This window comes from Eretmochelys imbricata, chromosome 19 (genome assembly GCF_965152235.1).
Source record: "Eretmochelys imbricata isolate rEreImb1 chromosome 19, rEreImb1.hap1, whole genome shotgun sequence".
In the NCBI taxonomy this organism is placed as follows: Eukaryota; Metazoa; Chordata; order Testudines; family Cheloniidae; genus Eretmochelys; species Eretmochelys imbricata.
The window spans coordinates 3,159,660-3,227,353 of NC_135590.1; the positions used below are offsets into that span (position 1 = coordinate 3,159,660).

Sequence of the window (67,694 nt, forward strand, 5' to 3'; positions counted from 1 at the left end):
GCTTAGCTCTTTCTGCTGCCTGGGAACAATACTGTCTGCATCGCTAGGCTCTTTCATAGGAAGGTCCCCAGGCGTGTTAGTTAATTAAACCTCATAGCCCCCCAGTGAAGTAGGTCAGCCTCACTGGCCCAGGGGAAACAGAGGCACAGAGAAGGGAAGTGACTTACCCCAAGTCACACAGTGAGTTAGCAGCAGGATCAGAAATAAAACCCAGGTCTCCTGCCTGCAAAGTTTGTCCATTAAGCACTAGACCCTGCTAGCTGCTAACAAAGCAGCCCATCCGACTTTGGCATTAGCCCCATGCAGAATGAGCCAGGACTCGAATTTTCACCTTGCTCATTGTCTGTGGAGTAAGGAAGAGCAAATCCTCTCCCTCGTGGTCCCCAGTAAGTTGAACCACCTGCTGCACTTGTGAGCTTCACAGCCCCAAAAAGTCTCACTCGGGTCTCGCCCTCGTTTTGCGGGGAGCCATTTCCTCCCCTCGGGACAGGAGAAGGCTGTGTGGAAACATGGAAGCCTGAAGATGGCAGCCAGAGCAAACCCTTTACCTCAGCCCATCGGCACGCCGGGCTCAGCTCACCACCTAGCCGCCAATCATGTGGAATCGCAGGAGCACTGTTCTCCAGGTCGAGCTAATAAAACGAGACTTCACAAACATTCCTTGGGGCAAGGCTCGGGGTCTTCATTAAAGACCTTTGATGGCTTTGCCTAGAGTTTGCAGCATCAGAAACTGCCCCGTCCTGGAGTTTTGTCCGTTTCTTTTCTCTGTTTTCTTTCTTTCTTTCTTTCAATTTTGTTTTATTTGGTTTTGTTTTTTCATGCCGCAGCTTTCTGCTGCCATTTCAGTGGAAATGATTCAGGAAATGCCGATCAAATCCAGCTGAGGAGCTGTTCTGCTCGTTTTTTCTTAGGAACAGAAAGGCCAAGCACTTAATTCTTATTAATAGCAACCACGGTTCAGTTATTACGAGGATCAAAAATACCCAGCTCTTTGGCGTTGTGTGTTATTTAAGCTTCTGAAAATAAATGTTCGTTCGTGCAAATCAGTCTGTTTGCAGCTCTCTGCTTGGAGCTGGCATGGAAAGTGTTGCTAAAGGAAAGATATATTCATGGAGGGTATTTATTTTATATAAACAGGCACTCAAGTTGGAGTCTGGTGTTCCAGAGCATCGTAACCCTCGGTGCTTTTACAATCCAACGTTCTCATAAGTACTTGACCAAACAAACTCCTGTTGTTTAAAAAGCACCACAGCGGAAAGCTACTAGTGCTGGCAGACCTTGGAATGGGAATTTGTTTCTGACATTTAATTTTTCAGGCCGCTGGCCGCCAAAAGCTACAGGCGTTTGTGAACCCACTGCCCAGTCTGAGAGCAACCAGAGCTCTGTGCCTCTAAGGTTTCAATCACAGAGTGAAACCCGGACTTGGAACCTGAAATCTTTTCGAGAGCCAAATCCTGAGCACACACGTTTTTTGTTAGAGGAAATCCTGTTCTCAGCTCAGAGGGATTTTTTTTTAATTTTAAAAAAACCCTCCTTCATGGAAGTTCATAGCATGGGTATAATTTAACCTGGGATGAACATTCACTTGGGTAACTTTTGAAACTAAATATTAGGTACCTTATTAGTATTTATTAGTTACATTACCATAGCAGCCAGATGGCCCAGCCGAGCTCAAGGCCCCATTGTCCAAGGCGGTGAGCATTTCAGGGTTTATCTACAATGAGGAGTTATTCTGCAACCACAGTAACTATTACCGATTAACTCCATGTGTGGATGCTCTTGTTCCGTTATGGAAGTGGGGTACACTAATTAAGAATAAGGCACTTTTATTCTGGAAGAAGACCATTCACCCATGGAGGTAACTAGGAATAGTTAGTCCATTTTAAATCCACCCTTTACTTTAATCCAGATTAATGTTCATGTGGTCACATTCCCTGAGCAAAAGTCACAAAGGGCTTAAAATTAGTATACCCATTTGACAGGCTGCAGAACGGAGGCCCAGAATAATTGAAGGATTTATTCAAGGTCACACAGGGGCTCTGTGGCCGACCTGGGAATTTAATCTAGATCATCTGAGACCGAGTCCAGTGTGCTCCCCACAAGAACAGCCTTCCTCTCTGTACTCGTTAGCTTTTCCAGTTAAATCTGTATTACTGCATTTTTAACAGGCATTTTCCAGGACATCCCAATCTAGTGCTAGATGAAGTCAACTGTTTTGTAACTTAACCCACAGATGGTAATGGCTCCTTCACCATCAAATGTGTAGTTAGCTGTTGGTACTGTAGGATCTGACACAGTGCGTCTCTGCTCTGGTACCCTGGCTGCAAACTGGCCCAGGTCCCTTCAGCTGTGACGCTCTAAGAGCAGTTTGAGGACCCGTGTGTGAAACGACTTTGGCTCTCAGTCCGGTTCTGATTGGCAGGAGGGAGATGCAGTGGAGGGGAGAGGGTGCTGTAATGTGCTGTCACGTGACAACCGTCATTTTAAGGACATGCTCAGCCTTAAGCTCTTCCCACGGATACGTAGATAAAGTTGCCTTAACTTGTGTCGGGAAGCTGAAGTGACGCCACGCAGGCGATCCGGGACACCTGGGACGCTGCCAATACCAAGGTCACGGCCTCTGAGCCTTCACTGCCCTGCCCTGCCCTTGTGCCCTTGTACCCTTATCTGCACCAGTGCAAAGTGGGTGTACGTTGCTAGCAGAGCAGAACCCCCCCGTCCTGCACTGATGTAAGTCACTGCTCACAGCATAGGTCCAGCGCCGCGTTTGTACAGGTGAGCAGTGTCTTCGGGTCAGGCTCTTAGCGCACGCCCATCCCCATGGACCCTGAGTGCGGGAAGGGTTTTTATCCTGGCAAACTGGGAACCTTCAGACCTACCTACTCCAAACGGAGTACTTGCCACAACAGCTTGAGACCCTTTTGTTTGTGGTCTGTAAGGGACTTGGTGGCAAACCCATGGCTTCCTTGTCTCCCTAACCGGGGCTCCCTTTTCTCCACAGAAAGACTCACGGTGAAGCCAGGATGCTCGCCAAAGCTGTCTCATTGCTCCTGCTTGTGGCTGGCATCCGCTCGGTGTCCGGAGGAGGTGCTGGAGGTGGAGGATACGCTCAAGTGAAATACATGCAGCCCATGGTGAAAGGGCCCCTGGGACCCCCATTCCGGGAAGGCAAAGGGCAGTATCTCGGTAAGGGGCACTTTTATGCACAAGGTGCTCAGCCTTTTTTAAAGGGAGCCTGGGGTGGAGGGCTTGATTTGGGGATGTGACGAATGGCAGAAATGGTACCACTGTCCTGGCAGCCTGTAGGATCTGGAGACCTTTGCAGCTGCTCGAATGGGGTGAAAATTCACTCCTTGTGTAATGCTCCCAGTTATTGCTCGTTTAAGGTTTGTTGTTGGTCCGTGAAGACCTGCAGATGGAAGTGCAACGTGTCAGTAATTCAGAATTTTAAAGCATCTGCTACACCATGGATGTGCCAGTGGGTCTCCAACCATGCCCCTCTCTGCATAAACACATGCAGGCCAAAGGATGGGGCCCAATTCAGCAAAGCATTTAAGCATGCACTTAAGTCCCAATTGACGTCAATGAGACTTAAGCATGTGCTTAAAGTTAAGCATGTGCTTAGATGCTTTGCTGACTTGGGTCATAAACGGCCACAGTTCCGACGGCTGGACTAAGGCAGCCCATGTCTAGTTTCTCATGTGATTCACGCCTACCAGGAGCTGACAGAACATACCTGGAAACGGGTCTGACCCAGTCTGGGTGTCTCCCCGCGAAGAGGCATTTTTGTTGGCAGGCTCACAGCTAGTTTGACTCCCCAGCTGCCTTCTGACCTAAGTGGCCAGCCCAATACAGCATTAATGTCGCGCCCAAGAGCGTAGCCCTGTTCCCAGGAGGCGACGTGACAGCATCAGCCAGTGCTGATGACGTCACTGCCACCATGACATCACTCAAAGTAGGACCGGCTTTATAGGGGGCAATCTTCACAGAATGAATCAAAACCAGGGGAGGCCCTCCGGAAGGCAGAGTGGGCAGTACCTGCTGGGGGGCTGGGTGGTGGGGGCCAGGAAGGACTCACTAGCTTTGTGCATTTCAGTTCAGTCCATCTTGTGAGCAGGGATGGAGTCGGGCAGGAACAGGGACCAGACCAGGCTCCTCAGGGGCGATGGTTTCTAACTTTGTTTTGTTACCAAAATAAGGCAAATGCCCCCCCCCTAGACCACCAGCCTCCTCCCTGCTCTTTGGCATCTGTTCTGTCTGGTCCTTGGGCTCAGGAGCCATGGGAGAGCTTTGCCCTCTGCTAATCTCTGGACCTGGGCTCAAAATCTAGCCAAGCCACTGCGCTGTCAGAGCAGTTGCATTTGGAGATCACGGTTACGTGATTCTGCATGATGCAGAATTGTACTGACATGGCAGAATGGGGCCCAGCGGTAAGAACAGGCTGAGTGGCCTTTTGGGGGGGACGGGGCATGCCATAACCAGGGAGACTTCATAGGAACATGGGGGACATGGACATACCCACCGGCCTGGGGAGACCAAGGTGCCTGGCAAATAACATGGACTAAAGGGGTGCCGGGGGTGGATTAAGGTAACGTGGACCAAATCCATCTGCGGGGTCCCCTTTAATGTGGAGAACCCCTGCATAGGTTTCAGCCTCTTCATTCAGTATAAACCAGACCCCCACGCTGCCAGTCCAGTCCACCCTGCACAAACTGGCTCTTCGGCCACAGTCTAACCCACCCCCCACCCTGCCCATCCACAATGTTAAGCCCGGATCCCTAGGATCTTCTGTTAATCATCTTTTGAGTGGATGCTTTGTTCCCTACGTCATTACCCCTTACACAGCCATCACTTCCCCCTTAGGAGTATTATTTATTTATATGACGGTAGTGCCTGGGACCGACCGAAATCGGGGCCCCGCTGTGCAAGGTGTTGTACAAACACAGAGCAATAGACAGTCCCCACCCCAAAGACCCTTCAGTCTTGCTCTACTCCCCGTCCCCACCGAGCTGGCAGAGCCACCGGAAATGCCAGCTCCATGACAGACCCTGATTCGCTCTTTGCCTGGAGGGGGCTGCTGCATGCATGGGCAGTGGCAGCGTTGCATGTGCGGCAGGGGCAAGCACTGGGGTGGCGGGGGGTGCGAAGCTCAGCTAGGAGAGAAGACTTTCATAGATGTTGTGGCCAGGAGGGACTTTGCTGCTCATCCAGTCTGAGCTCCTGTGTAACAGATCAGACCCCCTCCGCTGGGATTCCTGCCTCCGGCCCATCTCTTATGGTGGAGCCTGGGAGCTCCGTTAGAGAGACAGCCCGTCTTGACTTTTAGCCCTGGTCTACACTACGAGTTAAGTTGAATTTAGCAGCATTAGATTGGTTTAGCTCTGCACCCATCCACACTACGAAGCCAAGTGACGCCTCTGTGGAGAGCTGCAGGTTCTTTGTGTGATGGGATCTACAGCACTTGGCCTCCGCTTTGTATTAAGTGCCGTGAAGCACTTTCCTGGGGCTCAGTCCATCAAAGACCACCCCAGCTCGTTCTGGGCTCCCTTGCCCTTTCCCTTTCTGTCTCTGTTTCCACATCTGCCCTTCTGCTCCCATACCCAGCGTGCATCCACCAGCAGCGAGTTCTGTGGCTCGTGGCCAGGTGTTCCACTGGCTGCTGGAGCCTGGGGAATCTCCCCCAGGAGCAGGGCTGCATGGGACCCATTTTTCACCATGATTTTCACCCGTGAGTATTTACTCTTGCCAGCAGCTTCCCAGCTTCCTGCAAATCCCCCTTTTGGCTTGTCCCCCATTCAGTGATGGTGTCAGAACAGAGCATTTCCACAGGCACATAGAAGCTGCCAGAATGGACCAGGCTCCTTGGTCTATCTAGCCCACTATCCCATCTCCAAGCGTGGTCAGCACCTGCTACTTCAGAGGAAAGTGCAAGAAACTGAAACCCCGCAGCTATGGGTTAACTTGCCCCCAAGAGACGTTTCCTCCTGGCCTCCATTGATTAGAATTTGGCTCATGCCCAAAGAAGGCGAGTTTAGCTCCTTTTCCCAGCTTTTTCCTGGCTTTTGGGCCATTTACACAGAGCTCGTAGTCCCTGCAGTGCTAACCGCATCCCCCAGTATGGAGTAGGTCCCCCAGACTTGTCTTCCCCCCCACCCCATGTCCTATTCCACCTTTCCGTCCTCCCCCTCTTTTCGCATGTGGTTGTTTACGTGAAGATGTTCCTGTTCTCGAAGCCTCTCAGTGCCCACAAACCAAGTCCAAATCTCTAGCAGATGCTGCAGCCTGGAGTGGGATTTGTGATGGATACAGAACATCTTCACACGCAGGTCACACTCGCCTCTCGCTTCTCTCACCTGCTCTGCCCATGTGCGGTGCCCCTGCGGCTGGGGAGTTGCATATAGCTGAACTGGGGAAGGGTTCCCCACTTACCTGTTTCTTTGTGTGTGTCCCCCACCCGACCGTTACAGAGGCCTTTCTGAATTCCCTCTCTCCGCAGCCTGTGGGTGCCAGTAGCTGTCTGCAGCCCCTTTCCCAGCTGCGCTGTCTCTTTCCAGTGTGGGTCTTGAGAAGGAAGAAGCCAGGAGACACGCCAAGATCAACACAGACGCCCAGATGGCCTTTGGCGGGGCCGGGGCAGCTGGTGTCCCAGCATGAGTTATGCAGTACCACTGCCCAGCGCATTAACCCTCTCCTTCCCGTATTCCTGTGGGAATCAATTCATATACGTGGAGGCGACATGGGTAAACAGTAAATGGCTTGACTGGGCGGGGGGGGGGGGCAGCGGCTTTCTCAGTGACAAGGGCTGCTGGAATTGTGGGAATGTTCTTGAGAAAACTACCCCTGTCAGTAGGAATGGGGAGAGGGAACCATACCACAGCGGCAGGGCGGGCCAGGGGGTAGGACTGAGACTCAGGAGACATGAGTTCCAGTCCCAGCTCTGCCACTGTCCTGCTGGGTGGCCTGGAACAAGTTACTTTGCCTCATGTTTCCTCCTCTCTGGTGTATTTGCTGCAAGCTGTTCAGGCCAGGGACTCTCACGTGCTGAATGTACGTCCAGCGCCTAGCACGGTGGGGCCCCGGCCTCAGGTGAGGCATTATTGGGCTACAAAGAATATTAATACGTATTGTCTGCTAGTCTCCCACTAGTCCCCAAGCCGGCAGCTTGTTGCTGAATGGAAGTGCCATGTGGATGGTGCTGAGCTCGACAGCTCCCAGCTGCTGCTCTTTCCTTCTCCTTTGGATCCTTCCCGACACTGTACTCATCAGGGGCTTTGGAGATGGAATCTGACACCTGCCTGGGCCAGTGTGGCCAGGAAGCAGCCCAGCCGCACCCTGGCCAGGCTCTGATCTCGGGAGCTGGTTCAGACCCAGAGTAAGCCTGAGACAATCTGGATTCATACCAGAGAAACATATCAGAATCCTTTCCCCAACCCCACCCCAAGCTCTCCGTCCCCGGGACGCGCTTTCATGCTCAGCTGTTCAAGCTAAACATCCCCGGCCAGGTTTCTGATCCTTCGCCTATTTCGGTTTCCCCAGCTGCATTTCCCACCAGCCGGGAGGGAAGAAGCCGGCGGGTGCTAGCCCCCCGAGGTCCAGCTAACCGAAACACAGCAAGCGGGAAAAAGCGTTCTCCTCCCCCCAAGAGCAGGAGGCGAGAAGCCCCACACATTAAATCCGTCTCTGCGAAGTGACATGTGCCGATCAGTGGGGCGGGGATGCGGGCGGAGCTGAGCTCATTGCAGTGTGATCGGCGGTTTGGAAAACCACCCGCCAACCCGCCGCTTTTTCATACCTGTCTGCCTTGCTCCAAGCATTCCCCTTCCTCTGGCTCACCTCCATTTCTAGCCACCCTCCCGTCTGCTCGATCCCAAACACAGGTGCATGGGATTCTTAAACCAGAAGCACTAGGGGACAGAAACCTGACTGTCAGTGTGTTTGGGGTGTGCTAATTAAATGTCCTTAGAGGAATGGCTTTGCCCAGATTTTTGTCTCTATAAACAGTGATTGTTTTTAGTAAAAGGCAGTTTTTCTACACTCCGTGTTGGATACCAAACGAGGACCAACGCGCTTCTTGGCTCGCTGCGCCACTGATGTAATAAACTTTGCTACAAAGCTGTCCTCTACCACTTGAGCCAAAGAGTAATTCCATTAGCTGGCAGCAGTATTAGGGCTGTTGTCCTCTTGTGGACCAGCCATCAGGAGAGACATGCCACGCTTTGCCAGTGTGTTTCCCTTACACTGCGCATCAAGTCTCAAGGGAGAAATCCCTAGTTTTCACTATCCCTGCCATTGCTCAGAGGGGCCTAAGCTGTAATGTGTCAGCAGGGGGGAACATGGTGCGTGAACATTCACAAGCTTAATTACATCCAGCTGCCTGTCATCGTAAAATGGTAATAATGATACTGTCTCCATTGTAAAGTGCTGTGAGATTTACTGATGAAAAGTGCTAAGTACGTAGCATTATTATTCCTGATTAGGACCTCCAGATTTGGCCCATTGTGAGATCATTCAATGAAAGGTACTAACAAAGTGGAAATTAATTATTATTGATTATTATTTTACCAGCCCAGTTGCTGCAGTAGGTTAAAATTACAGCCCTTGACAAATGCAGCTGCTTGTTACAAACACCAAACCAGTGAGAGAAAGTTCAGATGATTTAGTGGCCGTGAGATGGGTGACCAAGAATTGCTTCTACCACCCTGAGCTCACCGCTGATGAAATGCCGCAGCAGCACCAATCCCAGGGGAGAGCGGGGATTTCCAGGCTGCACTGTCAGTTAACAGCGGACATTCTCCAGCAGCTGGAGAGGAAGGGGCAAGGAAGCCTCGCTGAGCTCACACAGTGACCTCCCTGAGCCAAGAGAGACAGCACCATTGATGCTGTGTAACCCGACTGGCAGAGAGCACAGCGATCCGGAGAATGCCCAACAGGCTGGTGCTCTCTGGGCCGGGTCTCCTTGGAATTAGGTTGCGGGAACGCGGCCTATGAACATTCTCCAGCTTAGTTTCCTCAGTCTGTCTGTCATGTTAGGTACTTCTCTGGGCGCCCTCTCCACAGCATCTGAGCACCTCGGCAGCTTTCCTGGGTTTATCCTTGCTGCCCACAGCCCCTGGGAGGCAGGGCAGGGCTGTGACCACCATGGTACAGATGGGGAGCTGAGGCACAAAGAGACTAAGTGTCTTGCCCAAGGCCGGAGAGTCAGTCTGTGGCAGAGCTGGGCATTGGCCTCACCACTCCCCAGTCCCAGGGTAACCATCCTCTCTCTAAAGGGTGGAAGTTCCTGGTAAATCCCTCACCTGGGCACACCAGCCGCTAGAGGAGATCACAGGTGACTAACCAGAGCACTTGGGTGGCAGGAATCCTTGGACCAGATCCTCAAGTGGTGTAAATTGTCTCCATTTACTTCAGTGCTGATTTACACCACCTGAGGATCTACCCCGGTTTATATTACCGCATTGTGGCAACCCCACGCCCTTCCTCCTGGGGACGGGAGAGGCAGAGCAGTGACAGCTTCCCGCCTGCTCTGCTTGGTTTGATTCCTGCTCGTTAATTAGTATTGTGGTAGCCACTGTTCCCTCTAGGCTGTGCGTGTGTGCGTGCGCACACAGATCTGAAACCCCGTGCGCACAACAATTTGCACAGAAGAATTTTTTTGCGCAACCAGCCTGTCAAAAATTAGAGGGAACATTGGTGGTAGCAGCTGCAGGCTGCTGGGAACTGTATAGACACGTAACAGAGACGGTCCCCGCCCCAAGAGCCTTCAGTCTAAATCTCAAACAAGAGACCACAGCCAGAAGCAGCAAACAGATGGGGGAGCACAAGGAAAGAATGAGTCTCTGCTGGTCCCTGCACCCCAGTCATGTTCACTGACCCTCGCATGGAGCAGAAGCAGTGACTAAGAAGGGGCTGTTTACACAGAGTCATTTTTCTAACCTGATCTGGATTTGGAGCGGCTGCTCTTCATGGCGAGTTGTTGGGTTTGTCATGATAGTTGCCTTGACCTGGGGCTGGATTGGCTTCTCTAGGGTACCCTGGCCGGAGCAGACTCCTCCACTGACCAGCGCACACTGGGGGACTGCCTCTGTTCTCATTTGCAGCCGTATAAATCCGGAATGATTTCACTGACGTCGGTGAAGTGACTCCAGATTTGACGCCCGTGTAACTGGGAGCGGAGTCCTGACCCGTGTGCTGGAAATAAACATGCAGTGGAGTGTGCCCAGGAAACTGAAGCGTGCCGCAGGCTTTGGCGGGGACGGACTGCTGGACACTGTTGAAGTGGTTATGATCGGATGGGCAGCCCTAAGTACAAATCATGATTCAAGCCATCCTTGGTGCAGGGCCCTTGCCAGGAGCTCTTTATCTGAGCAGTGTCGGCAGAGGATCACAGAAGTACCTGAGCTCATAAATATGGCCGCAGACAACACAGTGCAGCGGCCCAGTGCTGAAACATTAGCTACCTGATGAAAGCTGGATTGCAGGCTCATTCCAGCTGGGGAAAACCTCTGGAGCCTGCTCCACTCAGTTAGCTCAGGGCTGGACCCTCCAGCCTGGCGGGAGTGTTGGCTCCAGGAGGAATAACTTCTCGGGGGGGGGAGGTTGCAGGCGGCTGCAGAAGGCCAGCTTGCTAGTGCCTGATTTACGAGGAATCTGAATGGCTAACAAGACCTTAGATCAGCACATGCAGCAGGAGAAAAAACCCAGCAAAAGCTGGAGTTGAAGTGAGTGAAGATCTCCGCCCCGCCAGCTGCTGGGAGTCTGTTCTCTGAATCCCAGCCAGAGACAGAAACTCCACATGCAGCCTCACCAAAAAGGAACGTTTTAGCTGCTGATGGGACTGGAGTCAAATATCTCTTTGCTCGTTTTTTTCCTATGTACTCTAGCCACCTACGAGACAGAATTGTCATTGGTAGTAGTACCTACAGGGCTAGGTAGGTAGACCAAGGGTGGGTGGGGAAACTGAGGCACGGAGAGTAAATGACTTGCCCAAGGTCACAGATCAAGCCAGTGGCAGAGTAGGGAATAGAACCTACATCTCCTGCATCCCAGGCCAAGGCGCTATCCACTGGATGACACTGCTGCTCTGAGGGATCAGGTGACAGACAGTCCTCTGAGCTCACCTAACTGGCCATCCTAGCATGAGCTTCGTAAGAGAGAGAGAGCTGCTTAGGGCAAGCAAGAACTGCAGTGAAGGCCAATCTGAGCCACCCAGGAGAGGCCAGAGGCGGCCTCAGTCCTAGTGGCTGTTGAGAGAACGTGTGACTCTGTCAAGGAGCGCAGTGTATGGCTGCAGGGTCACTGTAATGAAGGCAGATGCCCCGGTAGTGGGCACGTGCCCCTACATCTGTCTGTCTTACCCAACAGCGTAAGTAACACACACGGGATTTGCTGGTGCTTTGGTAATTCCTGTGTTATATTACACCCCCAAAGGGGAAAAATACTCCTCCGGCTCCTGGCAGAGAGTTATTTATAGACCCCACTGCCCCAAATCCAGCCAATAGTCCACTTATTTAATAAAACCAAGATGACAATCTAGAGGTCAGAGCTTGGCACTGGGAGTCAGGATGCCTGGGTCCATGGGACTTGTGAGAACAAGACAAGGGGGCAGTGTGCGAGGTACCAGAAAACGAGGCTGCGAGAGACTCCGCAGACCTGCGAGCTCTTCAGGCGGGGACTGTCTGTTCTGTTTGAAGTACCTCCAAGCCCCGAAGCAGGACGGCAGGAGGAGTGAAAGACAGGACCTGGCTGCCTTCCTCATTAGTCTGGTGGTGGCAGCGAAAGCTGCATCTGGGTTTGTCAGACTGGGCGCGCCTGCCCTGGCCTCTGCCTCGCCTTCCCTGATGTCACCGGGGTCTGAGGAGGCCATTTTGCTCTGCTTGGCATTGCAGACCGCACATCCCTGTTATCCACTGAGTGGCAGCAGCCTTGAGGTGAGGATGGAGGTGGGGGGTGGCTAGCCCCGGAGGACCCAGCCAAGCCAGGGAGCAGGAGATCTCATGACCTCTGTCTCCCCGGTACACGCACTCTTACTGCCCTGGCAGTTATCCACTCCGCTGCTGCCCGTAGCTTTAGGAAACTCTCACGGCAGCTGCTTTCAAAGTGGCCCAAGCTTTGTGTGGCTATTTCCACCCAGGAGGGGGCAGGAAACGGGCACAAAGAAGCATCACTTCTTTCAGCCAGGCCACATTCGAGAATATTTATTAAAAACTCAGGGCGTTGCTTTGATAAATCCCCAACACCGGAGAGGGGAGCTGGCTGCGGGGGGGGATGGGGAGGGGGGGGATGTGTTGGACAGCTGGGGGAAGAGATCGCACAGCTGAGAGCGGTCAGGAATTTGCATAGTTGGGAGGGGGTAGGGGAAAGTTGACTACCCCCTCACACAACACAAGAACCAGGGGTCACCCAATGAAATTAACAAGCAGCAGGTTTAAAACAAACAAAAAGAAGTATTTCTTTACACAACGCACAGTCAAACTGTGGAACTAATTGCCGGGGGGGTGTTGTGAAGGCCAAAAGTATAACTGGGTTTAAAAAAAAATTAGATAAATTCACAGAGGATAGGCCCATCAATGGCTATTAGCCAAGGTGGTCAGGGATGCAACCGCATGCTCTGGGTGTCCCTAAATCTCTGACTGACAGATGCTGGGACTGGACGGCAGGGAATGGATCACTCGGTAATTGCCTGTTCGTTCCCTCTGAAGCACCTGGCACTGGCCACTGGCCAAGACAGGACACTGGGCTAGCTGGACCATTGGTCTGACCCAGTATGGCTGTTCTCATGAAAGGGGAGGAGTTTGCATAGCTAGGCGGGGTCAGAGTTGGAGTTTGCACAGCCCTGGACCAAGGACGTCCCTCTTTTTATGACACCAGCGTACAAAGGGGAGGCGCTTCCATCCTCTTCTTGCCAGGCAGGGACCTTTCCCACTGGGCTCTGATGGCGACTCTGCTTGCGGAGGGAGCTGGTGGAAGGAGCCAGAAGAGGCTGGCTAGTCCCCATCGTCTCCTCTTGCCTCACCTTTTATCCCCGGTGGGTGCTGGTAGGATTTGAGGCTTCTGCATGGCAGCTGCTTTCCTGCTGGAAACGGACTGTCAGAGCGGCAGCATAAATCACATGCCACTGCAGCCTCCTGGTTCAAAGGCTGCCGAGGCAGCCAGGCGTGTGCCAAACCCACACACTGAACTGGCAGCTTGCCCCCTGGTTCTGCGGCGCCTGCCCGCGCTTGGCTTGAGGCTTTGGGACATGGCAAAATGCATCCTGTGGTTTTACCTGGTCATGCCGGGGGGATGCTGCCCCCGCTTTGCTTTGAAGGAAGAGGTGTATCAGTGTGTGGGTTACGGGCGCACCTGGAGGCCTCGGTTCAGCTGCGTGGCCACACGGCAGGAGACAGGCCCTGCGCTGGAGCGCTTAGAGGCCAGTCGAGAAGGGAACCAGAGGGGAGGTGACTTACCACAAGTGGGGCCGGAAGCCAGGGTGCCTGAGCCTCTGCCGGCAGGTACAGACAGCGGGACCCAGACCAGGGCTCAAAAGGGAGGCTGCTCCCCCCGCCCGCCCAGCTCCGGCACCCCGGTGTATTGCAGCGGGAGACGGCACCTGCTCTCGGAGCCACACGTGCTGGCTGGCCATGGCGGCGCACGCGGCTGCTGAGGGAAGTCGGTGCGATGGGCACTTCAAGCCTCCACCCAGTGGCTCAGAGAGGGTTGATTCTTGACCCTACCTATGGGTGCCACCTGCCTGCCAGGGGACCGCCTGCCAGGGGACCACCATTTCCTCGGCTTAGATTGTAAGCTCTCCAAGGCAGGCACTGTCTCTGACCACGTGTCCGTAAGGCACCTAGCCCAATGGGGCCCTGAGCCTGGGTAGAGCGAGGCGGCTCTACCAGACTAATCAGTCATTGTCAGCTGGGAGGTGGCTACGCGCTCTCTTTGAACACAGTGTTGGTCATGCCGCTAGACCAGGCCCTCTGGCTCCTCCGTAGCGCTGAGGCCGAGAGAATGGCGGAGGTTTTGGTTCTCTCGCAGCTCCAGACAAAAGGGGGACAATGGGTTTGGGTCAAATGAAGCGTTCTATTTCATTTCCAGCATTTTACAAATCGAAAGCAAAATGACTTTTTTCCCGGTTTCATGAGTCACTTTCCCCTCTGGGGGCACCCAAAGGGCGTGGCAGGGAACCGTGCCACGCAGAGCTCCAACTCTGGCACTCGTCATTAGCGAGAGCCGGCTGGTTCCGGCACTGTGCTGCTGGCCCCCTCGGACTGTCGCGTCTGCCTGGTTTGGCTGGCGGCGATGTCCCAGCTGGGTGTGTCGCATTGGCACCCCTTCTCCCAAGCTTCACCGTCCCCTCTCCCTGCAGTTGCACTGCTGCCTGGGAGGCTATGTTGGGAGGAAGGATGGTTTGGGATAAAGAAGGAGTCAGGATTCCTATTGCTGGCTGTGCCATGGGCAAGTCACTGTCCCATTCAGCGCCTCAGTTTCCCCCACCTGTAGAAAGGCAATGCTGTGGCAGGGGCTGGAACGCCCCCCTATTAAAGCTCTTGAGGTGTAGCCAGGGGAGGATCCTGTGGCAGCTCCAGGCCATCCTTGTATGCAACTTACCCTGAAGGGCTTTCAGGAGAGAGAGGTTAAAAATGAAGCTCACAGGTCTTTGCTTAGCCCGGAAACCCACCCTGAGTGGCCTGGGAGACTGAGCTCTTGCAGGCCGGGTTCCTAGCTTGCTGGTGCCACCTAGTGCAAATGTCAGGAGTTACCTTTCTAAAAAGCCAAGTTGCTTTTCTAAATTGCAAAGGGGAAAAAAAAATTAAAAATTCGCTCCCTGAATGTTAGTTAATACCCCGAGGGGACGTGAGGCCTCTTTCCTGGAGAGATGGTGGACGTGAAAGCCTGGCTCCCCAAGGATGAGGCTTGACTGTACACCCCTGCCCCCCAAAAATCTAGCTGAATGGATCATTATACTTTAGGAGTCTTTGTGGTGATTCCAGCTATTGCCCAGCACCTTCCCCCTGGCACAGGAAACTTGATTCTGTTCAGGTTGTTCAGCTTCCTCCTAGTTCGAGCCATCCCGAGGAGCACATTACCATGCAAGCACAGCGAGCCATAGCACCGGAGGACGTAGTTCTCACAACTAAGGCCAGATCCTCAAAGGTATTTAGGCACCTAAAGCCCTGTGAGGATCTGGGCCTGTCTGTCTATCCCCAGACGTAGCTCTAGCGAGGTTTTTATAACCTGCTTACCACTGTGCCATCCTGCATCAGGTTCGCTCTTCAGAGACACGGTGTTGTCTCTGAGACCTTACATTGTTCTGAGCAGGGTGGGTGGCACTAAAAACCTTTAAAACATTCAAACTTTAACTATTGGTGACATTTTAAAAAATAATTATTTTAAAAACAGGAAAGGGGAACTTTAAAAACACAGCTATGCGTCAGGACAGATTGCAGTGCAGGGTTTACTTATGGGGCTCCGGTCTGGACTTTGCCTTGTGTTCCTTTGGGTCTGCTCCAAACCCTTCCCATTATTATAGGGCAGGAATGAGCAACAGCCATGGGTATTAAATACACACAAGGGTCCTGTATTAATGGCTTCACAGCCTGGTATTGCGGGTAGCCGTGCATTTGGAGGTTACCTAGAGTGCAGGAGAAAAGAGAATTTCCCTGGGCCCTTGCATTGTAGCAGAATAGGGTAGTACCTATTTAAATAGTTTGTGAGCCCTCTAGTGGTGCTCACTGTGGGCTGTTTTAAAAGCCATTGGCCAGAGCAGCAGGAGGTATTATTCAGCTAGACGGTGCACATTTGTGTATAGTTCATAAGCAGGGTTATCTGGAACCCAATGATCCCTGCAGGATTTCTTCACATCATTTTTGTCATGCAAATGACAAAATACCAGTCAGCCCTTTCGTTTTCATTTTGGGCTGGGTCTCCCCCATACAGTTAAGTTTCCCTGCTGCTGCAGGGTCCCTAAATGCCCAGACTCTCTCTGGTGCTCTTGCACCAGTGGGAAGTGAGCAGTTTTAAAACCAAACTGCTTAACCCCCAGAAAGACTCACCATCCTTTCACGTCAGGAAAATGCCGCCCCAAGCTTGGCTAGGAGCGTATCACCTTCCTTTTTATTTTCTTTGGGGATCGTGTTTACCGTAGAAATCTGTGCCTTAAGCCAGATGGCGTCTAGAAGAGATGCTGCGCTCAGTGTATATGGCATCAAGCCACACACTGCGCTTGGGAAAGAGAGATCGTCACATGCGTGACGGGGGACAAGAACTACACGTTAGCTGGTGCCAGTGATTTCTCCACCTCTTCTGTGTCTTGGCCTCATGTTACAACAGACAAGTGTTGCTCCCTGCCCCCCAAAGAGCCATAAATACAGGGAGGATGGTCACAAGCCCTTGCAACCTGTTGGCAATGGTTGACAAACTATGCACCGGTCCAGTGGTTAGAGTAGGGGAACTGCCTGCCTTGTTTTCATTCCCGGCTCTGACTCCAACTCACTTTGTGATCCTGGGCACATGCGCATCTTTGGGCACATAAATCTGTCTCTACCTCAGTTTCCCCATCTGTCAAATGGGGTAGTGATACTTACCCACCTGACACAGAGGGTTACAAGACTTAGCTAAATCAGCATTTGCTCAGCAACTCGTGGTCCTTGGAAGGTGGAGGTCAGCGTTCAGACATGGTTAGCAGGGGTTAAAGGGGCTGCTGTCTGAGGAATGGACTTTAACAGAGCTAGCAGCCCGATTTTTAAAAGTAGCTGTAGCTAGTAATATTTTCAAAAGCACCTATGCACCTAACTCCCATTGGAGTCACTAGGAGTTAGGCCTCTAAATACCTTTAAAAAGCTGGTCCTCCCTGGGCAGCGTTTGGCTAAGTGATGCCAGTGCGCTCTGTGAATATGTGCAAACCAAAGGGGAAGAGTTATTGTGTTGGGGTGGGTCAAGGGGCCTTTCCCATTTTAACGCACAGACCTAGCCACGTGTGTTGTCAGTGTTTAAAACTTATCATAAACACAGTCAATGAACATGAACCATTAATGAATGAACTAATTAATCAGTGAACCAGGTCCTCTCTTGTGGATGCGTAAGAACAACGAAGTCTACCCATTTTTGAGCCGTGCTAACAAAAAACCCACAAAGGATGTAGCCCCTTATCTGCTGTACTTTGCTCTGAGTGTGCTGTGGGCTCGATTCCCCCTAGCCAAATGTGGGGGCATGGGGTCTAGTGGTTACAGCACAGCTGTGAAGGGTTCTACTCCTGCGTCTGCCTCTGCCTGGTGTGTGACCGTGGCCAAGGCTGCAGAAGGGGGGCAGTTATTACTGCCTCTCGGGTGCTGGGCAGCTTAGCAGGTGTGTGAGCGGCACTCTGTCCTACCCGCCGAGGGCAGCTGCTCCCCAGACCATGCCTGGTCTTTTCAAGGAGCAGAGGAAACTGCTTCCTCCGCAGCATCTCTGCCTACAAGGGTCACACAAGTCAGAACAGTTTGCACCTGCACACTGGCGTCGATCTGGGCTCCGTGTCGCTGTCTGTCCCACGCGCAGGGACACAGTGTTCAGGAAGGGCCTCTGTTTTTGGGATGCCATGACCTAGAAAAGTGTTTAAGGTACAATTCCCGCCTGGGTGGAGGGTGGCTTAGGCATCACTTAGTCCCCCTTCAGCCCCGAGGTAACACAGAGCCGAGTGATAGGATCCTGTTCCTGGATTTATGTGCAGCTTCGCGGGCAGGGGCCAAAACTACGCCCGAACTTGGTGGAGGCACAGGCTTCGGGGCAGGGCACTAGGCGTGGGTGTGCATGTGCAGCGCCTTGCACTGTGGAGCAGAGATCCTTGACGTACATGGCATAAGGCATTAGTTAAGTCAGACCCCTTTGCTGGCTCACCATGGCAGATTACACACTGCAGCCTCCTGGCTTACGAGTGTACTTATCAGACTAAGCCAGGAGCACCTGTTTCCCATCCTGGGATGGGAACTCCCCGTCACAGGAGCTGGTGCTAAGCTCCACCTGGGGCCCTTGCTAGCACCTCCTCCACGCTGCACAGAAAAGCAGCAGTTCTGCTGTGGACGTAGGTGCTGACTTTTGGTTTTGCTGGTGGGTGCCCACACTCCCGAGACCCTCTCCCCTGAGCGCCTCCTGCCTGCTCGTTTCTGCCCCCTCCTGCCTTAAGGGCAGTGAGGGGGAGAGGAGACAGAGAGGAGCGAGTGGAGGGGCAGCCCCACACAACGGCTCATCGGTGGCACAGCCTCGCTCAACAGTTGATCAGCGGCACAGCTGATGCGGGCGCAGGGCCAGCGGCTGAACAGCTGGCTGGCGGCCAGCCCCGGGACCCACAGAGCAGCAGCCCTGGCCAGCCCCGTGGGTGCTGAGCACCCCCTGTTTTTTCCTCTGTGGGGGCTTGAGCCCCTGAGCACCCACGGAGTCGGCGCCTGTGGCTGCGGAACCTTCTCAGTGGTGCTTGCAGCAGATGGCTGGAATTGAAACAGAAAATTGCTACAAGCTCCCAGTGTCACCGTGAGCAGCCACGGCTCGGCTGCTCACCCGCAGCCAGCCCCCCCCAACCCACCTCTCCCTGAAGAACTAAACCAGAAATGTTTCCTGGGCAACATGCGGACTCGGACATTTGGCACGGAGGCCGGACAGTGGCGCTCCTCCCTTTACAGTAGCAGCAAGTGAGAAGCATTGTCCGGCGAAGCTCCAGGCCAGTGACATGGGGACAGTCAAACAAGCATGGGCCTATCCATGGACGATGGTTACTCTGGAGTAGCACCTCGATGCCCCAGCACGCCAGGCACTGTCCACAGCTGTGGACAGACATGTTCCCACATGGCTTATTGCCTAGCCAGATGAGAGAGGCAAAGCTGGAGAGAGGAGAGCAGAGAAGGGGCCAGTGACTTGCCCAAAGTTAATGGCAGAGGCAGGAACAGAACTCAAGGCTGCGGCGTCCATGGAGTCACTGAGGCAGCACCTGTGGTGGAGAGAAAAGAGGTATGTGTCTTTGATCCCCCTTAGGGAGCACTCCCTTCTTGAAGCACCTTCCCCTAACCCCTCACGGAGTCAGAGAGCCAGTGAGCCCCTTCGTTCAGCTATTGACCCGGGACCTGCCTTTGCCGCTGGGAGTGTTCAGTCATCACCCCTCCCACAGCAGTGACCAAACAATTGCTACCACCTGGCAGTTGTTCAGTGGCCTTTCTATGAAATGAGTTTGTAGGTTCTTTGCCCAGGTCCGAAGGCAAGTGTCTAAACCACAGAAACAACCCCTATAATTTTGTTCCCATCTGAAGCTGGGCAAAGAGCCCAAGGTGTGGGAATGGTCCACCGAGACTGAGCTCCCCCATTTCCCTTAAAGGTGGATCCTCCAGAGACATATTAACAGTAGGGCAGTGGGGGGGAACATGCAGGTTACTGCTGCATGGAGCAGGACCTACCCTGAGGTTTTCAGAAGCTGCCAATCCAGCAACTTTCACCTATATTAAAATGTTTACAGAAAATAAAGTGAATAACTATGCCCCGCACACCTTGTATAGTGGCTGCTCGTATGAAGCCAAGAGGTCTCCAGTTAACATCTCAGCAGCTCTCTCATGTCCTGCTAAATGTGAAACTTTCCTTGCCAAGACAATTATTCTTTTTACAATAAGTTCCTTTCCAACTTTAATTCCATTAAGCGCCGTCCATTCGTTCTTCCCCTCCTAAGCCTGCGAGGATCCTCGTGGCACTCTATTCCTCCCTGTGATCTGCTGAGCTCTGGCCTCTGGAAGAAAATGAAAAGCCTACAGAGAAATTCAAGGCCAGCAGAAATGAAAGGGAATCAGGTAGATGTTTATCCAGCCATAGACAAAAAAAACCAAAACCTGGCCAAGCAAGAAAATCTCCACAATAAACTGCCAAGAACAGTCTCCACAAGCCACATGCCCAAGAGAAGGTCTTAGACCACCACATATACAAGACCAAAGTCCTAATGCATGACACATAGTAGAGCTCATTAAGGATTTTGAAGACGAGGTGATCTAAATGTAAGAAGCCGGTTTGATAAGTCTTGGAATCTTCTCTGGAGTGATCCGCATTTTCTGGGTTACTCAACACACCGAATGTTTGGATGGGTGCTATCAATTTAGAATGTAATGTTGCCAACCTCTCCGGTGGCCACTGGAATTTGTTGCGTGGTTTCCTGTTCATATTCCCTGGCAACCCCAGCTGAAGCTGAGTGTCTTTGTTGTAAACTGCCCTATGTGGGGGGCTGGTAGGACAAGGGAAAGGAGCTGCTTCGTAGGGTAAACTCTTTGGGCTGCCCTCACAGAATGAGGAAGGGTTGAGTCGTTCCATGGCGTGAAGACAGAGAAGAGTGAGTTCAGAGAGAACATGGTGATGGTGTGTTCAAGGTGGGAAGATAGTTGCTGTCTTGTAAAAGGTCTCCAGAAACAACAGCCATTGTTTGGCCATAAGAGTTAACTGTATTTCCACTGGAGAGGAGAGGCAGTGAGCAATAAAGGTGTTTTTCCCCCCCACACCTTATCAGGTGCTGACCACAGCTGCAGATGGGATGGTGGACTAGATAACCATTGGCCCAATCTACCATGTATATAATTAGTCTGTGGAATTCGCTGTCACACGGCATTACTGAGGCCAACAGCTCAGCAACATGGGAAAAAAAAGGATTAGTCATTGTTATGATTAACAAAACCTCCCACAGGTATAGTAACTAGGATGACAATTCATCAGGGATGTATCAACCCTCATGGTTCAGGGCATAGACCAACCACTGGCTGCTTGAGGTGAGGAAGAAACTTCTTTTTACTGGCACATTATTCCATCACAGGCCATTATGAAATTTCTTGCACCTTCCTCTGAAGCAGCTGATGCTGGCCACTGTCAGAAACCAAGCTAGGTGGACCACTGAGCTGAAAATTCTTTTGTTCTGGAATTAGGTTGAAATCTTCCTTCTGGACCTGAGGTGAGACCTTCTGCGGAGGCTCTGTCTATTATTTTCCCTCCCAGACAATCCAGGTGGCTGTTTCCATTAGCATTCATGGTTGTTTTGCTCATACACAGAGGGGAGCGCATAACCCCTTGCTATTGCTGTGAAAAGCAGACTCTCCAAGACATGCGTCTGTGGTAAGACACGGTCTCTTGAAATTGGATACCGTTGGGGCTGTAGTGTCCCAATTTTCTCTGTGCTAACGTCCCCGGTTTGGTTTTCCTGTCTGCTTTCTTGGCTGCCTGCAAGCTGGCAACTCACATCTGGCTTTTTCTTTTGGTGAGGTTTTTTTTTTCCTGCCCCCTCCTTCATGGGCTCAGCTGTATCTCCATGTTCTGATTCCATGCGAAATGACCTAGAAAACTAATTCTTTACAAACCATAGCATCCAGCACAAGAAGAAAAGAAAAAAAACCCACATATTGAAATAATTTTCCTGGGAAGATATTTTCCAGAAATCTGCTTCAGCACACAGTTTAAATCTTTCTTTTTTCTCGGCTGCAGAAATCCAGAGGCGATGTCTTGATAGACAAGTATTTCCTTAATCAAGATAACCGTGTGACCTCTATTAGAGCAGAGGTTGTGGGCAAGTCTTTGATATGCAGATAAGCTCAGGAAAGCCTAAGCCCTGAAAAGGTTTCCATTAACGAAAGAAAAATAACCACATTTCCAGACTTGGTTGAAATGACCAGCGCTAATTTTTGTACTTAAAGGAAAAGCCCCCTTTGATACTTAGGCCTTGTCTGCTGCCTTTATTATTTTTACCACCTGTGCCTTAAATCTCATGTAATCTTTCCCCATTGACTGAGCAAAATCTCCTAGTGTTGGCAGATCCATCCAGCCCCACGGTTTCCTTGCTTTTATGTCCTCAGCTCAGCACACTGACTCCCCAGTCTCCAGGGGGTGGACCTGGCTCTATTCCCAACACAGATTCTGTTTCTCTCCAGCACCCACTTCTCTTTTACCCTCCCCTCCTGGAACTTTTGAACCTCCTTTGCCCAGAGCATTGAACCAGGCAGCCCCAGACCTTCCCTTAGCTTTTACCATTCACAACTCCTTCTAAAGCCAGGACCGACAGCTAGGCCTGTGCGTCCAGCATCTGGCATTCAGAGCATCTGTCTGTCCATGGGCTAGTGAGTGCTAGCAAGGCAGTGGGTGTAGCTTGAAGCTTTTCTCTCAGATGGTGGATGGGTGGGTGGAATGTAGATAGACAGCTTCCTCCTCTCCCTACGTTTGCTTGTGGGGCTGCAGGCCTAGAAAATCCATGATCAACTAGAATTTTTTGTTAAAACTCTCCCCTCGTGGAGTATGAAAAGCAATCAGAAGACAGCATCTTTCTTTCGTTTTCTGTTTGTTCCTTGTCTGTCCTCAGTGCAGTGTGACTCATCAGCTTTCCCATCCAGCAGCTTACAATCACCAAACACAGTCTGCTTGCTCCTCCTTCCTCCCCATAGTGTCATACTGGGGTTGTAGCCTATGTACAGTTCCATAAACTAGGAGCAAACAGTTGGGTGGTTTATACGATTGGCCGTGGGAGAATTTTGTGCTGGGCTGTACCCTGCAAATGCAAGTCATTGGTTTAAACCTGGCTGATGGCAGGAGTCATGACCCAAAGCCAACCTGGGCTGAGGGACAGCATGGTTCAGAGGACAGTGCACTGGATAGGGACAGAAGTCCTTGGTTCTTTTCCCAGCTCTGCTGTGTGACTTTGGGCAAGTCAGTTCTCCACTCCCACCCTTTGTCCATCTAGATTGGAAGCTCTTCATGTTAGCATTGTCTCCTGCTGTGTGTACAAACAATGCCCAGCACAATGGGCCCCTAATCTCAGCTGGAGTTACTAGGTGTTACTGTTATATAAATCATTAGATGGTTCTTCCCTGTGAAATGAGTTTGGGCTCTATTCTGCTACCAAGCAAATATGGCATGGTGCATGAAGTGCATTATAAATTTGGCCCTTTCACCTTAGAGCCCGTAGTTTGTGAGGCAAACTAGAAATGGCCCAATAAAGTAATCTTAACTCCTAATAGGTGGGTAAATCAATGCACATCAAAAAGTAAAACCTTTGACTGCACAAAGTTTAGAAGGACAGCTGAATGGACAGAAACCTCTCTTGCTAAACGCAAATGTGATCCAAATGCCTCCAGGTGCAGCCTCTTCCATTTGTAAACAGGGATCGTAGAGACACATAGTGTATACAGACACCAGAATTGAAGTAGGAAACAAACCTCCCATGTAAACAGCATCCAACGGTTAGAGACCCATTTGAGGTCTATCTAGCCACTGAGAATACCTTGTTACATAAACTGAGACACAAAGGGCCAGATGCTGCCCTGGCACCTGATGCTTCTGGGGGTCACTTTTATAAAGGTTGGCTGATGTAGCCAGTTTGCTACATTTTGGCCACATTTGGCTATAAAGTCATAGACAAGGCAATGAGAAGTCTTTGCCAGCCAGAGTCCCCGGTTTTAGAAACGTGTATAAGTAACCATCAAATGTCTCTTGTCTATCAAACCCACCTGGGACAAGTGCCAGTCAAATGTTTCACCCCTCTTCTCAGGTGGGAAGGGATGCCATGCCGAGGCTACCTGGTCCGGGGACTCATGGTGCGTCTGCACCAATAGCCTACACTCTCAGTGTGTTTCAAGTTTCCTCCCCGATGCGACTCTCCATAGGCAAGCGGGACTCTGCCAATGATCACAGATCCATCTTACATGAATGCACAAATGACAAACCAATTAACTAGCTGCTCTCCCAAGAAAATGTCCTAAAGTATAGTAGTCAGCCTAGTAAGAGAAAACCATTATAGGACTAGAGAAGCCCAAGATTTTAAGGGCGGCTCAATCATTCAGTGGATTGGTGACAGGGTACCGTTAATCTTGGCTGTGGCTTTCAATGCCAACACTCTTTCGATTCCAGCCCAGAGCAGTAGTGACTGAAAACCATTACCCTCTGATGGCTCTCTTGTAGCCAGTATGAATGATCTGGGGGGGAAGTCCTCAGGTCCTAGGGAACATGTAAAAACAGCCCCCTAAAAATCACCCTCACAGCTGATGCTAATTGGCATGCTTAGTAATATTAGCAGTGGAGAAATTAAGGGTTGGCAGGGACCCTGGAGGCTAGTCAGTGGTCGTTTCTAGTGATAGTTCGGCAACAACAGGCCTTAAGCTCATTGGTGGGGCAGCGTGTGACGCCTCCTCTGTCACATTTCTAGAAGAACGTCAGGCTTGTGAATAAGGCACTGGGACTAAAGAGATGTGGATTCGGTCCCCACCTTTGCCAAGACCTCCTGTGTAACCAAGTCACTTCGGTCCTGATCCTCAGAGGTATTTAGGCACCTAAAGCCCATTGATTTCAATGGACCTTACGAGTCTAAATACCTTTAAGGCGCTGGGCCTTAAGCTCTTTATGCCTCAGTTGCTCATTTGTTGATGGGCCTAATTACCAAGGTGCATAAAAATCAATTATTCAAAAAAAATCAGATTTTTTTGATAAAATGCTTTTTGAGGAAAAAAATCTATCTAAAGATAGTTTTAATTAAGATACATTATAGCTCAAAGATATCTCATCATGGAATAGGGATTATAAATTCTAATTCTATAGTATGAGACAATATATTCAAGTAATGTTTAAGAAAAGTTTTGTAAATGAGTTCTAATAGTTCATGGATTAGGGACCCAATCTGATGGGGTTCCAGGGGCTTCTGTACAGATTATTTAGGTTAATCTTTCTATCTACCCACTGGGACTCAGTGCTCAGTCTAGAAGATACCATCAGATGCTTAGTTTTGCAGTTCTCAAACTGTGGATTTGTGTCTCCAGAGGTAACATGCTTGTTAACAGCAAAAATGTTTTTAAATAAATGATAGAGAGAGGGGAGAAATAACGGACCTCAACCCTATTGTCCCTCTGCAAATTTGTGTACACAGAGTCAATCCCTTATCTCTCTTTAAAAGTGCAAAGTTTCAAAAAGTTCAATGAATGGAAGATTGTTGGGGGCGGAATAGATCTGGAAAAGGAGAAGAAGTCTGGAGATAAATGTAAGAAGCGAGGGACATATGCTTTTTTGTTAAAATATTATATATTTGCTGTTGAAGAAGAAAATCCTTAAAAAATACTTAACATTGTTGTTTTAGTTAAATAAAACAATTTAAATGTCTGTGTGGTGATGTTCTCCTCCTAATACAGCATGGCAAGAAAGTCCTCCAAATATTAATGATTAACCGGTTGAGCTGAAGATAGTTCACCTCCCAATGACTTCATAAATATCTGCTTCAATTACCTTTGGTAAATGAAATAACCAAACAATCATTCATTTTCTGATATAGCTGTAAAACTAATTGGAAAAGTTTTCAAAATAAATCACTGTTTAAAAACCTATACTGTGTACCTTCTAAAAATGAAACCTACATCTATCTCTGAGTTCTGAAGAATATGTATTAAGGTTATAACAACCAACAAGAATGCACTTTTATGTAGAAAACCATGATTAAATTGAGTCTTCCTGATTAGTGATTTAAATCAATCATTATTTAAATCAAATGCACCCTGCTAATTACACTCCTTCCTTTTTGACTATTTTACATGTTTAAAGGGTAAGCTGTTTTTGAGCATGGACCCGCTTACTCGCTGTTTGGATGGTGTCGAGCACAGTGAGGGGCCCAGTCTTGTTGCGGGTTCTAGGTGCTACTATAATATCAACAGTAATAATGACTCTATGCCATAAATTTTTTTTTTTGCAACCCAAACATTGATTATCTGTGAATTTGGTGAGCATTGTTATTCTTTGTAAATGACTATATTGCTCATTGAAGATGCCAGAATGATAACTCTAGATGCTGTTAGAAGCATCAGTGGGGAAGCCCAGGGGCCTCTGAAACTATCAAAAATGTCCAAGAGTTAGACCGCAGTCCAAAAAATATCATGGCTGATACTATTAGCCTTGTCCCCACACTGATATCTGCCTTTTAAGCAGACAGCAGGGCATCCGCAAAGCCACCATCTTTAGTCTCAGTAAAAGCAACAGGTTCATGCTTTTCCTTTTGCATTTACCTTGAGCACAGGGAGTCTGACTTGTTCATGTCTATTCAGTTTTTTTTCACATAGTTGGTTGAGCAGATTGGGCTGACTCTCCACTGAATGTTCAAGTACCTGATGGGACTTGTTTTAGCTACTTCTAAATCAGCCGTAAATGATCATGTGTCCAAACAGGGTTCTTTTCATCTGGTGCTAACTTATATTCCTACAACCCACCATTAAAGCAAAAGGAGCCCATGTTTGTGTAACTTATTTCTGGTTAATGAGACCCCATCCCCAGGCTTTCAGAGCACCTTTCATCTCAGACTCTCAAAGTGCTTCACAAATATTAATTTCCGTCATCAGCGGGAGGGTTTATAGCAATAATCTCCACTTAACAAGGCGGTACGGCTCAGAGCCTCAAAAGATATTTAGGAGCCTAAATCCTATTGAAATCAGTGGGAGTTAGCCTCCTAAATCCTTTTGAGGCTCTGGGCTGTGACTTCACTAACAATCAGCACTAGCCACAATGGCTTCTCTTCTCATGACGCTGAGGTTCTGCTTCTTCTGGTAGTGGGTGGCCTTTCCTCACTTATCCAGTAAGGATTTGGTATCTCTTGCTCTTAACAGACATGCCACCGCTCCTGCCGATGGATCTCAAAGGGGAGCCAGGCCCCCCAGGAAAGCCAGGACCAAGAGGACCTCCAGGCCCCCCAGGCTATCCAGGAAAACCAGGCACTGGGAAACCCGGACTTCATGGCCAGCCAGGCCCTGCTGGGCCCCCTGGATTTTCTGGTGTTGGCAAACCAGGTATCCCAGGGCTTCCAGGAAAGGCAGGTATGAAAGGGATGCCCGGCCTCAAAGGTGAACCCGGCATGAGAGGTGAGCAAGGCCAGAGAGGATTACCTGGCCCGCCAGGATTGCCTGGGCCAGCAGGCATCTCAATCAATGGGAAACCAGGCATGCAGGGCACTCCAGGCCTACCAGGATTTAGGGGTGAGCCTGGGCCAAAAGGGGAGCCAGGGCCTCGGGGGGAGCGTGGCTTAAAGGGTGAAAATGGTGTTGGGAAGCCAGGGTTTCCAGGTCCCAGAGGAAATGGAGGGCCCCCCGGCCCCGCTGGGCCTCCAGGGCCAAACGGCATTGGGAAACCAGGGTTTGATGGCTTACCAGGTGCTCCAGGGGAGAAAGGCGAGATGGGTCCATTTGGAGCCCCTGGGATCAATGGGGAACCTGGGCCGATGGGTCCACGGGGTCCACCAGGCATTGATGGAATAGGCATCCCAGGGGTCGGAGGGGTTCCGGGTATGCAAGGCCCTGTGGGGCCAAAGGGAGAACCCGGTATCCGTGGCCTTCCCGGTTTACCTGGGCCTGCAGGCTATGGGAAACCGGGTCTGCCGGGCTTAAAAGGAGATCGTGGGCAACCTGGGGTCCCAGGAGCCATTGGCGACAAAGGGGAACCAGGCATAGATGGGGAAGCAGGTGAGCAGGGCCCTCAGGGTGTCACTGGAGCCCCAGGGATGCCGGGCTCCATGGGCTTGCCGGGCAAATATGGGCTGCCAGGCCTCAAAGGTGAGGTTGGGTTACCTGGGCCCCCAGGAATACCAGGGATACGTGGAGACCAAGGGCCAAACGGTTTTGCAGGGAAACCAGGGGTGCCTGGAGAGAGAGGTCTGCCTGGGTCACATGGACCCCCTGGCCCCACAGGCCCAAAAGGAGAACCAGGCTTCACAGGGGTTCCTGGAGTGCCAGGGTTAACAGGTAGCCTGGGACCAAAGGGGGATGTAGGAATTCCAGGCCAGCCAGGCCTGAGGGGCCCATCTGGTATTCCAGGCCTACAAGGCCCTTCTGGTCCCATGGGGCCACAGGGCTTACCAGGGCTGAAAGGGGAACCTGGCCTCCCAGGCCCTCCAGGTGTGGGGAAGGTAGGGGAGCCTGGCATTACAGGACCCATTGGCCCACCAGGAATACCAGGGACACGTGGATTAAACGGCCCCCCAGGACCACCAGGGCCGCCTGGTCCCCCCGGGGCACCAGGGGTGTTCGACGAGACAGGCATTGCTGGGCTGCACTTGCCAGATGGAGGCGTGGAAGGAGCGGTGTTAGGGAATGGCAAGCCTGGGAAGCCACAGTATGGCAGAGGGGAGCTCTCTGCCCGGATAGCACCCGCTTTCACGGCCATCCTGACCTCCCCATTCCCAGCCTCTGGCATGCCAGTCAAATTCGACAGGACTTTGTATAACGGGCACAACGGCTACAATCCAGCCACTGGGATATTCACCTGCCCCATCTCCGGCATCTATTACTTTGCCTACCACGTGCACGTCAAAGGGACTAATGTTTGGGTGGCGCTTTATAAGAACAATGTGCCCGCCACATACACCTACGATGAGTACAAAAAAGGCTACCTGGATCAAGCCTCAGGCAGCGCAGTGCTCGAACTCAAAGAGAATGACCAAGTCTGGGTCCAAATGCCCTCGGACCAAGCCAATGGGCTGTACTCCACAGAATACATCCACTCCTCCTTCTCCGGCTTCCTGCTTTGCCCCACATAACAGCTGTTGGGTGTGTTTCCTTTTTACCCACTTTAGCCATAAACTGTCTTGTTTTTTTAATAATTTTTTTTAAAAAATAAAAGAAATACAAAAAAGAAAAATCACTGGGAAGAATGCGCAAGTCATTGGCACAGGATCTCGCTTCACACTGTTCACTCAAGGAGTCGAGAGGATAAGGGGAAAGGAGCTTTTGTTGTTTCTTTGGGGGAGGGGGCAAGTGGGGGAGGTGTATTTCGAATAAATTTTACCTCTGTGACTGCACATCAAACACAGAAACCAGCTCGGGCTGGCTAGGATCTAGCTATACAACTAAACTGTAAGAGGAGGAAAGCTGAAGAATCTAGACCCTTCTTGGTTTATAATCAAGTGCCCTTGTTCCCGCTGTTGAGTACTAGTTAAATAAATAAAGCCATTTTGCGTATTCATTAGCCAATCCAGGGGTCCTAAGCAATCTCAAATCTCTAGAGCAGTGGAAATTCCTGGTGGATTGACTATCCCCTTCCCAATCAATCATTTCCCCACATTTCAATCTCATTGACGCTTGAAGTCAGTCTCTCAGATTCAACCAGGGTGGGTGGATTTAGTCATCAAAAGGGGAACACTTTACAGAAGCACCTTTTTATAAGTAAATATTTAAGAAAAAAATCTTTAGGAACAAAAAACATCATTAGTAGCACCTGGCAATAGGATGGGTACCAAATAGTCTCCAAAGCCATTCAGGGAATTTGGGACCCCTGTGATGAACAATGTTCCTTGACCTTGTATTAATTCCTGCATTGGCAAGTCAAAGGGCCAGTTCTATCACATATATTTCTGTAGCCCACAGACTTGTTTGAGCTTATGAACATTATCTGAGAATCCAAGGATGGCACTGCAAGCACGGCTTACATTGCTACTAGCTGATTTCATGGAAGGTTTAGCTATGCTTTCTTTAAGGTGCCATTGATGGACATCTTACTTTTAATGTCTACCTTTCAGGATGTATACACTTTTTTTTCCTTCCCCTTTGGGAACCTATTAAAAAAAAAGCATTCATTCTAACTTTTCATGCATTCATTTTACAACGGTGCTATTATCTACTTAACAATGTTATTTACAAGTATAGTGCAATAAGTCTCTTTGAAAGGTGCACTATTCTGAGTGCAGGTTTCTGTGACTTAGGAAAAAAAATCATTTCACATTTGTCCTGTTACCACCACTTTGCCTCAATAATGCTTGAAATGTCATTGATATTAATATGGGTTACAAGGTTTATTACAGCTTTTGGTATGCACAGCTATTGATCACATGGCTGCTCTGGCCTTTGCTAACTGGAACAATTGAACCCTGTTGCTTTGCAGCTTGTGGTAAGGGTAAAATGGCTACAGACCATTGCATTCAAAAGTTACTAAAGAGATTCTTCTCTTCCTGGTTAGACAGAACGCTGCTGAAGTTAAGCCACATATAATATACTGAATTCCTTTCTACAAAGATGTGTTCCTAAGAAAACAGCTGAAATTCATTCAGTCAATAGCTCAATGTTCATTACTCTCAAATATCAATGATGCCTGTAATATGGCCAAAGGAGAGAAAAAGAGTAAGAATGTGACTTAATATTATTCTCCAGATTTATTGTAGATAACTATTTAAACATAGATTTTTTTTTTTTCTTAAACTACACTGTGTTTGTGTGTCTTGCCATCCAGGGCTTCCATTTATAAAAACACACCCTCCCTGAATTACAAAATAGGAAACAAAAAGAAGGAAGCTAAAGAAAAAACAATACCATAGCCTAACATTTCAGACAGAATCTTTCTGGAATTGGGTCTCCCCTCCCCTTTGTTTTAGTTTTTATTCTGATTTACAGAAGCAGGTTGTGAAGCGATAGAACTTTTAACAAAGACAAATACGGCCTGGTATTTTGAATTCTGTCAGATGTTTTTAATTCCTGAAGGCAGAAGAATGTCAGAGCCATTCATGGCCCAGATTCTGTTGGTAATCGGTTCTTTGATTTCCCATTCAAAATAGGAACCATAAAGACCTAAAATTTGAAGAGGAGGAGCTCAATTCCTCTCTTCAAATCTACACTTGAAAGGACAGTGCCGGCGTGGGGCTTCTGTCTCCTTGGTTTAAATGTATTTTCCTGCAGAGAACCACAATGAACTCAAGTTGATATTAGAGCAGACCCGTTCATTTCAGAGCAAAGAGGTCTCACTCCTTGTACCACGTAACACTGCCAGAGGCAGAGATGGTAACTTACATATGCTACCTGCAGTAGGGTAAGGAACTTCCACACCGTTGAAAATTCACTCAAGGGTGGAAGTTTAAGCCTGTTACTCGACAAAGCAACTTATTTATACTGTGTTCTAACCTACGTTCAGTCCTGGTTTGGTTTTGTTATTAATTCAATCCTCTGGTTCTGGCTGGCAAAAACAGTGACAGAAATGCACATTATAACCAAATGCAAATATTAACTCATTCAGTTCTGTAGAAAATATTTTGCAATTTCACTTTCCCTTCACGTGCAGAGCAGAAACCATAATCAACCTTCTGCAGCTCTATAACCTGTTACGTTTACACAGTAATTGAATGACAATGATATTACACACACAGGGAGGCTAGGAAACGATGCACAGGGTGAAGGAGGGAAGGTGTTCAATAAACCAGATATTGTCAGGAAGATTTCTTTTGAAGTATTTAGTATGTAATATTTGCCAGCGGGAAGGTTTATTTTCTGTCATGGGTGTGAGCACTTGGGATTTTGGTATCAGTCTCACACACACCAAATATGGTTGGGATGGATGAAGTTTGTCAATTTTTAACTATGAAAACTACATTACAGTGTGCATTTTTTATATACAAGTTCTTACTTTTTTTTAAAGTTTGCCTCGAGTATCTTCTTTTCTAACCTAGTATATAGAGGATTTTAGTTTTGTAAAAATACCTATTACATGCACTGTCTGTCATAGTAAAATTGGTTTGAAATGCCTTCTCTTTGATTGTGATCGGAAACTGGCCTCTTCAGAACTAAAACTACAGTACTTGATTGTATTGATGCAACATCAATAAAACTTATTGTATAAAAGATCATCTCAGCTGTGCCTTTGTCCTATTATGATTTATTTGTATTGCAGAAGCACCTACACATAGTAAGAGACAACCCCTGCTCCTGCTTACAGTCTGAACAGGCGAAGGAAAGATTAATATAGCCATTGTCCTGGGGACATGAGGCACAGGAATAGTCCTCCACTCACCCAGGCAGCCCATGTCAGGACTCAGATTTGAACCCACACCTTCTGTAGCACCAGCCAGCACCCAAACTACAAGACGAAGCTTCTGTATTCAAAGTACTACTTCTGAAATACCCTTGTATAAGTCTGGCCATAATCGAAGGTCTCAGCTCATAGTATCCTGCCTGCCCTATGAGCTCTCCTTTGTAATATGCACAGCCTTAGATACAGAAGTCCTCACTTCTCTTCATACAACAGGAACACATCCTGGTCACTGGCAGTGAAACAGGTTTCCCCACAACACCCCACCAATGTGCACCCAAAGGAAGGGGTATTTAAGCCTCCATAGCCCATTCAGTCCATGGTTTATCCATTAAAACTGCCACTGAGTGGACCAATTGGTGGCAAAGGTGCGGGTTGATTTTGGTAACGTAACTGACCCCCTAGGAACTGGAATGAGATCGCAGAACTGGCATAGGCTCAAGGTATCAGCTTTCATTCAAAGCCTGTCACCTCCAGGCTGCCCACTCAATTCAGACTTGGCTTGAGAGAATGAGAATAGGAGAGGGCATCTATCCTGCTCCCTGATCAACACAGGAAACACTTATTCCACATTGCCACTACAGCACTGCAACAGTCTAGAAGTTCCTTAAAGAAGATGGTGAAATTTGGGGCCTTCCAAATATTGCAACATTTTTTCCTCTTTTACCTGGCAATTATTAGGTTGAGGAATTTAAGGCACAAGAGTGAGTGCTCGAGTTTCCTTTCCTGGAAAAATGGGGTTCTGCTAGAAATTAAAAATGAACCCAACGCCAGGAGCTCACTCCCAAGCTACTTCTCAAGGAGAGAGCAGCATGTGCCTTCTATGCTGGGGAAGGAGACAGGAATTTGAAGTAAAAATGCAGAGTTTCTATTCAAGCTTCCAAAAGCTATGAAGAGTACCAGACTGTGCTAACTGGTTATGACCACCCTTGCCACCATAACAAATTCCACTATGTATACGGACCATGCTACCCATTTACCTTCTTCCCCATTAAAAGAAGCCAGTGAGAATGCAGCTCAGTTCTTTGGGCTTTAAGCATCATTGATGATATCAGTTTGTTTTCTTCTGTCCTAATTGGGAATGCTGTTAACTATAGCCAACGAAACACTTGCAGGCAGAAATGTGAATTTTAAGTTGACATGTTCCTTTAAACCCTGTTACATTTAGGGGCGTAAGACACTTTTGGTGCAAGACACTTTTGGTGCACTATACATAATAACTAATCTGAACTGATTCTAGCAGCAAGTCTCCAGCAGTTGACTCCTTTTCACCTATTGCTCCTTATTGCAAATATTTTCTACAAGCAAGACTCTGGAGCGAAAACTCCAGCACTGAAATACTTTGGGGGCATGCAATTGCCACTCAGGGCACGGTATGACTGATGCACTAAACTGCCTCTATCGTTAACAGGCGTTCCGCACTTTTACCATGACACTCACGCCATTCACTGCTTGTAAACAAAAGCAGCCATTGTGAGAACAGTTTTTACAGCAGATTTCAAGAATTAAACTTACTGCAAATGAAGCAGGAGGCCTGGCTCCTCACAAGATGCCACTAATTGGCCTGGAAATGCTTTCAGCCTGCTTTCCGGAGAAACATTTTTAAGAAACCGTAACAAAGCAGTTTCAGGCTGAGTGTTGAAAAAGGGGGGGGGGGGGGGGGGCGCAGAGGCGATAGCCTAAAGCTTTTCCTATGATTCCCCTTGTAATTTAGCCTCGCAAGGGGCTGGCTGCCCCCATACATGGAAATATATAGGCAGAGGGTAAAACTATAAATAGAATGACATACAATAAAGCCCAAAGGTGGCATTTAAAGTGCAGTTATGATCTAGTAAAATTACTGTCAACTTATCACATTAGTGCACTTAGGACTATTTTTGCACCCAGTGCAGCTTCCCCCACCAATGCTGCTCGGTAAAGGCCAAAATCAGTCATGTGAAGGGAGATGGGAGCAGGGCTAATTTCAGAACTGTTATCATCGGCGAGGCAAGATCTGGGAAAACGCAAACAGGATCATTCCCAAATCCCACATTGTGATGGCATCAGCACAAACACCTTTGCACATAACGCAGGGTAAAGGCTAAATACCCTCTGCACTGAAATAACTAGTTGCACTAAAATTTAAAGCTGTCTGCAATATTATAACAACGAAACCCAAGGAGAGGGGACAGATCTCTCTGCTCCTGCTAACAGACCCAATGGTCTCATGCAGTGTCCCAGCTTCACAGGTGGACAGGGCTTGGCAAATTACAACTACGGGCGACACCCACAGGGTACTTTCCAGCCAATTATACTGCAGCTTACAGGAGGTGACTGCAGAGGAAATTTGATACTGAGGAAGCCTAGAAAGCTACAGTAAGAATGTGGGGAGCCCAGACAGGAAGGTGATGGGAAAGTAATGGTTTTCCTGTTGTGTTAAGGCATCATTTATAAATCTGGCTCCAAGTCCCTTACTCAGCCCATCAACTATAGCTCCGGTGATGTTCATGACTCATCATCACATGCACTACACAAGCCTGAGTGCAGTTTCTTTGCTGGGAGCCTGTCTGGTCACAGATGTTTGGACATATGGGAAATGCTGCTGGGGACTAACATCTGCTCTGGCTGAAGTGCACTGAGCTTTTTACCAGTAGATGAATTGTGCTCTGCATGAACGTCAAAGGACCCAGGAAAAGACCAGGACCTGGTTGGCAGAGCTGTGAAAGAGGACACAGAAGATGACCAAGGCCTTCTGCAGCTGAGCTATCACTTTCACTGCAACACTTCAAGAGCCTGCCACTGATGCACAAGGTTTCCACACAGGAAAATCCCATCCCTACACACCACCGCTGGAGAACAGGCTCCAGTCCAATCAGTCTGTGCAAATGTGCATACAGATTTTCCCTACTGGGTTCCAAGTTCAGCTACAGTTGAACGGCCAGGAATTTCTACCCCAGCTAGGAAAGGCTCCACAGGCGAAGCACGTATAAAGAACATCTCTTTGTCCAAGTCATCCAAACTTTAGTTTGCTACCTAAAGAGGCTGAGGTCAGGTAAGCCTCCAGGCTAATGGCTGACTTATGCAACACAACTCCTTTACTTTGATAATTAGCCACTGTTCCTGTATTTTCCTTCAACGATCCTAAGTGATTTGATTACTTTTAAGAAAAACAGCCTCTGCATGTTTTATGGTGCACATTTCAATCCTAGCTTAGGAAAATCTAGAATTTATAAACAGCTAACTTGTGCAAGCTCCACAATTTCTTTCTATTCAAAAGAAAAACAAGATCAGTTTAAACAGAAAATTTGTTTTTAAATGTCTTCCTTGAAAATTCTGAAGTCTCTTTCAGAATCTCTTGAAGACATGTTTTACTTCTCAGATCTGCAGCATAGTCTATAAATATAGTGGGCCCATAATTCCACATATTTATAGGACAAATAGTCGTGTGTATACGGAAAATCCATTAAAGCTTCATGCAATAGACTGGTACTCTAGGGAAGCAAAGTACAGGAAAGGTGAGGAATAACCCAATTACAACCAGATTGTTCATATGTACACACAATAACTTTCTGCAGACATCAACAGGAAATAAGCCCCCTATTAGTAATGTGTTCACTTCCCAGCTTTAGTAAAATATATATATGTAAAGTTACTTTGGAACATTTGGATTTATACCCATTTCCATATGATAGCTGCCTGCAAACAGGATGGTTTTTATTTCTTTGTTTTCTGTAATTACTATGGACATTTCAAAACACATTATTTACACAATTCAGCTTGCATACAGACTCAGATTATTTCCTCTCTGCCTGCTTGACTGGGCACATTTTTAAACACCCTGCTGCAGAACACTGTTTTCTAATACATCCTCTACCATTTGTAGGGTCTCCTAGTACGTGAGCCCTTTCTTAACAGAAGTGAATTCTCAACTGAAACTGTCCTTCTGTCCACTTATAGACAATCCCAACCATGTGCAGAGGTTGAAAGCAATTAGAGTTGCATCCTCTTCCCATAGAAGTCACTCGAATTTTTGTCACTGACTTCCCTGGGACCAAGATTTAGGCCTAAGGTACCACTAGGTTTTACTACATCTCTTCCCACTGATTTACTAGTGACCTAGCCACATGCACTGGACACCAGGTGTACAGAATGGGGTGCAAGCATAGCACACTACTGATTAGGCACTGGGAGGAGAGCAAAGCAAGAGCAGCATTCTGGAAGGTCGCAATCTGGTGCATAAAGCAATCAAAAGTTTAGGGAGTCAGGCACAGGTGTAATGCAGAGAGTAAAGACAACAAAAGAATTGAAAGATGGGTACAGCGCAACCCAAGTGCTTCCTGAAGGTTAGACTGTGAACATCTGAATAGAAGTCTGTGGAATCTGGAAACAGATGACAGGAAGATGGTTCCTGAATTTAGACCCAGGAAGCTTGGACAAGTCGTATGACAGAACGAGACGCTGACAGGAGAGGTGGCCTTGGTAAGAAGCAGAAATCTCATCAGAAACCAGATATTGCCTTTGTGCTTTGGTGGGACAAATTCCATCGTCCAAAGCTCTCCGTGCAAGCACCCTCCAGATCAATTGTAACAGAAAAACAAGGTCCAAGTCTCACTTCTACCATCCGACACATGACAACAAGTGCCATTCTGGAGTTGACCAGGATACAGATCATTAAAGACAAGGTCGACCCATTTGCTATGGATCTGATCAGTGAGGCAGAGGTAGCCACTTGCTTTAACCTTGGCACAAGACACCACTTCTGTGGCTCAAAGTCGTTGGCTGTAGAGTTCGTGCAAGCTATTTGCCAGCATCTCTGTCTCTTGAAAAGCTTCGCAGCTCTGCTCCCAGCACGGGGGTACCTGCTCCTCCCCATAATACGCTCCTGCAATGGCTCCAGCCATGGTAGCTATAGTATCTGTGTCTCCACCCAGCGAGATGCAGTAGATGATGACCCTCTGTAGGTTGTTGTAGTGATGAGGAATATCTGGGTCGGATTTCATGGAGCGCAAGAAGGAGTAAATCGCAGTGGGGACAGACTCCAGAGCAGCAATGCCATTGCCTGTTAATGAAACCAACCACACTCAGTGACAGAGCAGGACAGTTACATCTCTAACCTTCCACAACAGAATCCCTTCCCTTTAGTTCATGAGCTTGTCTTACGGCAATTTCAAACTTTAATATGGCTGCTTCAAGCTAGCTGAAGTGTGAATAGATGCTATGCAAGTTTCCTTCCATCCCATGCTCTCTGCTGGTCTCGTTCCTGATCAGCACGCCCCTACCACTCCAGTCAGGGAACATGCACCGAACTAGCCCATGCACAGCCCTAACCTGTAACATCCCTGGGTTGCCAGGTGTCCAGAAGGAAGTTCTGACTGATGGACTGTCATTAACAGGAGATCTTGGAAAATTAGGCATTATTATTCTCTTGGAAAGATAGCCTTTCATCCACCAAGGCTGCCCTCGGGGAGGGAGTCATTGCAGAGTGACTCACACACTTACTCTTTCCACAGGGAGTGCACAAGCAGTCTTTGCAACACATCCAACCCCCGCTGGTCTGGCGAGCAAGAAATCCAGGAAAGCACTAACCACAGGCTCCCTAAGCTGGCCCAGCCCCATGGCTTTTCCGGAATCCCTGTAGGAAGAAAGGTGCTTACCTAACTCAAGCAATACATCTGACTTAGGAATGGTGCTAAGCTCCAAAAATTCCTTGATCTTCTTAAGACGCCTTGAAAATGGTAATTCCTCAAAACCCATCCTGGAGACAAGAGACAGGAATGTAACAAATGCTCTGCTCCAGTGACTTCTCCCTTCCTGCCACCAGGGAGCAATCTGCATGATTTGATCTAATACAATCCAGCATGTGAAGAGGTGTCCAGAGGGCTCCCAGGAGGCAGACCTTCCAGAAGACGAAACATTAGTGGCTATATATATGCGGCTGTAGGAGTGAATCTTCCCACATTTCCAGGTGTTTGAACCATGGCCTTGTCTACTGAGACCTCCTGTACAAATGCGGAGAACGAGCAAGAACCTCAAAGCAAAGCTGTTCTGAGAGCATGTCAAACTGAAATGAATGAATGAGGGCTTCAGAGGAGGAGAGAAAAGGACTCATCTTACCAGTCTGCAGCAAGTCCACTCTCTTGGAAAGGCCAGATATGGGAAGAGGATGAACTGAAGTTCAAGTTGCAGTGGGGAGAGATTTAGGTTGGATATTAGGAAAAACTTTTTCACTAGGAGGGTGGTGAAACACTGGAATGTGTTACCTAGGGAGGTGGTGGAATCCCCTTCCTTAGAAGGGGATTTCCTTGACAGAGCCCTGGCTGGGATGATTTAGTTGGATTGGTCCTGCTCTGGGCAGGGGATTGGACTAGATGGCCTCCAGAGGTCCCTTCCAACTCTGTGATTCTATGATTCTATGAAGTCTCACAAATTGCTTACAGAACAGGGAGGAGAAGCTAGACCTAGCAGCATGCAGCCATCAGAGCAATAACCCAACTGACTGGACGGCTTTTATGAATCACAGCCACACTCTTCCACTCCATAAAGGAACTGGTTTGGACTGAGGGGGAGAGGCAGAGGGAAATGGAACCTGGAGGAGTTTCTCATTCCTCACTCTAAGGACATTCACACTGGGACAGACTGGGAGATGTGCTCATGGCAGCTGAGTGTGTGGCAAGAAAGGCTCTGCAAGCTGCTTCTAGAGAGAGGCAATGAGTCTGTATTTTTCAAACACATGAGTTTCCCAGTCACAGGAAAAGCCATGCAGCTAAAATCAAAACACAGCCTAATGACATGAAGGAAAATCTCACTTCCCATGCACAGAATATCATCGAGACAGGACAGAATGCAATCTATGAGGCATTAGGTAGACAGCTGTACAGAGTCAAGAGAAAGACACTGCTGTGAACTAGATCAAATTCCATATGGGGTACACAATGCAACTAGTAGAGGGGCTTACTCAGCCCTACTTACGCTCGTGCATCAGCCAAAGATTTATCATCTGCCTCCACATCCTCCATGTGGCCGATCAGCTGCTCCAGGAAGCTCTCCCGGCTGAGCTCTCCCTGCAAGGCCAAGTGCACTGCCAGAGCCTGCAGGATGGCTCCGTTATAGCCAAGTGAGTTGGCATGGGTCAACTCAGCGCTGAGCTTCGCAAACTGTGAATTAAAAAAAAATCATTAGGAAACCAGAGTGAAAGATAATCACCAAACCCCATCCCATCAGCAGAGATCTGGGAGCCCCAGTGCCTGAACAACCCCCCTGCAACGCACCTTCTTCACATCCTGAACATCAGGGTAAATCAGCGAAATGCCTGCTACCCTCATAGCACCACCATTCCCGTAGGAGCCTTTCCCATTAAACTGCACTCGGGCTGGCTCAAACACATCACTGCACTTGGGGCTCAGAAGTTTCTTGAACACTTTGACGACTGCCATCCCATAGCCCCGATCCGGCTCCTTCTTATGCTCCTCAGCAAATCTGCCAAAGGTAAAACAGCAGCAATTACACAGGAATTAGAAAAACCACACTGGACAAGGACAGTGTCAACTTACATTTGGTCTGCTACTAAAATCTTTTTTTGAAAGAAGCTTTTATAAAGCCTTATTATTATTTGCATCAGAGTAACATCCAGAGATCTCAGCAAGTATCATGGCCCCACTGCGCTAGGTGCTGTACAAATATGTACCATAGAAAGAAAAATCCCTGCCCCAAAGACCTAGGTGGATGAGGATAACAGAGGTTGGACCCTGTGGTTGTACTAACTACATCTATTTGTGGAAATCACTAGTTTCAGCTCTTGACTTTTTGATTGTTTTAAGATATACTTTAAAAAATAACTGGAAACATTTTTACTAGTCACACGTAGGCAGAAATATTGTTTGTTCAAGTCCAATGAAGGCAGTTTTTAAACAATTACACCTTTGCCTTTCAGCATTTGAAACCCAAACACTTCAGCACCAAGTATCTGAAAGGGAAACTGACTATAAAACAAACTGACTTCATGGATTTTCATTGCCCAAAGCTCAGGGAAGTGCAAAAAGGAAACAGTATACAAACCAATAAGTACACTGGAAAGGAAACAATTCTGAAAAACTGAACTGCTTTTAACAACAAAAGTATACGAACTTGTTTGCTTACAACACAAGTGGTACATTGACAATTTCCCCCGTTTAGTTTCAACATCAGATTTGAGATGCCGCTCTAATGACACTGAAGTCAATGAGAATCTAGTAGGGCACAAACCCTGCAGGCACAGGCCAAATTGCAGCATTGGGGCCATGCTCTTTTTAGTCTTTCCACACAAATAGGCGGCCACTTCAGACGGAATTCCTCTGCACTTTCCTGGACTGAATGGGAACAGCTCAAAGTGGCTGCTTAGCTTTCACTCTCTATTACTTGCAAAAGCAACACAGATCTCCCTGTTGTGCTGACTGCAGCTCCTTACCTCCTGGCCATATCAACTTCATCAAACTCTCCCTTGGCTAACAGGGACCGCACCACACACCTGGCCATGGCTGTGTCATCTGTGTAGCAGAGCGTTTCTGAAAGAGAAGACAAAAATACCAGATGATCATCCAAACACCAAGAGGTCCCATTGCCCCTCTAGAATCCCAGTCCCATTTCTCTACTGCCAGGGGAATTCTCTGTGAATCTGGAGTGTAAAAGACTTGGCTGTATTTCCAGACACTCAGGGTTCGGGCCCCGCGAGGGAGGGAGAACGGGACACAGGGGGTGCGGGGGTGGAGTTCAGGCCCCGCGAGGGTGCGGGAACGGGACACAGGGGGTGCGGGGGGGGGGGGGGGTTCGGGCCCCGCGAGGGTGCGGGAACGGAACACAGGGGGTGCGGGGGGGGGGTTCGGGCCCCACGAGGGTGCGGGAACGGGACACAGGGGGTGCGGGGGGGTTTCGGGCCCCACGAGGGTGCGGGAACGGGACACAGGGGGTGCGGGGGGGGGGGTTCGGGCCCCGCGAGGGAGGGGGAACGGGACACAGGGGGTGCGGGGGGGGGGGTTCGGGCCCCGCGAGGGAAGGGAAACGGGACACAGGGGGTGCGGGGGGGGGGGTTCGGGCCCCGCGAGGGAGGGGGAACGGGACACAGGGGGTGCGGGGGGGGTTCGGGCCCCGCGAGGGAGGGGGAACGGGACACAGGGGGTGCGGGGGGGGGTTCGGGCCCCGCGAGGGGGGGAACGGGACACACGGGGTGCGGGGGGGGGTTCGGGTCCCGCGAGGGGGGGGGAAACGGGACACAGGGGGTGCGGCGGGGGGATTCGGGCCCCGCAAGGGAGAAGGAACGGGACACAGGGGGTGCGGGGGGGGTTCGGGCCCTGAGAGGGAGGGGGAACGGGACACAGGGGGTGCGGCAGGGGGATTCGGGCCCCGCGAGGGGGGGGAACGGGACACAGGGGGTGCGGCGGGGGGATTCGGGCCCCGCGAGGGGGGGGGGAACGGGACACAGGGGGTGCGGCGGGGGGATTCGGGCCCCGCGAGGGGGGGGGGAACGGGACACAGGGGGTGCGGCGGGGGGATTCGGGCCCCGCGAGGGGGGGGGAACGGGACACAGGGGGTGCGGGGGGGGGGGGTTCGGGCCCCGCGAGGGGGGGGAAACGGGACAAGGGGGGGGGATTCGGGCCCCGTGAGGGGGGGGGAACGGGACACAGAGGGTGCGGGGGGGGGTTCGGGTCCCGCGAGGGGGGGGGGAAACGGGACACAGGGGGTGCAGCGGGGGGATTCGGGCCCCGCGAGGGAGAAGGAACGGGACACAGGGGGTGCGGGGGGGGGGGGGGTTCGGGCCCCGCGAGGGGGGGGGAAACGGGACACGGGGGGGGGTTCGGGCCCCGCGAGGGGGGGGAAACGGGACACAGGGGGTGCGGGGGGGGGTTCGGGCCCCGCGGGGGGGGGGAAACGGGACACAGGGAATGCGGCGGGGGGATTCGGGCCCCGCGAGGGTGGGGGAACGGGACACAGGGGGTGCGGGGGGGGGGGTTCGGGCCCCGCGAGGGAGGGGGAACGGGACACAGGGGGTGCGGCAGGGGGATTCGGGCCCCGCGGGGGGGGGAACGGGACACAGGAGGTGCGGGGGGGGTTCGGGCCCCGCGAGGGGGGGAACGGGACACAGGGGGTGCGGCGGGGGGATTCGGGCCCCGCGAGGGGGGGGGAACGGGACACAGGGGGTGCGGCGGGGGGATTCGGGCCCCGCGAGGGGGGGGAACGGGACACAGGGGGTGCGGGGGGGGTTCGGGTCCCGCGAGGGGGGGGGGGAAACGGGACACAGGGGGTGCGGCGGGGGGATTCGGGCCCCGCGAGGGAGAAGGAACGGGACACAGGGGGTGCGGGGGGGGGGGGGTTCGGGCCCCGCGAGGGGGGGGAAACGGGACAAGGGGGGGGGATTCGGGCCCCGTGAGGGGGGGGGAACGGGACACAGAGGGTGCGGGGGGGGGTTCGGGTCCCGCGAGGGGGGGGGGAAACGGGACACAGGGGGTGCGGCGGGGGGATTCGGGCCCCGCGAGGGAGAAGGAACGGGACACAGGGGGTGCGGGGGGGGGGGGTTCGGGCCCCGCGAGGGGGGGGAAACGGGACACGGGGGGGGGTTCGGGCCCCGCGAGGGGGGGGAAACGGGACACAGGGGGTGCGGGGGGGGGGTTCGGGCCCCGCGGGGGGGGGGGGGAAACGGGACACAGGGAATGCGGCGGGGGGATTCGGGCCCAGCGAGGGTGGGGGAACGGGACACAGGGGGTGCGGGGGGGGGGTTCGGGCCCCGCGAGGGAGGGGGAACGGGACACAGGGGGTGCGGCGGGGGGTTCGGGCCCCGCGGGGGGGGGAACGGGACACAGGAGGTGCGGGGGGGGTTCGGGCCCCGCGAGGGGGGGAACGGGACACAGGAGGTGCGGGGGGGGTTCAGGCCCCACGAGGGAGAAGGAACGGGACACAGGGAGTGCGGGGGGGGGGTTCGGGCCCCACGAGGGAGGGGGAACGGGACACAGGGAATGCGGCGGGGGGATTCGGGCCCCGCGAGGGAGGGGGAACGGGACACAGGGGGTGCGGGGGGGGGGGTTCGGGCCCCGCGAGGGAGGGGGAACGGGACACAGGGGTTGCGGGGGGGGGGGTTCGGGCCCCGCGAGGGAGGGGGAACGGGACACAGGGGTTGCGGCGGGGGGTTCGGGCCCCGCGAGGGAGGGGGAACGGGACACAGGGGTTGCGGCGGGGGGTTCGGGCCCCGCGAGGGAGGGGGAACGGGACACAGGAGGTGCGGGGGGGGGTTCGGGCCCCACGAGGGAGAAGGAACGGGACACAGGGGGTGCGGGGGGGGGAACGGGACACAGGAGGTGCGGGCGGGGTTCAGGCCCCACGAGGGAGAAGGAACGGGACACAGGGGGTGCGGGGGGGGAACGGGACACAGGGGGTGCGGGGGGGATTCAGGCCCCACGAGGGAGAAGGAACGGGACACAGGGGTTGCGGCGGGGGGTTCGGCCCCCGCGAGGGGGGGGAACGGGACACAGGGGGTGGGGTTCGGGCCCCGCGAGGGAGGGGGAACTGGACACAGGGGGTGCGGGGGAGGGTTTGGGGCCCCGCGAGGGAGGGGAAACGGGACACAGGGGGTGCGGGGGGGGGAACGGGACACAGGGGGTGCGGGGGGGGTTCGGGCCCCGCGAGGGAGGGGGAACGGGACACGGGGGTGCAGGGGGGGGTTGGGGCCCCGCGAGGGAGGGGGAACGGGACACAGGGGGTGCGGGGGGGGGTTGGGGCCCCGCGAGGGAGGGGGAACGGGACACAGGGGGTGCGGGGGGGGGGTTTGGGGCCCCGCGAGGGAGGGGGAACGGGACACAGGGGGTGCGGGGGGGGGTTGGGGCCCCGCGAGGGAGGGGGAACGGGACACAGGGGGTGCGGGGGGGGTTCGGGCCCCGCGAGGGAGGGGGAACGGGACACGGGGGTGCGGGGGGGGGTTGGGGCCCCGCGAGGGAGGGGGAACGGGACACAGGGGGTGCGGGGGGGGGTTGGGGCCCCGCGAGGGAGGGGGAACGGGACACAGGGGGTGCGGGGGGGGGTTGGGGCCCCGCGAGGGAGGGGGAACGGGACACAGGGGGTGCGGGGGGGGTTGGGGCCCCGCGAGGGAGGGGGAACGGGACACAGGGGGTGCGGGGGGGGGTTGGGGCCCCGCGAGGGAGGGGGAACGGGACACGGGGGTGCGGGGGGGGTTCGGGCCCCGCGAGGGAGGGGGAACTGGACACAGGGGGTGCGGGGGAGGGTTTGGGGCCCCGCGAGGGAGGGGGAACGGGACACAGGGGGTGCGGGGGGGGGTTGGGGCCCCGCGAGGGAGGGGGAACGGGACACAGGGGGTGCGGGGGGGGGTTGGGGCCCCGCGAGGGAGGGGGAACTGGACACAGGGGGTGCGGGGGAGGGTTTGGGGCCCCGCGAGGGAGGGGGAACGGGACACAGGCGGTGCGGGGGGGGGTTGGGGCCCCGCGAGGGAGGGGGAACGGGACACAGGGGGTGCGGGGGGGATTCAGGCCCCACGAGGGAGAAGGAACGGGACACAGGGGGTGCGGGGGGGGTTCGGGCCCAGGGGGTGCGGGGGGACCCCCGGCGGCGTGAGCCCCGGCGCGGCCCCCACCTCTGCTCGCCGCCTCCTGGGCGCTGCCCCCGGCCCGGCCCGGCGGCTCCAGGCCGCGGAGGTAGCGCAGCAGCTCAGGCAGCCCCACCACGTCCCTGCCCTCGAAGGCGGCGCCCAGGCAGTCCCCGAGCAGCGCCCCGGCCAGGCAGCCCCGGAACCGGCCGCGGGCCGGGGGGAGCCGCGGGGGGACCCGGCCCAGGGAGCCGCCCGCCAGCGCCGCCGCCATCTTCCTCCGGCCGAGCGCAGGGGGCGGGGCTAGGGCCTGGGGGAGTGGCGACCTGAGGGGAAGAGGGCGTGGTTCCAGGGGAGGGCGAGGCTGGAGCAGGGGGCGGGGCTAGGACCTGGGGGAGTGGCGACCTGAGAGGAAGGGGGCGTGGTTCCAGGGGAGGGCGGGGCTAGATCAGGGGGCGGGGCTAGGGCCTGGGGGAGTGGCGACCTGAGAGGAAGGAGGCGTGGTTCCAGGGGAGGGTGGGGCTAGAGCATGGGGCGGGGCTAAAGCGCGGGAGCGGTGACCTAGGAGGGGGCGGGGCCCCAGGGAAGGGCGGGGCTAGAGCAGAGGGCAGGTGGGGCTAGGATTTGGGAGGGGTGGGGCCAGGGCCCCAAGGGGAGGAGACTGGAGGTGGGCCCCAGCTCAGGAGTTGAGGAAGCTCCTGCTGGACCCTAAGGGAGGTTGGGGTCTGTGCCCTGGGCATGGGGCTGGGGGGAGAAGTCGCTCAGCAGCACTCACGGCGGGGTGCTCCTACGTTCCTGCCCTTCCTTTTTCCTCCAGACTTGGATCCACAGTGAAGGAGTTACCACTAGTGATATCTAAATCTCATTTAGGGTAACCAGACACCAAGTGTGATAAATCGGGAGGGGGTTAGGGGGGAATAGGCACCTATCTAAGAAAAAGCCCAAAAGAGGGGGACTGTCCCTATAAAATCAGGACAGCTGGTCACCCTAATCCCATTAGGCTTGAGAGGTGACCCCAGCTGAGAACTAGAGCAGTTCATACCCCTCAGAGCAGTTGTTTCAGGCTGCCTGTAGCCTACCACCGACAACATTACATTAAAAAACAACAAGGAATCTTTGTGTCACCTTAGAGACTAACATTTGTTTGGGCATAAGCTTTCATGGGCTGGAACCCACTTCATGAGATACATCGAGTGAAAATACAGGAGCAGGTATAAATACACGAAAGGATGAGGGTTGCTTTACCAAGTGTGAGGTCAGTCTAATGAGATAAATCAATTAACAGCAGGATACCAAGGGAGGAAAAATAACTTTTGAAGTGGTTGGGTCATTACAAAACCTAGATTTAATTTCCCCAATACTAATTTTTCCTTACTGTTACTTCAAAATTTATTTTTCCTCCCTTGTTAATTGATTTATCTTGTTAGACTGACCTCACACTTTCCCCGTTTCCACTTGACCCCCCATCCTTTCGTATATTTATACCTGCTCCTGTATTTTCATTCCATGCATCTGACAAAGTGGGTTTTAAGCCACGAAAGCTTATGCCCAAATAAATTTGTTAGTCTCTAAGGTGCCACAAGGGCTCCTCGTTATTTTTGCTGATACAGACTAACACGGCTGCTACTCTGAAACATTACATTAGTTTATAGCTGGGTCCCTGATAGCAGGTTTCCTACGCTACCCCAAGGACTCTACTGACGCTGTGTCTAGCCCGGGTTTTTAGCCACCAGTATAGCTACTGTAGTGCAAATGCCTAACCGAGGCATAGTACAAGTGCCTCTTTACAATACTATACCTGAATGCATCCGATGAACTGAGCTGCAGCTCACGAAAGCTTATGCTCAAATAAATTTGTTTGTCTCTAAGGTGCCACAAGTCCTCCTTTTCTTTTTGCGAATACAGACTAATACGGCTGCTACTCTGAAACCTATACCTACACTGTTACACGAAGGATTTGCATAACCCCCAGACTGTGGCTAGAAACCCCAGAGTAGACAGGACTTTTTAATAAACTGAATGCTTAGATTCTAGAGCGGAAGACAGCAGCCACTATGAAAAATCCCAGGCTGGTAGACATGCCATGAACCTGCCTAAGTTGATCCCTAGTTGACAGGTATGAAGATGTTGGGTTTCCCCTGAATTCCGGTCCTGCAAACTCACCTTGACATCTGGAAATCAAGCTGGGTTCCTTTCTACAGGGCCCACGGCTGTAGCATCTGCACACCATAAACACATTTAATGCTGGTGATAAAGAATGAGCCAGAGACAGACAAGGCGGCAGGCCAAATGCTGATCCCAATTTCACACGCATAACAAGTTTAGATTGCAAGCTCTCTGGCACAGCAACTTTGTATTTTTGGGTGTGTAGACAGGACCTAGCATATGGTGAGTGAGCACTGCTGGGACACACACAACAACTAAGGGCCCATAGCGACTATGGAACTTGCTCTTAGGTTAACAAGGCTGTTGCCACAAGAGCCAGAGTGGACTCCAGCTCCCTCGTTCGTAGCAGTGTTGGCTCTGCAGGGCTAAGAGAAGGAGACAAAAACCCCACAATGTTATTTTAAACATTAAGGCAGGCAGATCTGAATCTATCAGCACAAGATCGTCACAAGATGATCTGGAGAGGTGCCACTGTTACACAGTTCCTTTTCAGAGCACAGCCCCGCACTTTAAAGGATTTAAAACCCTAGACAGCCTACATGGATTCAATCATCGTAAAATGCTTCCAATGCTGTCAGATGACAAGTGCTCTTGGGGACAGACTTTATTATTTATAATGCTCCTTGGAGTGCAAGAAGCTATACAAATCATGCAGGGGACAGACAGTTATAAAACAACTTTGGGGGCAGGAGAATAACATTGTTCTAACACGAGACAGATGTCAGCTTTCCTTGGTATGGAACTGAGTCTCTAGGAGTTTTATCTTCAGAGTGACTCCTTTGCCCAATGCTGTCCCAGTGGATTAAGCCAGCTCCAGCTGCCTGCTCTTCAGCGGTGAGAGGGTACGGTTAGTGGTTCGGTTGAAGGTGTCAACCTCTGGCACAAATTTCTCAGCGGGGACTGTGAGTTTTCTTCTGCTGTCCATGCACTTGTTGTCCAGCATCAGGGAGTTAGCTTTGTAGCTCGTATCTGTTTGGATGCGGTACAGGTGTTTATAGAGAGCGTCTAGGGCATCCCTGGGAAAAGCAAAAGTTAAGGAGTCAGGGCTGCATCTGTGCCACTGAACTTGCCTCCTGGCGTTGATGACAATTAATCAGTCTCTGCTTTCTCACCACAACAAAAACCAGCACAGCTTTTGCCTTCAAGCTCACGCACACCAGAGCTGCAGGGGAAGCTCCTGACACATTGTACTTTATTGCTCAGGTCTCTTTAATAGCAAGCCCACAGGCTGCTGCTGCTGGAATGCAGCATCCAAGAGACGCGGTGATGGGAATCCAACACGAACCCCAGGCAGCATTTCTATTTCCCCAATTTCCCCCCACCTTTCGATAATTTTCTAAGTGTAGTCTCACCACCCCATACCAGCTCTGCCAATCCTGACCTGCAGCGCCCCCTGCTGTCCAATCTGGAGCTTCCCACACAGCTCTAACAAGGCACCCTATTTCTGACCTGCAGCGCCCCCTGCTAGGAACGTTACAAAGCCTTCTCGTGCCTGTTAATGTCATTATTCTTCCTTGGATGCGTAACTCCCAAACCACATAGAAACATACTGTGACTGTGCAAGCTTCTGCTTCAGGGCAGCGATGGTGCCTTCCAGCTGATGGACCTCATCAGTTAACCCATACTGCACCTACAAGTCAGGGACAGGACATAAGGGTTAGTACCGCTGGTACTGGTTTTTGTTAGTTGCTCTGGTTCCCCTAAGTTCCCCTTCCCTTAGCCCACCTCCCCCCTTTCTTTCGATGCTTTAACTCACACAGTATAGTGGATTCCTTTTTATTCATCTTTTAGTCTCCATTCAGTCCGCATCTAAAGGTGTCTGATCATTTCGGAGCCATAGCAGCTCTATCTAGGGTTCCACCCTCAACCTCAAATCCCTCATGGACAATGGGCATGCCAGGTTAGTATCCATCCCACCCCACCCCCAGCCTACAGGCTCATCTGTACCTGATCCCGACACAGCTCCATGTTGGGGCGGTAAGTCCGGGTCTCCAGGCGAGTGTGCGCGAGTTTCAGATCCCACATTTTCTTCCTGAGATCTTCCTCGAGGCGTCGGATGTCCTCTTCCATCTCAGCAATTTCCTCCAAGGTCTGAGGATTAACACACACAGCACAAGGGATTGTTATCATCATGCACTTCCAGCTGTCCAGTTTAGTAAGGGTGCACTCAAAGACTGGCTTGTGGGTACTCTGGAAATTCCCATGAGATCTAGATAGGAACCAGCTGCGCTCAAGAAGGCTCCAGCCTTTCTGCGGTTTTACCAGGCTGGAAATGGTTTTTAAACAAGGACTAAAGGGCTTCTGCTCAAATAGGGTTAAATGCAGCTTGATCAGTTTATGTGGACCAGTCATCACTGCTTAAAAATCCAGTTTCCACCCAATCAGGCAAGGCATGCTGTGGCTGTCTCAGGGCTGCTGTGGATGGGTTAACAGGGTGAGATACAAGGTCCCAAACTGGCTTCTCAGCCTGCAGATGCCACCGACCATCAATTGTGTTGTGAACCAAGAGCCACCGAATTATTCCACTCACACCACTGAATGGGCTTCAAATAGGAACATTTTTCAGTCAGTGTTGAGCGGGGCTGGATCTGAAGCAGTTTGCGGATCCTCTATCTGTGATCCCTTCAATTCCATTTCTCTGCCTTCACAGGATCGATTGGGAAAAGGGAAATTTTCCTTTGTATTTCAATAGCAAGGCTAAAACCCAAGGAGAGGGCTAAGTGGCTTAGACTTGTCTGCGGTGTCATACTAGCTGCTTCTCGTCAACAATGTGGCCCCGGCAGCTGAGGCACCTTGAGCTCACACAGCTGATGCCTCGCGTCCACACACAACAGCTGCCTGCTAAGTGCTGGTTGTACCAGGCAATCACAGCATCTGAGACAAGGGCTTTAGCTTGGGTCCCGCTGACCCCGTGTGGGCTATGATTTCTCCCCAGGATGAACAAGTGGCCACATGTGATGCAGCCGTACCAGATCAGCTGACACTCCCCCAATGTGTAAGTCTTCTCTCAGTTGGAAGTCATCCAAAAGCTGCTCCTGGTAACAATTCTGGACACTGTGGGATAGATGCCATAGCAGTCCCACATTGCACTGGGAGAACCATGGCAGGTAGGTATGTGGCAGGGTGTGGATGTACCAAGAGGTTTCCATCAGAAACGCCTCTTGCACTGGAGCGTGCTGAACCGCAGCAAGGAAGCATTTCATGCCATCAGTGTCGCGTACAAGAGATACGCTCTGAAGATAGAATCTCACTCAAGGGCACTGGACAGTGAAGGAAACAAGCCAGAAATTTACATTCTTCTCTTGCCATTTCAGCTCGTCGTAGGCTTTTTCAAACTCCCGGATCCTCTTCCGCAAGGCGAACTCCGTGGCCACCCGCTGAGCTTCCAGCTCGTTGTTTGTCTAGAGGGAAAACAGGTTAAAGGTCGTGTGTGTGCCTCTAGGAAGTGTCTCCCCTGCACTGTTAAGGCAATTACCCTGCTCCCTCCATAACACACAACCCTCGCTTTCAGGGCCCTACATGACCTCACCTTTCGTCTGCCCATTCCCGTGCTCCTCCACAGTCTCCCTGTGCCCTTCATCACCCCAACGCTTGTTATTATTTGTCTGGTCAGAACACCCAGAAGCCCAGTCAGGGCCAGGACCCCACTGCGCTAGGCGCTGTACAGACACAGAACCAACAGACAGTCCCAGTTGCCCCCAGAGAATTTACAGCATAAATATAAAGACAAGAGACGGATGCACAGACAGGCAGACGGGGGAGTAGAAGGAAACAATAACTCAGTGATAGGGGGTGCTATTGAGAAGGGCCCAATGCCTGGAACAGCCTCCTGGCACATCCCCCAATGTTTCAACAGATCTCCCTCTTCTCTTCCAAAATCGCTTCTGCCCATATCCTTCCTACAGCGCTCTCCATGCCAGATCCGTTTTGAGTGTGTGTTCTGCTCTTTGGGGCATGGCACACGCCTTGTGAGATCAGTAGAGAGCTGCGAAACCCTCAGGATGCCAAGGAATAATAGTGAGGCACGTTTGCCTGTTTAAAAAATCACTCTTCAGGAAAAGAGCAGTCATCTGAAAGGCAAAGGAAATTTCCCTTCCCACGAACCAGTAGCACCACATGGCAGGTCCAAGCCTAGTTTGGCTGAACTATTCAGATGGGTGCTGTAGGGTTAATTTTGATTTGGATTTTTCAAGCCTTCCCTCCCCAAAAGGCACAGTGTAATCCCCACGAAGCAGGCTGCCTTCACCCAGCCATCCCCGCTGGGGACCACATGACTTAACATCACCAGGCTTAACGTCTATTAACTGCACCAATGGCTTCTGCATCGGTGATGAGTGACTTATTTACCTGGGCAATGGTGAGGGCTATTGCTTCCCGCAGCTCAGTGGAGGCTTTCATTTCCGCCTCCGCTCGGTCTGCGTTGTACTGGCTGAACTGGTCCCACTGCTGAGGCGTTGTTGATCTAGAATGGCAAGTGCGCCCAACAGGACAGACTGTTTAAACTCATGCCTTGGGCAATAAGCGGAGTGACTGCAAGAGAGAGCTTGGAAGAAACCTCTCCATGCCAAGGTGGAAAAGCCTTCTACAATTGCAAAGAGACTCAGATTACAGGGCCAGATGGGACCACTGTGATCATCACATCTGACCTGCTGCATAACACAGACCAGGGAATCCCACCCGGGGATTCCTGCATTGAGCCCAACATCTTCTGAGAAATCCAAACATTGATTGAAAGGCTCCAAGAGATGGAGAATTTACCCCATCCCTTGGGTAATCTGATCATTACCCTCACTGTGAAACCAGCATGGTCTAGTGGTTAAACAGGGGACAGGGAGGCAGATCTCCTGGGTTCTCACCACAAGTCTGCCATTGACTTGCTGGGCAATTCACTTCCCCCTCTGTGCCTCAGTTTCCCCTTCTATAAAATGGGGATGCTATCAAGTTACATCACAAGGATGTCATGAGGCTCGTGTGTGCCCCCAAAGAGCTTTGAAACACTCAGGCGGAGGGAGGGTGCTCGGGAAGGACCAAAGGTTATTGGTAACAACAATCACTGGGAGTATGGAGAAATGGAGGGCTAGCTTCCCTGACTACCATATCTGATATCACTCAGGGCTAGCAGCAGAGCCACTAAGACAGCCCTGAATCCAGCTCTGGTGTTTTAAACTGTAGGCCAGGCTGTCTGCTAACTGAGCCAGTCATTTCCATGAGGCACCAGAAACTCGACTAAAGGCAGCAAGAGTCCCAAGTCTTTCCAGCATCAGCAAGAATGTTAAAACAGCCTGGGTTTGGCCACAAGGAGGCTGGTTTTTCCCTTACCCAACTGGGACCCGGGTTGGATTGACCTTGAACGAGATGTTGGGAGAGTTGACGTTGAGAGAGGAACAGACCCGATCTATCTCCAGTGCTTCCATTTTCCCCCGGTGATCAAAGTTGAGCTGCTGGCGTGCTTCCTGCAAGAGGCTGCCAAAGAAGGGGCAGGATAAGCTACATTTGTCACTATCAGCAGGCTGAAAAGAGTATTAGTGGAACAGCCAGTGAAAATCTCTCTCCTTGGCAGACCGAGCAGATAGCGTAAACCTGGCTCAGACATGGGCTGCCAGACACATTCACTCAGAGAGGACACAGCTACTTGTCCATCCGAGGCTACAGAGACAGTGAGCCAGACCAGCCATCCAACTGGCCTAAAATCAGTTCACTTTTTCAGAGCTTTCTTGGTAACCATGAGGGCTAGAGACTTGATTGGGCTTTTTAAAAACAAAATAAATGAATGAATGATGAGATTCTATAGCACCAGGCTGGCCCGTTGGATCCTCCATGGGAACCACCCTTACTTTGGTAGCTGCTCCTTGAACCAACTGCCCACGTGTGGCTGAAGTGCAGTGACTTGTAAGGCAGTGACCCAGAAGGACGCAGCACCCAGCAGGCTGGGCACTGCAGGGTAATGTTTTGAAAGAGGCTCGTGCTTTGGGGCATGAGATGCCTGGATTTTCAGGAAGTGCGACGGCCCCTCCTTTTGAGAATCAGGTACCTGCCACGTGTCTCAAGTTGGGACCCCAAAACCACCAGGCAAAAACTCAGGCCTATCTTTTATCTGCCACACTTACTCCTTCCCCTCCCCTTGTTTAATAAATGTCATGATTCCAGCAGCACTTCCAACATTCATTCTTAATGGGCCCATCCTGGCAAGGGACGTTATCGGGCATCGCCATGAGATGCTGACACAATGTGTAACACTGCCTACGTCGCCGCGTGGCCACAGAGCATGCTCTCTGCTCGGACGCTGGCTAGCCCGGAGGCAGGGGTGCGCCCTGCTAGCCCAAAGCCCCATACAGAGAGAGATGATTTGGAGTCACCGGCGTGGGGGGGAACCACCCCGAGCTGTGCTGCTCGACTCACCAGAGCTGCTCGAAGGCCTCGCTCACTTTCTGCTGCAGATCTCTCTTGGCTCCATCGATCACCTCCACCTCCTTGTGCAGCTCGTCCTCCACGGGGTCCTTCACCACGTCAGTGGCTCGGCGGCTCTCCCGAAGCGTCAAGCACTCAATCGCCACGTCCAAGGGCAAGTTCTTGGCCTGCAGCGCACATTCCGCTGCCTCCTTCATCTGGTGGGGGAAAAGCCAGCTCGGGTTAGGGATGCGGTCCCTCCTTTGGGGGGCAATGCTTGCGGCTGTTCCCGTCACGATGGCCTCCTTCTAGCCACCTCCGGAAGCAGCTTTTAAACCTTGTAGCGAATGGCTCACTGCTGCAATCTACTGGGTGCAAGGTGCTCCAGCTGACTGCCGCGGTCTATAGGGCCCGCAGTTCAGAGGCTAAGCTCAATGCAGCTAGCAGCTAATGTCATACTCAAGTATCTCACATGACTTTTGGAGCAAAAGGATCAGAGAGGCTTCTTCCCATTGGCGACCACCAAGTCCTATGGGACCAGAAATGCTTTCCCATTTCCAGTTAATCACAGCCCTGGCATTAAGCCTTTCATTAAGGACCTCCTAGCACTTTGCAAATAGTCTGGCCCCCGGCTGTGGGAGCTCGATCCCCACTTTACAAATGGGAAAACACAGGCACAAAAGAATGTGCGGCTTGCCTGTGGTCCCGCAGTGAGCCACTGGCAATGCACAGGAAAAACACACAAAATAGATGTAGCCTTTATTAAAACTGTGCTTAATACAGAGACACAAACTCCTCATTCTAACTGTAAAAAAAGATGCAAACTTCTTAATTTAAAAGAGGTCTCAAATAAAGACAACTTTAATTATTCTTGCCTAAAATTGTTGAGCTCCTACATAAATATTTTTTAAAACCCACTTATTATTCCCTATTTTTTTTTATTTTAGTGTTTAAAGTATTGCTATGTCCCCCCCGCCAGATCTTTAGAAAAAGAGAGGGCAGAGTATCTGAAACACACAGCACTGTGCACTGCCTCAATTCAGATGGGAATTGAAACTAGTGGGCTTATTTTACTGAAAGCAATTTAAGGCCCTGATCCTGCACTGAGCTCAGAGCGCTGGTGCTAAGCCCCACATTGGAGTCGGTCCATGCACAGCTCATTGCAGAATCAGGGCCTTAGCTGTTTAAAGTCACATGTTAAGAGCATATGTTGAGTTTAAGCCATCTGTCTTCCCAACGTACTTTGGCTAAGGCATCAATTTCAGTGTCTGTGTCTGTGAGGCATTTGTCCAAGGTCTCCTTCCATCTGTTCACACTGTCGATACGTTCAGCAAGCCGTGTTCTGTTGTCATGCTCATCCCATTGTGTCTGGAATTAGGAGAAACACCATTTCAATTTTTTTAGTTGAAATTGTGAAGTGCATTTCACCATGCTGACAAGGGCCTGCATTTTTCACCAGGGCAAAGTACTACCATTTGTTTTGGTAGCACAGTATATTACACCTAATGCACTAATGTAAATAACTACACAAGAGCATCAAACCCAGAGTCCCCATTATAATATTTGTACACCTAAAAATCAGTGCCTATGTATGATTTCACCTCCGGTAAGCTGTGGTTTATTAATTGCACCAAGGACTTCTCTAGAAGCAAGACTATGCTGGTCTTCCAGAAGCAACAATTCCAATGGGGGATCCAAGATAGATTTATTCACAGAGTCCCTAGGGTGTTGCAAAAACTCACACAAAGACCGTGAAGCATTAGATGAAGGTAAATAGCATGTCAGAGGACACTGCTAATCAACTGCCATTCGCACTTATAACCCACATGTTTATACTGCAGCCTGTGTGGGTGTTTTTTGTTTTTTTTTTTTTATAAATCCAAAGATAGGGAGGGGGCAGTGGAGAGGACAAAAGCATACAGAAAGCCCGGCAACTTAGAAGAGCCCAGGGCGTGGCCGTTATTAGACATGCACAGTAGCTGCTTCTGAAGCAGTGCAGAGCAAGGGTTTCCACTGAGGGTAAGCAATTTTGCAGGTTCCACATGGTCACCCAGCTCAGCTAATCAGAGCGCAGAGGGAAAAGGTTACAAATAGAGGAGTTGGAGACAGATCTGTGGATTCAGCAGCTGATCAGTGCAGGACCAATCATAGAACGATAGAACTGGAAGGGACCTCGTGAGGTCATCTAGTCCAGTCCCTGCACTAAAGGCAGGACTAAGTATTACCTAGAGCAGTGCTTCTCAAGTTATCTAATGTGGGGGACTGGCAATTTTTTTTTCCCCAATATGCACGCAGACCAGCAGCCGATGGCTCGTGGACCAGCACCGGTCCGTGGACCACCACTTTGAGTAGCTCTGATCTAGACCATCCCTGACAGGTGTTTGTCCAACCTGCTCTTAATCCCAGTGACAGAGATTCTACAACCATCCTAGGCATTTTATTCCAGTGCTTAACTACCCTGACAGTTAGGAAAAACTTCCTAATGGCCAACCTAAATAAAGAGATGCATCTGTTGTGAAGGCTGCATCCCAGTAACTGTATCACTTGGGATACAGGCTGCAGATTCCCAGTCCAGCTGGAAACTGAGGAGACAGCTGACTATTGGCTTGGGAACTGTAACTGCTGCTGAGTCCACAGAGCTGTCTCCAGCTCTCCTATAAAAGGGCACATCAAACCTCACACTGAAATATATGTAACAGCAGCAAAATGCAGAAATCTGTACAAAGAACCTCTACAGGTTTACTGGTGAAGAGCGTTTGTCTAAAGTTATTCCTAAATTATTCCACACACACTATTTACAATGCAGAGTTTTGTGTGTATTAAATGTTTGTTTACGAAGAAATGGTCTCTTTGCAGCTGACTGGGAACTGTTAACACCTGCATTCAGGGATATGTATATTATAGCTCTGAGGTTTAACGCAGTGTTAATACCTTTATGGGGAGCGGGGGAGAAGAACTGTGACTTGTGCTTCAGCAGAGAGAGGAGCAGGAAAAGGAGAGTATCAGTTATCATATTATCACAGAATCCCTCTTGCCTTTTACACATTTACTGCTCTCTATAAATAACTCCCAATGTCAGTTACTTTGCCTTAACCTATTGTGCCTTAAATTCAGGCTGTGAGCTTCCACCTTCTCACCGGTGTGCCAATCGTTGTCAATTAGTTTGGTGGTTTTCATTATGTAGGTTCCTACCCAACTGGGAAGGGGACTAAGCCATAACATGGGTCACTGGCCTATCAATAAGAAAAGGAGGACTTGTGGCACCTTAGAGACTAACAAATTTATTTGAGCATAAGCTTTCGTGAGCTACATGCATGCATCCAACAAAGTGAGCTGTAGTTCACAAAAGCTTATGCTCAAATAAATTTCTTAGTCTCTAAGGTGCCTCAAGTACTCCTTTTCTTTTTGTGGATACAGACTAACATGGCTGCTTCTCTGAAACCTGGCCTAGCAATATGATTCTTACCTATGATGCCAATGGGTCTCCAGTCCAAATGCCATGGAAGACCCACCAGCAATGCAAAGATTCACAGAGTAAGGTCTGAAGGTCCCATTGTTATCATTCAGTCTGATCTCCTGCCCCACACAAAGCAAAGAACTTCCCCCAACCACTTCTGCATCAAGCCTGTAACTTCTGTTTGATCCATAGGAGATCTTTTAGAAAGACACCCAGACTTACACAGTCAGATTCCAAGGCCAGAAGGGACCACTGTGATCATCCAGTTTGACATCCTGTACAACACAGGCCAGAGAAAGTCCCCAAAATAATTCCTTTTGAACTAGATCATATATTTTTAAAAAATCTACTCGATTTAAAAATTGACCGTGATGGAGAATCAACCACATCCCTTAGTTAATCCTTGTAAGGGTTAATTACACTCACTGTTCAAAACGTGCACCTTATTTCAGGTGTGGATTTATCTAGCTTCAACTTCCAGCTGTTGGATTCTTCCAGTCTGAAGAGTCCGTTGGCAAATACTTGTTGCCCAGGAACAAATTTAAAGACTGAAAGCGATGGAGAATCCACCAGCTCCCTAGGTAAGTTGTTCTAGTCATTAGCAAAGGAGCTCAGACTAAATGATTGGGATGGTCCCTTTTGGCTTTAAAAACTGAATAAACGAGTACGAGATATGAGCGGATAAATCACAGCAAATAACTTAGGCCATGTCTACACTAATGAGCTTACAGCAGCACAGCTGGACTTGTGTACCCACTCTATGTCGATAGGAGAGAGCTCTTCCGACATCATAAAACCTCCATGAGCAGCGGTAGCTCTTTCAGCGGGAGCAGCTCTCCTGCCAAGATGGTGCTGTGCACACTACCACTTACACCGGCAAAACTTAGGTCACTCAGGGGTGGGGTTTTTTCCACATTCCTGAGCGACATATATTTTGCCAACGTAAGTGCTAGAGATATGGCCTTAGTCAACAAAGCAAGACTGGGATTTTCTCATATTCATTCACTCAAAGTTTGACAATTTCACACAAGTTTTGTTCACCCTGCGCCTTGCTATTCAGATGCCAAAACCTAAGCTCTGTTGCTCAGCTGTGATTGGTCACAGGTCAGATGGCACTGCTTCTATCCCATGACTGGATGAAAGAAGCTGTTCTAACCAGATTTCTGGTGCGAAAGTTATCAGAAGTGAATGTAAGAACTTTCCAGTATATTCAATCCAGTTTTGCTGGTAAAACTCGATCTGACAATACGTTTGCAGAAGGTAAACACAAAATGTGTGAGAACGTGACCAAATCAAATTAGTTTATCAGTTACAACTAATTTTATTGGAAGATTAATTTTCACCCGGCTTTGCTAATTTCTCACTAAATAAGCATTTCCCAACAACCCTCCATCACTACCGGCGTAGGTCCGCGTCAGTGATCTGAAGGTTGAAAAGGGACAAACTTTCCCATCCCAATCCATTCAGCCAGCCAAATCTTTACCCCCTACCTACCTCCCTGCCCATACACACCCCAAAACCTGTTTTAACAAACAAAAAGGGCAGTGAAGCAGCTGGGAAGCCCACCTGGTTGTTAGTTTCATTACGGAGAGTCCTGGTTTCCTGCCTGATCTGATGGGAAGCAGAACGCTGACGCTCAGCATTCGTAGAGATGAGGTTAGCATTGATGTGCCAGTCTGGGACTGTAAATCTCTGTCCTGGCTTCACACTCAGTGTGGCCATATCAGCAAGGTCAGCAGCTTGCTAAAGCAGAGATATGGAGAAACAAGCAGCAGACTGGCTGCCCTGGCCGCTGCAGGCATCCGAATGCTCCTACAGGTTGGAAAGCATAGAAAAGGACAGTACAAGCTTCCTGACCACAACCATACCCTCTTGACAATGTGCCTTCTTGGGACCAATCCGTCCTTGGCTCATCAGGCACCCTCCCCCAGCTGCTGATCCTGGGATACAGTCAGCCCCAGCAGTGACCTTCCCTGTGATATTTAACATGCTCCGGTGACAGGATGTGTGTCTGTGATTCTCCCTCAGAAGGTCGTTTAATAAAGTCTGTTCCACTCATGCTTCACCAAGCAGAGGGCTGCCCGGCCAGGAGACCTCAGGCTACACCTACTTTGCAGAAGCAGAGCAGGATTGTAGTCACCCTCTTCAATGCAGAGGTGCAGCCCTGCAAAAACAACAGCTCTTTGCACAGGATATTCAGCCTGGATGGAAGCAGTGCCTGCCTGCAGAGACTCTAGGTCCCAAAGAACAGAGGGCACCCACTCCAAACGTTAATGGAGCATTACAGGCTGAGGACTGTAGTCTCTGGAGGCAGTAGCTCATTAAAGATTATGGGGACATGTGCCACTGAGGGCCAGCTTTGGCTCTGCTCTCTACCATTGAGCACATGGTTTAGAGACCACAGCCGAATCCTTCTGGTCTCTGCCAAACAGCTTGTTTATCTAAAACCAATGGGGCTGATTGCGCGAGTATGAAAAGCAAGCATATTGGGGGCGGGGGATTTGTGCTTTTCCTTGAGCAAGGAAGGGAAGAAGCCACACAGAGGCCTCGGAGCTGCAGGACAGGTTGGAGGGGGTCAAATTATATGGAGCACATTACAGTGAAAACCCCAGAGAAAGGCAGGAGGAAGCTTCACACTTTCTGGGCTGAGAGGTTAGTGCTACAGCCAAGGAACACAGAAGGGAGGGAGACTCTCTCTCACACACACACACACACCCCCCTCGGTTGTTAACCAAGGCACAAACCTGTACAGCAAAAGTACAAGGCCTGAGAAGTCTCAGACACACTGCACAAAGCCCAACTCCTGAATCCCTGTCCCCAGCAAGGCCATGGCACCTGGCTCCTCGCACTGAATCAAGTCAGAGCAACTTACCACCTTCCTTCTGGAATTTCTGCCTCCCACTGCCAAGTGGTTGGCTGTGTGGGGTGGTTGTTTTTTTTTTTTTTTTTTTTTGTATTAGTGGTTACTAAGCATGCTCTGGAGGGTTGCCAGGCAACCATCCTCACCAAGAGCCAATCAGAGGCTTTTTCTCTTTGTTTACAGGGAATGAGAGCCATAGCAACAAGGGGATGGAAGGAGAGAAGGGCCTCAGAGCTTGAGGCCCAGTGCTGTTTGGGATCTGGGATTGCAGGAGAAAGGGAAAGCTGGGATCTGGTGCAATTCAGAGGTTCTGGGTGGGGTTGGAGAGAGGCTACCGAGGAGTCTGGGGAAGGGAGCATCATCTGAGAGAGTAGAGAACTCAGACACGCAGGTGCACCAGGAAAAGCTTACTTACAGAGAAACCTTAGGAAATTCCAGAGTGACTATTTGTTGTGGGGAAGAAAGGAGATTACTCAGTGTGGACAGCTGTTCCTGGGTCCAGATTTTAAATCCCACCGAGATATGTAATAATATAAAGATCCCATATTTTCAACCTTTATCCAATGTTTTATGAAATCTGGATACAAGACACCTCTATCTAGACCTTTAACCACATTGAGCAGTTGATCCAGGAGCAAGCTGGAACAAAAAGGTTTAATTTCTAAGATATATACAATTTTGATTGAAAAGGTTGTTTTCTTAACATCTCAGATGAAAAGTTGGGATAGGGATTTGGACAAAAACTGATCTGGGTGAGTGGATCTCGGTATCGAAAAGGGGATATACATCTTCAAGTTGTGTAGCTCAAAACAAAATTATATATTACTGTAGAGATGGCATTTGACTCCAGTTAATATTCATCATATTTTTGCTACTAAAGAGGTGCTATGCTGGAGGGGTTGAGGGAAAGGGGAACGTACTTACATGTGGAGAGGAAGCTACTAAAGAACATTCATCTGATGACAAAATGCCAGTTTCCTAGAAATCCCCTGACCTGTTTACTTAATGTTCCAGTGAAGGATTTACATTTTAAAACAGAATGACATGTTAATTTCTTTATTGTATTGCACATTATTGGAAAAATGTGACTTCTCCTATGGAACTACGGTATAGTAAAATATGGACAGTTCTTCTAATGGAAAAACTTTCACACAAGAGATGCGCCAAATGAGGCTAGGTATTTAGAAATTTGGTGATCCTTTTTAGTGTACTCAAAAGGATGATGGCTCCCCAGCCAGCAAGCCAAAATCTTTAGCCTAGTTCTTTGAACATTCACCGGATCCTGAATAAGTAATGTATGATATGTAGTATGTTAACATTTTATTGCAACTTTGCCTTAAAAGAAGTTTAAGAACCTCATGGTCTTACTTTTGAAAACTGTCCCTACACCATACTTGGGCGTGGGTGTAGCCGACACTGTGGCTGCCTATACTGAAGTCTTAGGTGTAGGCTAGGCCTTCATCTCTTCTCTGTGTAGACATAAGTCTGCTGGGTTCTGAACATCAGTGAATGGTGGAGCAACCAGGTTCTTTGGGGCAGGAACCATCTTTTTGTTCTGTATTTGTACAGCACCTAGCACAATGGGGTCCTGCTCCATTACCGGGGCTCCTAGGTGCTACAGCAATACAAATGAACAACTCCTCTCCTCAAGCCCTCCTGCAGCAGGAATGTTTTCATGGTGTCGCTGGAGAGCTATGAGGAAGTCCATTGCTGCATGATCTGCCTAAGTCACTGCACATCAGAAAGCTGACGTGCAGCTGGTGTAAGATGAAAAAGAAAAGCAGCACCCACTTCACCTTTCCGTGTTCAACCTATCCAGAGTGCAACTGACCGCACCCTCCTTCCCTGAATCTCTGCACCTAGGGTCCCCTCCCCTTCAAAGCTCTTCCCCGCTCTGCTCCTGCCCACCTCTTCCCTCAGAAATGACTACACCTCCCTCCCACTCTAGATGCTCCCACCATTTCTCTTCTCACTTAGCTCCCTTTGCCTGCACCCACTTCAGACACTGCGCCACCTTCCATACCACCACACCCTGTCCCCTTCCTGAATGTTTCTAGAAAGACCTGTCCTAAAAGGTACCAGTGATAACACTAACAGCCATTTCATGCCTTTAGGTTCTACACAGAAGGGATTTTGTATAGTGTGTGGGGATAAGGCTAGAAATCAGGATCAGGGATCCATTGTGCTAGATTCTGTACAAAAGACATGGTCCTTGTTGCAAGGATCTCCTTGCAATAAAAAGTGGTAATCTGATTTGAAAAAAGTGACAGCCCTGAAAAACTGAAGACCTATTCCAATTCTTTATCTATTACAATTTTGAATACTCTTAAAAATAACATGGGTCATTTATTCAATACTAGGATTCCTCCCAACCTTCTGCCCCTACTTCTACTACTCCTTCCCTCCTTCCACCCCCTCACTCCGCCCGTCCCAATGATACTGGTTGTGTAAAATCTGCTTTCTAATTCTGTAATTCATTGTCTACATACTTCCGAACATGTTGGAAGATTTGACAAAATAAACTGAGTTATAAATACAATAGTGAAGTTTGGAGCAAAGCTTTTTTTTATTGCAGTTATTAGTGAAAGTTACACTTCAAACTGAAGCAAAGCGACACTAAAACCAATAAAAATCTTTTAAAAAGGTAAAAACAAACACAACATAGAGTCCTTCCAGTATAGAGAATGGCAGAAAGAGAGGAGTAGAATCTGTCACAGAAAACTGGTGACAGTTTTGGCTCAGAAAGAGTTCCATGACTGAATTTCACAATGCAAGTATTGTGAGGGACAGAATGTTAAACAAAATCAAAAACTTGCCCTTTTAATCTCAACCACAGACATAATACATTTTTGCAAAAGAAAATGATTTAACTGAAGGTACAACATTCACCACTGAAAATCTGCACACAAGCATTTTACTTTCAGAACCTTGTTTGCTTTCTGTTCACCTCTTCTTATTCTGAGCCTTCAGCTGACACCATAATACATAACTGGGTACTAAGCACGTGCATAAATAGTGCCAAAAACCTCTGATACCATCACCATACCCCCATAGCATTTTATTAGTCTGTGGAGAAATGATGTAAATTGCCAATTTATGCACATTTCAATTTTATAATTCTAGCTATTTGTCATTGAATAGCACTAAATAAAAAGTTAGAGAAGTCTGAAAGTAAAATCACATTCTCTCTGACAAAGGTTTGGCAGTCATGTTTAGTATTCCCTCAAGATATCATCTGGTCCTATGTCCTTTCAGATTTAGACCTGCACTGCAACCTCCATTCATTTTCACAGACGTTTTGGAAAAGAACTAAAATAATGAAAGTATTAAAAAAAAGGTTAAATAGTACATTACATGCATTTCAAAACAAAATTTAGTCTTCAAATGATTAAGGTAGGTTTACAATATACCCAACTTGATCTTTTTTTTAAAGCCAAAGGAAAGATCTGATGACTTTATGTATATTCTATACCATTCTAGAGAGATTATAGGTGGCTAGCAGAGGGAAGTAATAGTGGGACATGATATTTTACTGTGCTGGAAAAAAAGCAAAAGTTGTGACAGGTAGAAAATTTTGGCAAGAACAGTTTGTTTGGAAAAAGAAGAGGGGGAGGGGCCACTGCTTCTAGTTAGCATTATATTTCAAACCCTACTAACACACATCAACTCCCTCTCACCCCAAACAGTTGCAGCCCACATCCGCAATACAAATAGGCACACACGGTCAAGATGGTTAAAAAGTAAAAATAAAAAAGCTTTTACCAACGCATTTGTCATCCGTCAACAATCTATTTTGTGCAATGTTTCAAATCTGTTTCATTCTTGAGATAACCCCCCCTTTTCTTTTAAAAATAGGCATTGTCTTCATAGTTAGAACACATTCTATTTCTTGCATAAAGCAATGGTAGCACCAAAACAGAAGGGAGCAGTTAACAGCATCTCAGAAAGAGGAAGAGTGTGTGTGTGAGACATAAATGTGTAAGAGAATTCCAAACCACTGGAATGGTCTGTTAAAAAACAACCCCCCTTTATTCCAAAAAGGAATTCCAAGTAGCACAAATATTCTCTTTATTTAAGTACACAGTATTATACACATGTAACATTTATATATACACACCACGGCTTCCAATAGCCTTATACCTAAACATGTGTTGATTAGTAATAATCTTCAAGGTGCACACTATGCCACATGATTTACCATTATCTGAAGACATGTTAACAGCCATATTGGCCCATAACTGAAGAGAGACACATTAAGACCATCTCTACACATGGAGATGGGAGGCAAGGGAGAGGGGAGAGACGGGTTCCCAGCTCAAGTAGGCACACTCATGATCGCTGTCATTGAGCTAGCATGTGAAAAACAGTACGCACCGCTAGGGCCCAGCAAGTTTGTACTCTGGGCGACCAGCCCATGCTGCTACTCATACAATCAATGCTACACTACTATTTTTAGCGCACTAGCTTGATGAGAGCTAGAACAAGTTTGTCACCTCACACTGAGAATCACGCCCCCAGCTCCATGTATAGACATAGCCAGTGAGTGCATATTACAGTGAAACCTTTAAAGTAATGCCTGATAGACAACACTCATAGCTATGCCAACCAACCCCATAGCCCTGTGGCATTGAGCAGTCAACGCTCTCCCACACAGAATGCCAATGCTATTTATCCATGAGCAGTCTATGCAGGAACGCCAAACTGTTCACACCAAGGGAAATAAGAATCTCTGTCAAATGAATCTATACCCTGTGAGCCCAATACTCATTTTATCACCTGACATGTGAAACAAATTACTGTACGTCAGTACTGCTAATCATATGGGAGAACCCTGCTAAGTGAATGCCAGCAACAGAAGATTGGTTTTTATCAGTACAGTTACTGTACCCAGAGGCTGTACACTTAAAATTGTTACCGTCTGCAGAACTGAGCTGAAATGTAATATTTTAAGGAGCAGCACTTATCTTCAGGTAAACTCTTAAAGCCAGAATCAACGCTGCGAAGCTTCACTTGGAGAAATGAGTACACTTTCCTCTAACACAAACTGTGTCCAAAACACAGTAAAACCTACAACCAAGGTGGAAAGGGTTATATTAGGGTCCACAAAACAGAACAGCCCAATGAAGCCAACATTCAGTGAAGTTATCTGACATCAAAAGGCTAAACTGTCTTCCTTCTAATAGCCTTCCTATCACTTAATGAAATCTTGCAATATGTCACTTTACTTGCCTGGCACAGCAGTACTAACCTTTCCATGTTGTTAATTTACCACGTGACAACAGAATTTCAAAAACCTTCTTCAAATCTGGCACTATCCACCCCTCGAATGGAAAACTGACGAGCTGATATGCCAAAATGAACAGAACCTTGCACAACCTGCATTTTCTATTGTAAAGAACTGGGTGTTTGAACAGATTATTTTATTTTTTAAAAGAGACTTCCACAGTTGGGCAACTTTAGACAAAAAGGAAATTTACTGGCCAGTAATTCTATATTTTAATTGCTATTCTTGCAAATCTGTGTTTACACAGACTTCTCCATTTTACCGAACACGTTGCAACAATAAAACAATCCCGTTGTCAGAAAAATGATAGGTGCAAAGTCAGCATTATAGACCCAGTACTGCTGGCTTTCCCAACAGGTAACTCCCAGAGCAGATAAGACGTGTGCATGAAGACCACACCTTGGGTCCATGGCACCACCCCTAGAGCAGGTAGATGGGAGAAACATTAAACAAAATACAGGACTGATAAATGGAGATGAAAACTTACAAAAGTACCTCAATTTAGATGTATTAATAATTTAGTACTTCTATAGCATTACTCATCTTCAAAACATGTAATACCTCGTCCTTACAAAACAGCGTGCAGTATTATCCACATTTTACAGATGGTGCAACTGAGGCAGAGTGACTAACCCAGAGACACAGAGGGAGTTTATGTCACAGCAAGAATTTGAATTCTGGAGTGCCTGGCTACAGACCATGCCACAGTCTCAAAATTCAGAGTGGTAGCCGTGTTAGTTTGTATCAGCAAAAAGAAAGAGGAGTACCTGTGGCACCTCAGAGACTAACCACCACGAAAGCTTATGCCCTAATAAATTTGTTAGTCCCTAAGGTGGCACAAGTACTCATCGTTCTTTTTGGTCTCAAAATTGTTTCAGTATGGTCCATCTGAAACTTTCCCTCCACATTCTGAAAATCCACCTTCACAGCAGCTTCAACTCTAAAACCTAGCATCCAGAACTCAGTGGGGAAACAGGTACAGGTAAGTGCTTTTGCACAGCATGTAGTATACACAGATCTGCTCTATATTAGTACCTTGGTATAGTAGAGAAGGTACTTTTCTTCTCAAACCTTTCACACCCAAGACATTACAAAATTCTTTATATAGACCAACCCCACCTTAGCTGCTGGCAAAATAATTTTTACAGAGGTAATTGTGGCATAGAATTTTCACCACAAGGCTTCCACTTAAATCAGGCCAGTTTGTTGCGCTCCTACATTTGTTATACCACATTCTTAAATGTTCCTCATAGTTGCCAGGAAAAAAAACAGCCAGGCTCCATAAGAATCAAGCAAAGTGTGTGAATGGTCAGATGCAGATGTGTGTCTGGACAGTCTCTATGCAAAAGAACAAATTGACACAAATCTGACATCAGGAATTACAACATTCAAAAACCTGCAGGAGAACACTTCAACCTCCCTGGTCACTCAATAACAGACTTAAAAGTGGCAATTCTTCAACAAAAAAATTTCAAAAACAGACTCCAATGTGAAACTGCAAAACTGGAATTAATTTGCAAACTGGACACCATCAAATTAGGCCTGAACAAAGACTGGGAGTGGATGGGTCATTACAAAATCTAATTTTACCATACTAATTTCTCCCTACTGTTACTCACACCTTCTTGTCAACTGTTTGAAATGGGCCACCCTCATTACCACTACAAAAGTGATTTCTCTTCCCTTAATATTCTACTGTTAATTGAATTCTCATTAAACTGCCCCACCCCAACTTGGTAAGGCAACACCCATCTTTTCATGGTGTGTGTGTGTGTGTGTGTGTGTGTGTGTGTGTGTGTGTGTGTGTGTGTGTGTGTGTGTGTGTGTGTGTGTGTGTGTGTGTGTGTGTGTGTGTGTGTGTGTGTGTGTGTGTGTGTGTGTGTGTGTGTGTGTGTGTGTACACTATTTTCCACTCCATGCATCTGATGAAGTGGGTTCTAGCCCATGAAAACTTATGCCAAAATAAATTTGTTAGTCTCTAAGGTGCCACGAGGACTCCTTGTTTTAGCTCAAAAAGTACCTGAAAGGGTAACAAACCCTATAAATTCATGCATAATCCCATTCAGAGTGCATATTCCTTAACAAAAAAGTGACATGAAAATTTTAAAATATTAGCATTGTAACAGTGGGCTAAGGAAAATGAAAGAAGGATCTCAGTTTTAAGTTTAGTGCATGAAAATCTTAACCATAGCATATCTATTTGGGAATGCTGCAAGCGTAAATTGTCTTCTAGCTTCTGTTCTTGATCAGAAAAAGGCAAAATGCCTGCTGGGTTCTCAGTATCAGCTCAAATAATTCCTGCAAGACAAATGTTTTAAGAGTGCTCAAATCACCTTTTGAGATTCCTACCAATTCTCTGAAGAACCAGAGCAGAATGCAGCTTACCCTGCAAAATTCTGTTTAAACCCTTCCTGGGTTTCTCTATTAGCAGTTGCTTCACCACAAACCATCACTCATTGCCTTAACACTCACTAGTCCAATAACTAAACCCTTGTTTTCCAAAGGGTAACAAAATTGTTGCAGCTAGAAATGGATATCCCATGCGGGCATAGTATGGTGAGTGAGTTTGTTTAGAGGAAAAGGGAAGGTAGGTTAAAAGCTGAACATGAGTACCACCAATTGCAATGCCACGGAAGATGAACACTGCAACTGACTGCTCTGTCTCTGGATGGCTATGTACACTGCAGTATCAGCTGCTGAAGACTGTGGCCAACAACCTTCAACACTAATTAAATGTTATGGTCTTACCCATGAAATCTTTTGGCTGTAGGGTTTCAAATTGCACCAATGTACCAGAATTTTAACTAAGTATTTGAAGTAGTAGTGTTTAGGTAAAAGCAAAATAAAAATGTTGTTCTTTATAATTTTACATTCAAAAGTACAGTGCCCAAGGCATTACTAGCTGCTTCTCTGCATTCTTATGTGGTAGAAGGAACACAGGCACTCATTTGAAAAAAGCTCTTTCCCCTCCTGTGGTTGTTTTTAAAGTGGCCAAATGCAAGAGGCTTTTCCTTTTGGTGACCTAAACATGAAAATACAGGTTCACAAGGTTCTGAGCCGCACGTGTTTCTTGCTGAAACCTTAGCTTTCCATTGCTTATGCAGTTTTAAATATAAACACTAATTTCCCCTTTGCACTGCTTTTGACAGCTCTCTATTGTTGGTTTGATGTGACTGTCATCACGGCCATCTGTTCTCTACTTCAGTAATATAGGAAAGAAAAGTGACAAGACTCCTGACAT

The 67,694-nt window shown here is 49.5% G+C and overlaps 3 protein-coding genes across 3 annotated transcripts; 1 reads left to right on the forward strand and 2 right to left on the reverse strand.

Annotated features, from left to right (window-relative positions):
- Positions 1–26,590: 26,590 nt before the first annotated feature.
- Positions 26,591–28,510, forward strand: COL8A2 (collagen type VIII alpha 2 chain). Its single transcript, XM_077838128.1, has one exon. It carries the CDS (start codon positions 26,591–26,593, stop codon positions 28,508–28,510), a length of 1,920 nt encoding a protein of 639 aa, XP_077694254.1.
- Positions 28,511–30,408: 1,898 nt separating this feature from the next.
- ADPRS (ADP-ribosylserine hydrolase) lies at positions 30,409–44,583 on the reverse strand. Its single transcript, XM_077838129.1, has 6 exons — positions 44,348–44,583; positions 40,184–40,280; positions 39,009–39,216; positions 38,710–38,894; positions 37,395–37,495; positions 30,409–36,799 (listed from the first exon to the last, which is right to left on the reverse strand). The coding sequence occupies exons 1-6, from the start codon at positions 44,571–44,573 to the stop codon at positions 36,507–36,509; spliced, it is 1,110 nt and encodes a 369-aa protein (XP_077694255.1). The 5' UTR covers positions 44,574–44,583; the 3' UTR covers positions 30,409–36,506.
- Positions 44,584–47,069: 2,486 nt separating this feature from the next.
- On the reverse strand, positions 47,070–59,531 carry TEKT2 (tektin 2). The gene is given in 10 exon segments (XM_077837947.1): positions 47,070–47,481; positions 48,016–48,095; positions 48,413–48,556; positions 49,759–49,866; positions 50,813–50,927; positions 51,785–51,928; positions 52,865–53,070; positions 54,095–54,220; positions 59,182–59,235; positions 59,238–59,531. Coding segments are annotated over 10 exon segments (1,485 nt in total). The 3' UTR covers positions 47,070–47,267.
- Between the last annotated feature and the right edge of the window lie 8,163 nt (positions 59,532–67,694).

Coding starts and splice junctions, on each gene's coding strand:
- COL8A2 (XM_077838128.1), top strand. CDS start 26,591: ATGCCACCGCTCCTGCCGATGGATCTCAAAGGGGAGCCAGGCCCCCCA.
- ADPRS (XM_077838129.1), bottom strand. CDS start 44,573: ATGGCGGCGGCGCTGGCGGGCGGCTCCCTGGGCCGGGTCCCCCCGCGG. Junction 39,217..40,183: donor GAAGTTGATATGGCCAGGAG/GTAAGGAGCTGC, acceptor TACCTTTGGCAG/ATTTGCTGAGGAGCATAAGA. Junction 37,496..38,709: donor TCTTTGGCTGATGCACGAGC/GTAAGTAGGGCT, acceptor TCTTGTCTCCAG/GATGGGTTTTGAGGAATTAC.